Raw genomic sequence first — 72089 nt, 5'->3', positions numbered from 1 at the left:
TAAATGTAGAGAGACTAAACTAGCTTAAGCAAGGACGCTGTGCTTCTCTCTGGGGCATGGGACAAGGGGAAGTGAGAGGAGCGAGCTGGAGTTTCAGGGAGACAGAAGAGAGTTTAGCAAAGCAGCTGCAAGAACAAGGGAAGCTGCTTGCAGATGAGAGATACCTACAAAGGGTTTTGAGAAGCTTTGCTGTTTCTTATGTGATAAAAGTCTCATTTTCTATCTGTTCAAGAAACATCAGTGAAGACATTTTTTCTAGTCCTCTGGAGTCAGATTTGTGTTTCTCTAAATGGTGACATCAAGCAGAAATGGTTCTTAAAGCAAATGCAAGAACCAGGATTATTTGGATCATAATTATTATGAGAGCATTTCATGTAAGGAGCTAAATATCACCAATTCCCATTTTCAGAGTGGTAGAGTAGAGAAAAAATAATGCTATTCAGAAATGATTTTGCAATCCATTCCATCGCCTAGTATTTATGCAATCTTGGCCAAAGTACTTAACTTTTCTGAGTCTCATTCTGTCTGGAAAAATTGTAGAAGACTTGGAAATAAGCAAAGAGTTTACTGATGTCCTTTTAATAGAATGCTAGACATTGTTTAATCCAGCGTCTCCACCTGGGGTGATTTTGTCCCCCTAAGGAATTTGGCAATTTCTGCAGACATTTTTGCTTGTCATAATTGGGGGTTGCTGTTGGAATCTAGTGCATAGAGGGCAGGAATGTTGCAAAACATGCTAGAGTGCATAAGACAGATCTCCACTGTGAAAAATTATCTGACCAAAATAACACCGAGAAAACCCAGTCTAAATGGACTGGTCCTTTCAGAGGTTATCTGATTCTTTAGTGGTCTATACAGTTCATTGTTTTGAGCTGTATTACAACTCTATAAATGGCAGGAAAGTTATAGTGATGTAGATATTGCTTATTCATGCAATCGTAAATGAACTTTATCCCTGTGGAAATGCGTGTAGTTATTCCATGTAGGTATTGACCAGTTTTGCATCTATTAGCAAATTTCATGTCAGGATTCTTGGTTACTTTTATATGTATCTATCTATTCCAAGACTTTTCCTTATACCTATTACATCTCACTGGTGCTCTCATTCCTTAATGAGTTGAATAAAACCTTTAGCATGTGTACATTTGCATGAAAGTCATGATTTTATCCACTTAAAAAAAAAGCTTTAGTTCCCCTATCTATAAAAGAAAAAAATGGCCTCTCAAGACTACAATGGGAATAAGCAAGCCCTGCGCGGGACACGCCATCCTTGCATTTTGAAATGCTCAGATCGCATTACGTTCTTTACTTGCTTCCTCAGGAAAACTGTGAAGTAGACTATTCACCTTTGATACCCCAGCCTCTCTTTTCTTGATCCTTTGCCCTTTCCCCACAAATTTTCTCTTTCCCCTTCTGAGGACTCCAATAAGCGCCAGATCTCTACCCTTTCCTCTGGCAAAAACATTATTCTGAAAAGAGATCTCATAACAATCCCTTATAACTTAGAGTAAATTTAATTCAATATGTCAGCTCTTCCAGGCACCCTAGATAAAAGGAGGGAGATACTAACCCACACTTTTTTTTAGCATAATTTTGTGGGAAGGAGTTTTCTGATAACCCAGCTTTTGTACCACGAAGAAATCACCGACCCTGTTCTTTGAGCCAACATAGGGCTTTCGTTTTCTCTCATAACCATGGAGATCAGCAAGGGATGATGACAAATAATGTATCTGAATATAAAAGATCCATGAAACCTAAATGAAAAGGGTTTAGCAGAGCACAGTATGCACATTAAAACTTTAAAGATCGCATGCAATGACGGGAGAGTTAAAGATGAATGGGATGGGAAGGGATTTAGCTCTTAGGAATTTCGTGGCCTTTTGAAAACATTTGAAAATGCAATATTTTCTGAAGGATTTCTTAATCATTCCTGTCTTGTCCATCATGAAAAAAAATGTCATGTTTGCATTTTTCTAGATTTCTGAATCTCTGCCATTTGGACTTATTTAGTAAATTCTCTCCTGAGATGTAATACAATGTGAATAAAACACAGCCTGATCCATAGCAAATACAAATCGTATTCATTTATCCTTTGGAGTACATACTTCAACCGTAACTAAATACAATATGCTGGCTCTTTTTCTGCTTTTTATGAACTTTTGAAGCAGGTTTGTGATGAATAGATTTTATAGGATTATGTAGTTATAGTTTGCTTTTAAATATTTCAGAAAGAAATCATAAACATGACCTCATATGTTAATAAATCAATTATGGAATGCTGCCTTATACATATGTTCAAAATATGACCCTGGCCAAAACTGCTTAAACGAGTCCTAAGAAATAACTTTAAACTCCCATTTAGGAGGGTCTGGTTCTCAAAACACGGTATGTGGAATTCTGCTTTCCATCTAAAAAAAATAAAACAGTTTCTTGGATCTAAATTCATATTCTTTCTAATACATTAAATATTCAAGTTATGTTGAGGGTATGACATTTGCTCTTCATGAGGCCTTTTCTCTCCTTGTTTTCTCAACCCAAGTTGAAGTGCAGGAGTTAAGGGCAAGAACGAAAACAAACCTGCCAAGTGGACTGAGTCACTAACACAGAGCTCTTAGGAGTCCATGTTCTCCGTTCTCTGTTGTTTTTTTACATTCACACTACTCTTCGATGCAAAAGGTCAAGAGCCATGGTCAGAAGTTCAATAATTGTGATTTGCCTAAATGATTAGAATTTATTTCTCCAAGGCCACCTTCTGCTTGCATTGCAGTTGAGCTTTTAGAACTGTTATTCACCCATTTCTCTATGTGATGATCAAAATGATTCCATTCCACCTCTATAAGCAGAAAACAAAAATTATTTTATTCTCTAGAAATGTATGTTAAGAATAAATAATGTCTTAAACATCTTTATGTTAAGATGTTATTTATTTATTTTCAGAGAGAGGGGAAGCGAGGGAGAAAGAGGGAGAGAAACATCACTGTGTGGTTGCCTCTTGCGGGCCCCCTACTGGGGACCTGGTGTGTATCCTGATGGAAATCAAACTGGAGTTCACAGGCGGGCGATCAATCCACTGAGCCACCCCAGCCAGGGCAAGAACAGATAATTTAATGTTTCTTTATTTATCATTGATCTTTGGGCCTTGTCATTTAATACTTAATGGTATGCTCAACCAAGAAAATGATTCAGCAAATTCATCTCTAAAAGTGGTCTTGTTACCAATTTCAATTGGCAGCAGAAAACATTACCTAAATGCTACTTTTGAATCATTGCTAATGAGCACGAATTCATGTTAGCAAATATAAAAAATAAAAGAAGTTTGGAAGTCCAAGATGTAGGTAATAACTTTCCACTTAAAATCCTGCGTTAAGGAGTTTAAAATTCTAAGACTGGAGTTGAGTTTTAATACCTCAACTTCAGAGCTCTGGATGCTTAAACCAGATCTTTCCAATGTGTCTGTCTTTCGAGCCAGGCAGGGAATTTAAATGACTAGAGCAGACTTCCGGTAGAAAGAGAGAAGGCAATAGAGAGTAAATGAGCTGTGCCAAATGGGAGAACGCATCCTCCGCCTGAGACATGCAGGTGTGACTTTGTTTTTTGCTACCTTATCAGATAAGCACCTGGGCTGTCATAGTGAGATCAGCATCTCCCCTTTCACCGCTGCAGATCGAATTCAGTCAGGATTGCTGCTAAATATTCAGAGCTGGAGAGCACCCAGCCTTCTTCAAATCCCTCTCCAGTGTTTGTTTTGTTGTTTTTGCTGTTTGTCTATTTGTTTGCATTAATAGAGTTGGAGTTCTCCCGCATTGAACTGAAACTTCTGCTTAGATATGAGTCAGCTCTTTTCTGTTTGTTCACCAGAATCAGAGAGAACTTGAAATCTTAGCCTGCCAGAGTCAAAGAGCCCGAAAGGCCCAGCCACCCAACTCCAACCATTGTATGGACACCTTTCCTCATTCTTGAGTGGACTGCTTAGCATATTTTCAGAAGACTTTTGTTAACCAATAATACATTAGACTTCTCCTCTCTAGGAAAAAAAGAAACTTCCAGACCCTTGTATGAGCCATTTTCTGTCCCTCAGTGTACTTTTTGAGAGTGAGCACCCCAGACATGCTTTCTCTTCCGCTTCTCTAGGAGTCAGGCGAGGCAGGATGCTGTGAGCATTACATGAGCACAGAACTCAGCTTTCTAAGTGACATTTGGGTATGTTTCTTCTAATTCTCATGTTTTGTAAGTCAATCATTTTGCACCTTCATCACAATCTCAGTCTAAATGACAGTTAACTATGTGGCCCCCAAATTTATATGACCCATGCAAAGAAATGTATTGACCATTCCTGAAGTGATTTCTTTGGAAAAACTGAAACAGACTTATAGATCTTTTATCAGAATGGGAAGATTGAAAGTTACAGCTGGAAGGTGTCAATTCTTTCCAAATTAAATTAGCTTAAACATTATGCCAATAAAAATCCTAAAAAAAATGTGTTAATAGCAAACAATAATTTGAGAAAAGATAGGAGACATAAGCTAGCCCCAATAGTATGATGGTGAACTAACTTTCAAAAGATTAGGAAAAAAAAAAAGAACCCTGATGTGCTGTGTTTGCCAACTGCTGTGGTGTGAATACCCCCATCACGGGTCAATTTAATCAGCTTAACAATAACCCACAACCTTCGGCCCAACTGATTTTAGAGCTTCCAACATGGCTTCACTGAACATGGCATTGGAAGAAATGCACAGAATTGACTCTTGGGAACTAATTTTCTCAATCTCTCTCTCTTTGTCTCTCTCTCTCCCTTTCTCCTTCTCTCTCTCTCCCCTCCTCCCTCTCTCTCTAAAATCAATAAACATGTCTTTGGGTAAGGATTTTAAAAATAAAAACTAAAAAGAAACATTGTAAAAAGTATTCTATTATAAAAAGAGAGAGAGCAAAAAGATAGAAGAGAGGAAAAGAAAGATCAGTGAGAGAACATAATAAACATCCCAATGAATTACATTCTCTATAAAAGTATAATATAATGACAAAGAATTTATCCCAAATTACTGGGAAGGAATATAATAAATGATGTTAGGACAATCAGCAGGCTTTTTGGATGGGGGAAGAAGGCACATGAGAAATAATTTAGAGCCTCATCTCACATTGTACAATAAAATGTAGATAAATCCCTGAATAATTAAAAATAAGAAGAGGAGATATGACTCACCTCTTCACACAACCAAAGCAAAATTACAACTAAAATATAGAATAACCATCAGTTGGAACAGTCAGAAGTCAACTTCAGTGGAAGTCTGACAACTACAGAGTTAAAGAAACCACCTCCATCCAGACTGGTAGGAGGGGTGCAGACACAGAGGACACTGGTCCCTCACCCATGTGTGGTGGATAAAAATTTGGAAGGGGTACCTCAGGAGAGAGCAATCCCAACCTCACCCAGGCCCCCCAACCCAGGATTCCAATGACAGAAAGATAAGTCCCCACAACTTCTGGCTGCAAAACCCGGCAGGGATTGAATCAGTGAAAGAAAGTTCTGGAGCCCCAAGCATTTCCTCTTAAAGAACTCACACACAGACTCACCTACTCAGACTCACTCCTTCTGATCTCCAGCACTGGGGTAGCAGCTTGAAAGGCACCAGTGGCATACAGAGAAAAACTGAGGAGTCTGGCATCAAGGCAAGCAGAGGTCATTGTCCCTTTTCTAAACCTTCCCCCACAGAGATCTGGCAAGCTGGTACTATATCTAAGACTCCATCAAACTGGCTAACACTGTTTGACCCTCCTTGGAGATCCCCAGAAATTCAGCTGCACCCAAGCTACTTTTCCATTTGAATGGCTAGTCTTGGCTCATGCTTCACAACTTCCTAAATCCTACCAAACAAGAAGCAGCCGGCCTAGATTCACAGCTTGGCTTTGCCTTGGAATCTCCAAGCCCAGCTCAAGTAGCAGCCATCTCAGATTGTTTTGTAGCTCAGGCAGGGTGGTCCCAGACAAAACACAGGTGGAGGCTGGTCTTGGCTTGCACCACCTGGGAAACCCCAGGGCCAGTGCACCAGGGCCAGTGGACAGCTACAACCCTGCCCCTGCACAGCTGATTCTCCATGGAGGGCAGAGGTTGGTGGTCAGTGGTCACAGCCAGTCATTGCAGCTGACTGGCCTGGGTAAGTCCCTCCTATTGATTTGCCAACAGCAAACAAGTCTCAACTACAAGAGAAGGGTGTACTCAGCACACATGATGGGCGCACCTTGAATATCCAGCTCAGGTGATAGGGGAGGCTATGCTACTGGACCCTGTAGGGCACCCACTACATTGGGTCACACTATCAAGACACAGAGTCAAAGCAGCTCTACCTAAAACATAAAAACAAACACAGGGAGGCTGCCAAAATGAGGAGAAAACGAAACATGACCCAAATGAAAGAACAGATCAAAACTCCAGAAAAAAGCTAAATGAAATGGAGATAAGCAATCTATCAGATGCAGAGTTCAAAACACTGGTTCTAAGGATGCTCAGGGAACTTAGTGAGGACCTCAACAGCATGAAAGAGATCCAGTCAGAAATGAAGGATACACTAATTGAAATGAAGACCAATTTACAGGGAACAACCAACTAGCAATAAAAAGGAATGAACTACTGGTACACCCAACTACGGATGAATCTTAAAGTATCTGAATAAGAGAACTGGGCAAATAAAGAGAAATACTATGTGATTACATCTGTACTACATTCCAGAAAATGAGACCAAAGCTATCATGTCAGAAAGCAGATCAGTGGGGAAGAGGGAGTTTGAGGTAGGCTGATTACAAACAGGTATAAAGAAACTTTCAGGGGCTCTTCTCTGACTTAATTGTGCTAATGGTTTCAGAGGTATATACGTGTGTCAAACGATCAAATTGTGCAATACGTTTTAAATGTGTGCAACCTATTGTATGTCAATTATACACCCACAAAGCTGATGATTTAAAAAATTCTCTTTAAATTTAAAAGAAAAGATTTGGGGCAGTTCTCCAATTCACTGGGTTGCAACATCTCCACCAGAGTGTCTGCCTAAGTTTGAGCCACACAGCTGTGTTATTTAGGAGACCTGATGTTGTCATTTGTACCACCAACCTAACTCCAGCATTGAGGGCTGCTTTTGATGTCACTTTTGCCACCATGACAGGGTCCCCCACTTCCTCCTCTACTGGAGAGAATTCTCTGTGGTCCCTGCTTGTCTTAGTCACTAGTTCGAAGACCGGGATGACTGACTGATGGGGCCTAGGTCAATGTATCCCGTCCTAGTTTCAAGGGAGTCTAGGAAAATAAGCGTCTGGTATTTTCCCCTTGCGCCCTGATAGGTATACTCTGTTCCACTGAGACTGTTATGCTGTTTACCTAATGTCTTACTGCCCAGCGTCTCGTCTTCCCCACTCATCTGGGTGATGGAGGCTATACCTCTATCATCTTCACAACCTCCATTCTGCCAGGAATTGACTCAGTACTGTCACTCCTTGCAGGATTGAATGGATTTGAATTAGGTTGAATGAACTGGATTAAATTACAATAAATTATAGATGACTGTATCTCTCCCCTCCCTACCCACTTTAGAAGTAAGGACCTATAAAATCCTTTTTCACGCTGGAAGACCTGGCTACTCCCTGAATCCATGCTTATGTTGCATAGTGACCAAGTCTTATGTATCTGTGCTGGGACGCAAAAAAAAACTAGGTTCAAAGAATACTGCAAGCCTTCCTACTTACAGACTTCTTAAGTTTACCAAGTTTCCAGAGTGTAAGAAACCCAGCATGCAATGCTTTGGGCTCTTCTCAGACAAATGAGCCACCTAGTACCAGGATGATGAACTGAATTACTCAGACCGGATATACCGAGAACACAAAGATTGTGGGAACACGCAGACCATGTATCAAATCCTACTCTGCCCTTATCGTCACCATGACTGCAACGAAGCTGGCCCAGATCAGTGGGCATCTGTTTTTCCTGCTGCCAGGCTTCCATTTGTCATTCTTCCGGCCACCACAGCTTGACTTCCCTCCAGGTAACCAGCCAGTCCTCACTCTCAGCTCAAGTACTTCCAGTGTCTTTGTCCCTGGCTCAGGATGAAGCACGTGACCAAGGTCTAAGCCAGTCTGCACATCACCTCACACGCCCTTGGACATGATGACTGCCAGGAGGCCAGGTGTAATAAAGCACCCGACTGCATCGTTGGTGCATCTGACAGTCTCCCCCAGTCCCTCCCTGCTATCCGCCCATCACCTGTGTTAGCCCACGTGAGCGAGAGACTCTTATGTGCCAGTGGAAATTTCAAATAGCACAGCCTCTGGCCCATGCTGCAGAAGCCCCCACCCCAGGGATACCCTCAAAGCCCCCGCCCAACCACACTCTCGCTTTGCTCCAGTTCGAACCTGAGTCTTTCTCCTTGGGGAATCATTTGGCTGTTTCCTGTGTAAGTAACTTGTTCTCATTTCCATAGGTGCCTATACAACCTTTGGCCCAATACGTATGTAAGTCACTGGGCGGAGTGCTGCTTTATATCCCTAAATTCCAGCACAGAACTTGGCACGAGGTCGGCCTTGATTGATTGATTGGTTGGCTCTCCCTCTTGACTTTCCCCTCCACAGCTGGGCACCAAGCCTAAGCTACTGCTCACCGTCACCGAAGGGAGGCGACCTCAGGCCTGAGCACTGCGGCCGCGCCATCTGCAGAGCCATGACAAGTTAAACCAGAGCCTTTCAGGGGCTGAGCCTGCTTTCAACTCCAATTCAAGTTCACTCTTCTCTTCGTTCTAGATCACGTCAAGTACATTATTTCCTCCCCCGCCCTCCATGTAGTTCTGACTCTTAGTGAGAAGAAAATAGGTTATTCTAAAATAAGGAATCCAACCCTTCAACCGAGAATAACCCTTACAAACTATAGTTTTATTTGATTATTTGTTGACCAAAATCACAGTCTTGTACATATGGTCTGAAGAAGCCCACAAAGAGGGTCTTGACTAAAACCACTATTTGCCTTTGACTACACATGACAGAATTTGATTTGTGATGATAGGAATGTCAGTCCGATAAAGCAACTGCAATTTCTCCAGCTATTTACCTTGAAATCTCAGTATTACACTTGCTACAGATGATGTATGAAAGTAAAATATTTGTTCAGCGTGTGATTCAGTCGGGAGCAGACAGCAGCGCACCCACGTGAGTGGGGGATGCTTGGCCGACCTCTCCGGGACCAGCGTTTTCGTGGGAGGGAAGCTAACTCAGTGTTGCGTGTGCTCTGTGGGTGAGTCCTGGGTTAGGTCACTGTCCCAGAGACAGCTATGGACAAAGGCTCCTGGGCGGTGACATCATGCAAACCTCAGTTTCAGTGTGTTGGGGGCTCAGGAGGGAGCTGAACGGCTGAGCTTTTAATTCATCACAGGCCCTCTGTGGGCCTCACGTTGTCACCGGGCACCGAGTTTAGCAAGGAGCACTCCTACATTGCCGCAGTTCTTAGGTCCTTTCTTAGGTCCCCTCTCCGCCTCCCTTTGCAAATTTGACAAATGCCCCTTCTGAGTCCCTGCCTTCCTTCCTCTCCCTCTCCCCTGGGCCTGGCAACACCTGGCTCCAAATGAAGTATTTGAAAGGCCATCAGTGTCTGGGGAGGAACTCTGCCTATCAGATTATGGTTGTTTACAACAGCTTGCAAAAAAAAAGCCACTTTAATTTGCCCCCCAAAAAGCTCATTTTGTTGCTAATTTAATTTTAGTGAAAGGCCTTATGCAAAACACTTCCCTGTAATTTCTATAAGATCTACTTTTTCAACCCAGGAGGATTATCTGACTCTCATGAGATAACCCTCTTGACAAAGTATGTTTCGGGTCCATGAGGAAGCATGTGATACTCTTTACATTCTGTGTTGGGGTTTGATCTGGAATAAAGGGGACAGGTAGCACTCTCGGTCACCTGTGCCTCCGTCGTTGGAGACACTTGAGCCATTCCGGGGAGGCTTGTAGTTACTGAGATTTCCTTTCATTGTGAGAAAACCCAACAATGCACCAGATGTGATTGCCACGTTCACATCTAGAAACTGGTTGCAACAAATCACTCGATAGATACTTATTTTTACTGTGTGTCAGGCACTGTGGCAGATTCCAAGGTGAGGAAAAAGGAGCCCGAGGACAGAGAACTCTGACCTGGGGAGCTCACATGCAGGTGTGGAAGACAGACATGGAACAGGTGAACAAAACAATGTGTAACACACGTGGTTAAGTCCATGAAGAGACATCAAGCAGGGACGAGAAATGACGATGAAGGGAGGTTGATATCCTAAGTCTGTGGTCCAGTGTAGTCACTCTGCAACAACAGCATCTGATCAGAGAAGAGGATGAAGTGATAGGAAATCATACAGGCAGAGGAGAGCTTTCCAGGCAAAACTAACAGCAGGTGCAAAGACCCTGAGGCAGAGTGGGGAATGAGGGGGGAGAGGTAGCCTGGAGGCAGCTCATGCAGGGCCCTTTTGGGGACCGGGAAGGGCCGGAGGGCTTGATTCGAGCAGTGAAGGGCCAGTGGATATTGAGCACAGGGAGAAATTCGTTCCGATTTATATTCTAGGTCTGGTCATCTTTCTTCTGTTCTCAGTTTTATATCGGTTGCTCCTTGAGTCAGATGCATTCTGACTATTTTCAGGTCCTGGCAAGCATCTGTCAACAGTTATTCACGCTCCTGGGTTGTAAGACAAAAGCAAATGAATTCGATTCTCCTTATGCTCATGACGAAGATGGGAAAGCTAGTGCCGAAGACACAGCATGCTCCAGCCCCAGGCACATCTGGAGATTTGGTCAGCTGTTTCCTGTTTTCCTGTTTCTTTTCTGATTCTTCGGGAATACTGTCTTGGGGGAAGAATTTGAGGGGAGTGTCAAGGAAGATTTTGATTTTCGAATAAATTTTATTTGAACCATCATAGAGGCATGACTCCTATTTTAAAAAGACTTTATTTTTATTAATACACTTTATTTTTAGAGCAGTTTCAGATTCACAAGAGTTTCCATATAGCCCCTGTCCCCACAGATGCCAAACCTCCCTCCCTGTAGCCACCTCTGCACCACAGAGGGGCACTTGTCAAAATCGGTAACCCTACACTGACACATCGTAATCACCCAAAGTCAACAGTGCGCCTGAGGGTTTGCTCTTGGTGTGGCAGATTCTACAGGGATGGGCAAATGTATGGCATGTGTCCCCCAGGGTGGTATCACATAGATTACTTTAAAAAAACTGGAGTTAGTTCAGGTTCAGAAGTAACGCACCATCCTTAATGATACACCAAAGGCTATGGGAAAGCAGAGGCAAGAATTTATTCCTTTTCGCTGAGATGGGCGGAAGAGAATCCTGGAAGACTTCATGGAGGAAGTGGTATGTGCACTGGGTCTTGAAAGTCAGGTAGATTTGGTAACACAAACTAGCTGGGCGGCAGCATCAGGAAGCATTTTTTGGTAGTTAGCAAGGACCATAAGCAAGGCTAGGGAGCAGGAGCAGAGGGCAGCACTTCCCAAGAAGAATTGAAAAGGGTCCAGCAGTCTGCGGTGCAGGGAGGCCAGAGGCTGTGGGACCAGCCCCAGTGGGAGGTACATCATTCCAGATTTAATCAGTGAAGCAGGACCACTAGGAATGGTATAGAACAAGCAATGATAGGAGCCAGTAAAAGAGGTGGCTGCTGCTTCTCCAGGTGAGCTTGAAGCTCAGGCCAGGTGATTAGGGAAAAAATGATGGACACAGCATTGGGGAGAGTCCTCACGGGACAAGCTGGTAGCCGCCTCTGTCACACACTGAAACCTGAGCTGTCTTTTCCCACCTCTAAATTAGAAATAGACTTCTGCTTCAAGGCTCTTTCCAGGGTCTGACGGGTCTCCATGGAACCAGCAAAGGCCAACATTGCTCCCAGACTTTAGCTCCAAGCATGGAGAGCCCCTGTTGAAACTCTAAAGTGTCCAGGGGGGAAGGTATTACACAATGTGATTTGTAAACCATTATACTGTAAACTTAGCTCCAACCGGGCCCCAAGGGATTGGTGCCCAGAATATGTGAGTCCAGATGAAGGAAAGGCCAGCAAAGAGGGGTGTGATCAGGGTACCCTGCTTCGCTGCAGACAACTACTGTGAGGACACAGGACAGTTGTCAGAGGGCGTACAGGGATGCCGAAGGCAGACTTCCCCCTACACACTGTTTGTCACCCTGGGCCCTGGCCAGAATGTGCCCTGGATGGATTTGTCACTGCAGAGGTCCCTACTCTCCTGGCTGGAACAGAAATCCTAACAAGGATAGAAAAGAGGGATGTCCAAAGAAAATGCCAGTGACCAAAGTGAGTCTGTTCACAACAAAACCAGTTACCCCCGGCCCAATGTGTAGGGCAGGCTGGGCTCTACGAGAGGCCACACAGGGGCTGGGTGTGGGGGGAGACACAAGGGACAGAGGCTGGGGTGGGCAGGGAGGACTGGAGGCCACGCTCGATTTTCAAACACATGCACAAGTCTGCTCAGCTGAGTCCCAGGAGATGGGAGGGTGTGAAGGGGTCCTATGTGCATGGCCCCCCTGTGCCCCAGGTTCCAGTTTGGGGGTCAGAGGAGAAGAACAGAGCGCAGGGTTGCAGCTGAGGCAGGACTAAAGGAAAAAGACGCCAAACCACATGGCTAAGTCTTTCTCAGGGATCCTGGGACCTCTGTGCCAAGAACACAGATTCCGGGTGTGGATCCAGAATTCTGACTCAGGCGATCAGGGTGGAGGGGGTGGGGGGTGGGAACTAGCAGGAATCTGTACTGTCAACACTTACTCCGATAACATAGATGTAGGGGGACCACCACCCTCACCGAGGAAACCCTTTGAGTCGGTGCTGGGATCGGAGAGCAGCATTGGGAAGCTTTGGGCCTCTCGAGAGGAGGGGCGGTGAACAACACATGCCCTTACCCCAGGTTTGTGCACAAAACCAGGCTGTTGCCCTGGCCCAGAATGTACCCTTTGGGGGGACTGTCTCTTCGGAGGTTCACACACTCCTGGGTGGAGTGAAAAATGTCCAGGCATGACCACTCCGGCTGGGGCTAGGAGAAGGGGTGACCATCCTGTGGGTGGGTCCTCAGCGGTGTCCTTCCAGCTAGAGTCCAAGTGCCCGGTGCTGTACTTGTGAAGCCGAGGACGTGAGCGCAGGGCATGTTTAGATTTTAATTCTTTACTTTTCTTGGCAAAGCCCCTTCCAACAGCTTCGGAGGAAAGCAGCGAGGATGAAAGCTTTTCAGAAGCACTTACACAATAATCCTCTCACTTGTGGACTTAGAAAGTGGATCAGCTTTTCCTGAGGATGAGACAAGCCAGAGTGTGACCTATCAACTGTTGTCAAACCCTTTGCGGGGGCCTTGAGGGTCCTCCAACTCCGGCCAAGCCCCTGTCAAACCATCCCTCAAAACCCTTGTCTCAGAAGTGGCCGCTGCTGTCCCCCACAACCCCACCTGACAATTTCTTGTTCACCGTGTGCTTTCCGGGAGACATCGCCAACCAGCCAGCGCCCTGTAATGGGTCCTCCTTGTGAGTCAATGAACACAATTTCAATCAGTTTCTGCAGATGAAAATGTTAATAACTCTGCAGTTTTTTCCCCAACATGGAAACACACTTATACACACACTCACCTCCCACAAACCCAAGCACATTAGGTAATGAAAACAAACAGAAAATTTCTAGCAATACATTTTTGATACATTCTCTCTCTTCCCCGAAACTGCCGTCACAAGTTGGTACTTGCCCGCGTACATCTAATAATTTTCTTTTTCAATCGTGTGAGGAACCGTCATCAAATGATCACTTTTTACTTACAGAAGAAAGTTAAAATAGATTCTTTTTCAGCCTTAAATCAGAGTGTGGGTCTGGATGAAAGGCGGCTAGCACATTTTTCCCTACGAGTGTCTGAAGCAGCCAGCTTCCTCTGGAGTCATCGGCATTAAAAAGTCAGGATGGAAAAGACAGGCGGGGGTAGGGAGGATGCATTACTGCGGGGTCAAAGTATTTGTTGGAGCAACATAATCCTCCTGTGAGACCCATTCAGAGCTGGCCTCCCAAGTCATTATAAACCCACAGTCTTTGGGACCAATTAAACTCGGTTAGAACCACGCTGCACACTCCCAGTGACCAGAAAGAACCCTCCCACACAGACAGCACTGTCACTCGCCTCTTCCTCCCCCTAACTTAGTCCCACACGCTGCCATTCCCCCCAGGGAAATGCCCCTGAGTTCTTGCTTCTCTTGGGTTGATTGTGGACATTACCAGGGCTCCAAGAAACAGTAGGCTTCCTTTTCGTCTCATATGTGAAGTCTTCCCTGTACTTACTTGTCCTGTTAGCTTAGTGATGAGCATACCTGTGCGCTTACTGTGCACTGTTGCTGTGGGCTATGCTCGCTCTCTCTCCATGTTACTCGAACCCCAGCCCCACACCCTGAGGCTGGCCCATGGACAACCGTTCTCAGGGGTCTGCTCTTCACAGGAGCTTCCTCGAGGGAACCTGGGACTCAGAACATCTTACGGTGTCCCGCTCGCCAGCCCCGCCCTCTACGGCCTTGCCCAGAGCAGGTACTCTGGAAACATATGACAAAGAAATACACAGAACTAGTCCGATTCTCACTGACAAGAAGAAGAAACCGACACTTAAATAGAAAAAATTTGCTCTGCAGATAGTTGGTGGCAATGATGGAAACTGGCTAGTGTTCTTTCCAAATATCATTTTGTGGGTGGAAACACCCTGTATTTAGGGGCCTCCAAATAACTAGGGAAAGTTGGAACTCAAACTTTGATTCTCCAACTGTAAAATCAGAAAATAACATGCCAGACTTCCTGCTTGTCTATTTTTTAAAAAGTGGTTGGTTTTTTCCTTCTTAAAACAAAAGAAGAATGCAGTCTCTATTTTTTTTTAAAAAATTGGAAACATCCAAAGATCAGAAGGAAGGAAAGAATATCAACTATAAATTTAGAATCCCAAAGAAATCCATTTGTCAACACCTTGTGTATTCAAACCCAATCTACCTCAATATTCTTTTTTCTTGTAAAATAAATTTTAAAAAATACCCACAGTTGTAATCATACTGACTTTTTGGTATTTTGGCTTGGTTTGGTTTGGTCTTTAACATTTTTGTATCTTTTCCCCACAATTAGTATAAAATCTTTGTTAATAGAATGTATAGGGCAGTATAATTTTTTCAAGAAATCAATGTACGAACAAGAAAAAACCCATATGGTTCAATGTTAGATTATTTCCAAGATGTTCTTATTATACATATTATTGCTGTTTGGAGCAAAGGGGGGAATTTTCAGATTTGGAATTTCTTTTCTTAGGGTTGATTCCCAATAGAAGAACTTCTAGATCAGTGTCAAGTTCATTTTCAAGGTTCAGGTTGCATGTTATTTTGTACTGCATATTGCCAAATTGTTGTCCAAAAGAACAATATAAATTTCCATGGTCACTAGTAACACACGAGAAACTATTCCATCATACCTTGACAGATTTTTGATCATTTAAAAATACTTCCTAAAGTAAAAATTAATTTCCATTTCTTCAATTTACAGTGAATTTGAATATTTTCTCATTTAAAACACTGGCTGTATATTTATTACTTTTAAAAATGTGTTTATATATGACCTTTGTCCATTTACCTTTTAGACTATTAGTGTTTTTCACGTAAACACATACGAGCTTTCTCTTATAGATATGATTATCACATTGCTGTAAATTACCCTCCTGGTTTTTGCTTGTTTGTTAAACGCTCTACTGACATACAATAAATTGCACATATTCCAAGTACACAACTTGATACATTTTGAGCTGTCCCATCCACGCAGTCGAGACAATGAACTCATCCATCACCCCCAACATTTTCTGCCATCCTTTGACCTTTCTTCTCCGGGTGACTACTGGCCAGCTCCCTGACACTCTGTATGGATTGCGTTCTCTAGAATTCTACATTCATGGAATCGCACCGTGTGTACTCTCATTTTGTCTGTCTTTTGAGATTCATCCATGTTGTGTCTATCAACAGTTCATTCCTTTTTCATCGCTGAGCACTGTTTCATTGTATGGACACGCCAGTTTGTTTACTCATCCATGACAGTCATTGTCTGGTTGGTTGCTTCTAGATCTTGGCTATTAAAAATAAATAGGACATGAACAAGTCTTCCTAGGAACGTATGCTTTTATTTCTCTCAGGGAAATGCCTCATAGTATTTCCCCAAGAGAAACAGCTGGATCATTTGGCCGGTGAATGGTTAGTACTTTCAGGAACTGCCTACCCGATTCACACGGTGTGGACCCCTTTACATCCCCGCCAGGGTACCGGAGGCGCAGCTCCTCCACACCCTCACCAACACGCCCCTTCATGGGGTCGCCTTTCCACTGCAGGCATTCCAGTAGCCCTGTGCAGTGCTCTCTCTCCATGGCTTTTTAAAAACTATATTTTATTAATTGTGCTATTAAAACTGTCTCAATTTTTCCCCCTTTGCCCCTCCAACCCTGCAGCCCCCACTCCCTCAGGCAATCCCCACACCTCTGTTCTTGTCCATGGGTCATGCATATAAGTTCTTCTGAACTTCCCTAATGTCTAACAACGTTCAGCATCTTTTCATATGCTTATTTGCCATCCTATTTCTTCTTAGATGAAATTTTTCACATCTCTTGCCTATTTAAAAAATTTTTCCTTATTATTGAATTTTGAGAGTTCTTTATATATCCCATATGCAAGTATTCACCCGATATGACTTGCAAATATTTTCTTCCAGTCTGAGTTTTTTTTCATTTCTTTTATTGGCAGTGTCTTCTGTACAGCAGAAGGTTTTTATTTTATTTTGTTTTGTTTTTAATTTTGGTGAAGTCCCAGTTTATCAATTGGTTCCTTTATGGATTGTGCTTTTAGTGTTGTATCGAAGCATCTTTTCATGTTTTCTTCCCAAAGTTTTAGGTTTTATATACATTTCTTTGCAAATAGATATCCATTTGTTCTGGCCTATATGTCAAGGAGATCAGCTATGCGCCCGTGAATCAGCTTTGCGCTCTTGTGGAAAATCAGTTGTCAGTGTAACTGTAGCTCTACGCCCAGACTCTGTCCTGTTCCATTGGTTACTTTGTCTTTCTGATGACACCACAGTTTCTTAACTGCCGTGATTTTATAACAAGTCAGGGAGCGTTAATCCTCCAAAGTTGTTCATTCTGATATTTGTTTTGGCTATTCCAGGTCCTTTTTATTTTTATATGAACTTTTAGAATACATTGATCAATTTCTACAAAAAAAAAATACCCTTCTGGGATGTTGATTAGGATTACATTGAATTTATAGAGCAATTAAGGACATGACTTACAATACAATTTATTGACACTTTTTGACTAATGAACAAGGGATATCCACTTATTAAGTTTTCTTTAATGTATTTCAGCCATGTTTTCATAGTTTTAAGGCTTTATAGTTTTCAAGTCTTATTTCAGCGTGTTCGCTAGAATTTCTGCTGGAATGTCTCAGCTGGATTCCACAGCTCACTCGAAAGTATTCTCATCTGGTGGTGGTTGTCAAAACCCGTGTTTCTGTTGGGGGTGAGGGCTGGGACCTCCTCTTCTACTACCTTGCTGATGTCACTCCATGTTCCTCCTTTCTTCCTCTTGTACTGGGTTCTATTTGCTCTTTTTGTCAGCGTCAGAGAGGCAAGCTCAGGCCTTTGACTTGAGACCTGAGTGCTGGTTCGCAGCATCTCACAGGTTTGGTGTGTTCTATTTGCATTTTCATTCAGCTGAAACTATTTTCTGGTTTCCCTTTTGATTTCTTTTTGACCATTCATCTATTGAGAAATGTGTTATTTAGTTTCTAAATATTTGGTGATTTTCCAGATATCTTCCTGTCATCATTTTTTAATTTAATTTCATTTTGATCATAAAACAAACTTTGTGTAACTTAGATCATTTTACATTTATTGAGCATATTTTGTGATGATGAATATGGTCTTTTATAAACGTCCTTAAAACTTATATGTATTCTGCTATTCTGGGATAGAGTGTTCCATATTGCCAAACAGATCAAGTTGGTTGATAGTGTTTAAATTTTCTGTATCCTTGGCAATTTTCTGTCCACTTCTTTGACCAATTATTACCAGAGTGGTATTCAAATCTCTATCGTTGTGGATTTTTCAGTGTCTCCTTGCAGTTTCATCAATTTAGCTCAGAGGCACTAGATATGTATAGTGTTTCTTACAGACAGGACTTCCACTCTGACAGTTTCTGCTTTTAATTGGAGTGCTCGCATCCTTTACACTTACTGCGCTTAATGAGACAGCTAGGTTTACATCTACATCTTGCTACTTGTTTTGTTTTTATCCTTCTTGTTCCTTGCTCCTTTTCGTTCCCTCTTATTTGTCTGCTTTCTTTCAGGTTAATTTAACATGTTTTATTCTTTCATTTTATCTCCTTTGTTGACTTATTTGTCATAACTTTAATGGTATTTTAGTGGTTTGTTTAGGGCTTACAGTATACATGTTTCATTTACTGCAATTTTCTTCAAAGGGATATTAGACTACTCCTCTGATGCTGTAAGATCTTTTCAACAGTTTGCTGCCATTTCTTCCTTCCCAGGCTTGTACTACTGCCATATGTTTTACCTGTACATATATCACAAACCCTTACTATGTTATTATTATTTTTATGAAAGTCGTTAATTATTGTTTAAAGAGGTTTAAATACCAGCCCCCCCAAATGTATTTAACCATCTATTTCTCATGTCCTTCATACCTTTGTGAAGATCCATATTTCCAGCTGAGATTGTTGTCCTTCTGCCTGATGAAACAAAATACAGATTCTTTCATAGCAAATGCCTGCTGCTGAGGAATTCTTTCCACATTTGTTGATCTGCCAAAGGCATTTCACCTTTGTGAAAGGTATTTTTATGACATAGAACTCTAGGTTGACAGACGTTCTTCTTTCAGCTCTATAAAATGTTTTACTACTGTCTTCTCACTGCCATTGTCTCTGACAAGAAATCTGCAGTTAATTCATATCTCTAGTACTCTATATGAAATGTGATTTTCCCCCCTCCGGCTACTTTCAAAATTTTTTACCCTTTTGAATGTTTTTATTGTTTTGTTTTCATTTTACTTTTGAGCAATTTAATTATAATGTGCCTTGGCATAGTTTTCTTTATGCTTCATGTGCTTGAGTTTTGTTGAGCTTCTTAGATCTCTGGATGTATAGTTTTCATGAAATTGGGACCTTTTTCAAACATTATTCCTTCAGTTATTTTCCCCACACTTTCTCTCCTTTGAGAATTTCAATTTCAGTTGTATTAGGCCTCTAGAGTTTTCCCACAGCTCATAACTGCTTTCTTCATTTAAGGAGAAAAAATATTTTCCATTTCATGCTTCATTTTGAAAATTTCTATTGATATGTCTTCAAGTTCACTGATCCTTCCTTTTGCAAGGTCTAATCTACTGCTCATCTTATCCAAAGTACTGTGGTCTCAGGACTTCAGTTTGAGTCTTTTTTTATAATTTCCATGTACAACCTGACTTAATTTTTAAAGCATATTTGACACATATAATAATTATTTTGGTATTATTGTCTGCTAATACTCACATTTGTGCCAATCCTGGGCTGGTTTTGATTGCCTGTTTTTTTTTTCATTTCAGGTCATATATTTCCGGTTCTTTGTATGCTTGGCTGTTTTTGCTTCAGTGCCAGAAACTATACATTTCACCTTAATGCATGCTTGCTTTTTATACTCCTGTAAATATTCTCAAGCTTTGTTCTGTGGCATAGTTTGGTTACTTAAGAATAGTTTGGCCCTTTTGGATCTTGCTTTTAAGATTTGTTAGGTGAGACCAAAGAGGTACACAATCTAGAAATATTTATTTCCTACTACTGGTGTAAGACCCTTTGCTGCACTCTAGCCAATGCCTTGTAAATCAAGAGGTTGGCCAGTCTGACTGGTGGGAATGAGCACTTTCCCAACTCTGAGTATATGTGGGTCACTGTCACCTTTAATCCTTTCAACTATCTTTTTCCTCTGGATTTGATAGTTTTTTTAAACACACACAGGGATCACTAATCAGCTAAATACTTTCAAGAGACCCTCTGCAGATTTCTGAAATTCTTCTTGGATGCTGCCCTCTCTTCCTTGGTATTCTGTCCTATGAATTTTAGTTCCTATGGTCTCCCCAGATTCTCAGTTCCATTGCTCAACTCAGGAGTCCACTGGGTTCTGCCTGGTTGCCTCGCCCTGCACTACGATTTAGAAACTCTCTCTAAGCAGTAAGCTGGGGCAGATGTAGGGCCCATCCTGTCAACAAACTTGCCTCTCAGGGATCACTGTTCTTTATTGCCTGATATTCAGTGCTTTAGAAACTGTTGTTTACTATATTCTGGGTTGGTTTTATTGTTGTTGTTGTTGTTTTTGCTTCAGGAGAGTAATTTAGTCCTTCTCATTCCATCTTAACTGCAAGAGAATGTCGCTTCTCTAATTTTTATAAATAAATATCTTTCATTCAAATATTCTCTAGAGTCAAGATCTGTGGCTTGCAATTAAGAACCTACCTGATGCTTTCTATTTGAATACATCCATCTCTCCTGAGTGCAGAATTCAACATCCCATCTTTTCCTGTTTCAAGTGTTCCCCATCTCCCCTTTCAAGCTGCCTATTACAATTCTGTTACCTGTGGCAGGTGCCTCCACCACCCAGGAGATTTTCACCCTTTGCCCTCCAACCACACTTCCCTTCAGCTCACTAGTTATGCCCTGTCTTTCAGGGCTCTGCTCCAATGCCATCTTCTTAGGGAGCATGCTCCCTAGACCTTAGATAGCATTGGGCCTCGATAAATATTCCCACAGCTTCTGTGCTTCCTTATTATTTGTATTCCTTCCACATCATTGTAATAACTTATTTTTAAAGTCTATATCCTCCATTCAATTGTAAGCTCCAGGAAGGCAGGGACTATTCTGTCCTGTTATTTGCTTTATCCCCTCTCTAGTGGCAGTCCCACAGTGAGTACTTAGTAAATATTTGTTAAATGAATGAATCAAAGGATGAATGAATCATTCACAGATAATGCAAAAAAATTATCAACCTAAAGTGAAAGGAGGTTGTGATTCCCTGGGCAGGGAGTGTGATTCACTGAGCATGATTCCTGAGACCACCATTCACAGGAAATAAGCCATGTTTCTCCAGGGGGGAAAGGACACTATGTCTTAAGTCAGGCCTGAAAGGAAACTTTAGGAAATCAGTGAGTTCACTCCTGTTTTTTACAGACAAAGATGACTCAAGGACAAAACTCACTGAAGTCACTGGGCTATTTGGTGGCAGAAGCTGGACTAGAAACTAACCCTCTTGATTCTTTATCCCTTGCTCTTTCCAGCCCCCAACTCTCATACCGCCCCTCATCCCCACACCAGTTTGCAATAGGTCCGGGGGAAATGGAACACCACAGACAATTTCTAGCTATAATGGTGCCACTTCTTTGCTAGACTTGCTTTCCTGCAAAAGGGGGAAACTGTAGCAAACCACATCTCCCATACAGGAGAGAATTTCCTAATAAATCCATGCAACTGGAACTCTGAAACATCCCAAATGTTATACATTAATAACAGTAATGGCCATGAGCAAATATTTATATGTACAACCATCTGCAGGTGCAAGCTGAAGCTAAACTATTTTATAAGTAGCAGTGTGTTTTATTGTATGTATAAATATAATATTTATATACTTAAAAAAATAAATTCTACTGCTACTTTTAAAATAACAGATATATATACACATATGTATATATTTGTATGAGTTCATATATATACATATATTTCCTGAACTCATTTTAATTGAGTCATCCCAATCACCTGTAGGGAAAGTGTTTTAACCCAGCATGCTGCCCCCAACAAACATAATTTCCAGCTTTTAACTTATCCTAGGGTTGCTTGTGCTAGCCAACTATTCTTCAGCTAAAGTGCTATTGTTCCCTTTTAATAATAGCCTAAGTAACTTCCTTTCTAATGTAAAGTGCTAATCCTTAACAAGCTGACTACATGGTAGAGACTTGCTTTTTGCTTCTTTCTGTGCCCCTACCTTCTTCTAGGTCTTTTTGCTCTTCCAATTCTTAGTGAATGCATTATCTAGAATGCCAGTCCAATAGAGGTCACCATAAAACACACCGTTAGTCTCTGAGCACAGTGAGACTATTTAGAACTATTTCGAATGCTGAGGAGGGGTCATGTGGGGCAGGCCACACATTGGCCATGTGCTGGTTCCCGACAAATGAGTCCATGGCCCTGGGGAGAGTCCTGTCTTTGAGCAGACATTTGCCCATCGATGATCTCATTACCAGTAAAGCTCTGAGCCTGACCAGGGCTGCCACACTGTGGACCACGCATAAGCTACATAAGCAAAGGTTGAAATGAGCTGAAGCAATTAGGCACATCTCTAGAAAGGTCTTTTTTCCTCCCTGACACTGTTGTCAGTGGACACTGGGCTCTTTTACGGAGTCACGAGAAAAGCACTATGGGAAACCCACACGTGGGAGGTTGATGTTTCAGATTAAGATTTATTGAAGAAGCTGGAGCAAACACAAAGAACTGTCCAGGAGTCAGCTTCAGTGTCTCATCTGTCTGCCCGATCATGGAAAAAGTCTAGCCTATTCTTCATCAAGCCCAGCAGAAAGGCCAGTGTCCAAAAATTCTGTGCCAGTCCAGTCCCTGGCACGATCCAGTTACCATAGTCTGCTCCCAGCTGCACTTGAGTTGGTGCTTAGGACCGGGAGTCCCACCTGGAGGATCCTGCGTGGTCTGCCACGGCCCCAGGAGCTTCTGGGGCCTCATGGATGCCAAAGAGAGAGAATGCGCCAGCACACAGAGCAAGTGCGTCCTACCAGGCAAGTGAGAAAGCTATGTTAAGCTTGGGTTATATTGTTCTGGACTTGGGAAGGACCAGGCACCCTTTCGGACCAGCCAATCAACTAATCAGTCTCATGCAGGCTTGTGTCAGATCCTCCCCCTAACCAATTCACTTCCTAGATCTTTGTGCAGGAGGTAGGGATGGGGGCGGGCGGGGGGAGGGGGGGGCTGTGGGTTATGGTCCTGTGTCCCTTGTCCAATCTGGCCCTTTCCCAGGCTAGACAGGCAGGCCTTTATGGTCACCATCTTGGTTCCTACTGTTCACACTTTGTAGTAGAAGCACCTCCCCCTGTGCTATCAGGGCTTTCATTGGGGTGCACCCATCAGAGGAATTTCCCCTTTGTAGTTTTATCCCTCCCTCTAATCTGGGGGAAATGGACCAGTGGTTTCCAGGAGAATGTGTGAAGCTGTAACTTCCTAGTGATGTAGGCACAATATTTGACTCATCTTCCCAGTTCGTGATGCTTCATAATCTCTGACTCCTTTTGCATCCTTCCTTTATTAGTATCTGGCTACCTACGCTAATAGCACCAGTAACAAGTAGCAAATTACAGATTTTTGTTTCTTACTTTTACATTCCAACTCCTTGTTCACATTTTTTTATTTCTGGACCATTAAAGAAGAGCAGGGGAAATTTTATAGTTTCTCTGTGCTATGGATTAATTGTTTATGACCTTTTAAAACTCACGTATTAAAATTGTATCCCCCCAATGTGATGGTTTTAGGAGACGGGGTCTTTGGCAGATGTTTTGGTCATGAGGGTGGAGCCCCGTGAATGGAATCGATTGCCTTATAAAAGCGACACAATTAGAAGACAGCCATCTATGAACCAGGAGGCAGGCCCCGCCAAACACTGAATCTGCCAGCACCTTGATCTTCAACTTCCAAGCCTCCAGAACTACGAGCAATACCGTAAATGTTTGTGGTTTAAGTCATCCACTCTGAACGGACTAAGACATGCTTCAAACAACTTTCTGGAGGGTGAAGGTTGTGCCCAGAGTGTTGGATAAAAGCTCAGTGCAGGAAGCATGTCCATGCTGGGGGAGGGAGTCTCGCTTTGTCATTTACTAAGCTGGTTGAAACTGGGCAAGTCACACGATTTCTCTGAGCCTCAGTCTATTCATTTGTAAATGTAGGTGCCAATCCGGGCCCTCAGGGCAGGAGTAAGATTAACTTGATAAAGTATGTACAACTCTTGGCACCAAGTCTGGCACAAGGTAAGTGCTCAGTGGATGAGAGCTGCCGTTAACCAAGAACATGGTGCAAAGTAGGGACTCAGTGTGTATTTTCGATTGCAGCTGAATTCAGCTCACGCAAACACAAACAAGTTTCTTGGGATAACGTATTTTATATTTCCCACTTAGTGAACAGAACTCGAAGATACCATTTATCTTCAATCCTCTCTCAAGGTGGTTCTTTGTCATACTGCCATATTAGAGACTGGTTATGGTTTTTATAGCACGTTCAGTTTGGGAGGAAAACGAGGGGTGGGGGTGGGGGGGGAGTGAAGGAAGGAAAGCACATCCTTCTTCCCAAGCATTCTTGGAGTCAACCTGGAAAATCAGTGAGATGACAGATGTGGGAGACAGATGCCCAAATATCCACTCAATAGTCAGGCTTAATGAACTAGCCCAAGAAGGACAATTAGAGAATTCATTAATTAGACTCTAGGTTCAATTCCATTGTTCATGCTAATCCTTCATTTGGGCTAATGGCTTTAGCTTTTCTGATAATAATTTATGCCTATAGTGAATAATTTCTTCAAATTTCCGTGATTCACACTCTAGGCATAACTTTCTATTTCCAAAAAGAAGCTAAAGTATTTCTAAAGATACATAAAATACTTTAAGTAACATAGATTAGTAGAAAAACTAAAGTGAGAATGAAGCTAATATGAAAATATATAGGACTATGAATTCTTACACACTTGTCTCAGGTCCTATTTTTAAGGCAGAGATATTGCAAAGGGCTCGGCCAGGATCATCATCCGTTAACACTGAAATGCAAAGCACAGATTTTGTTTAGTTAAACATCATAGTAAATCCACTCCAGTTCAGTAGTTGGCTACTTGTTTGTCTTCGTTATTCTTCAATAACAGTATATTAAAGGCTGCCTTATATTCCTTAATAGTCTATTACAGAAACCCAAACGGAAATTCCTTCAGTTAATGAAACCATGAAAAATGCATTTTTGGTGACTGGATGTACTCTGGCCAGCTTCTGAGAGGAGGGTAATGAGATTCTGTGCTCTGAACATTAAAGGTGCTCTGTCTTGCTCTTGAACTAATACATATGCACTCATTTGCATATTCTCTCTCCCTCCCTCTTGAGCCAGCCACACTCTGACACAAGGAGCCTCCTTGCTAGGCACGGAAACTGTTTCAAGATGTTTCCAGCGAGAAATGGCCACCTGCATGCATTCTGGTTAAGACTGTTATCCTACTGCTCAATTTTTCCTGAGGAAAGTTCAAAAGGTGTTCATCTGAATCATTCATGCTTTTGTTATCCTTGACCTAAAGCAATCTGGTGGATTTTTTTTTTTTTTTTTTTTTTGTGGCAGGCCGGAAAAGGGGGGTGGGGTCCAAACTTCTTATTTGAAAATGTAAAAAATCTATTTACAGGCCACAATATTTCAATAAACACATGGATTTGTTTTTATGATATTATAAAACTTTTTATGTTCCTTACAAATGCTAACATCAAGTATTGTAAAATAAATGATTACTAAGACACCTATCATTTGATCAAAAATGAGATTTAATATGTGAAAATACCATTTCGCATAAGTACAATTTTATTGTTTACATAAACAAAGGTAACAAATAATGGAGTTTAATTTTACTTCTAAACTTGCTAAAAATGCCTAAGCTAGGAAACAATTGCAGTAGTAGGATTTTGCGTGCATGTATTAGTACAGAAAGCTTGCAGGTGTGTGTGTGTGTGTGTGTGTGTGTGTGTGTGAGAGAGAGAGAGAGAGAGAGAGAGAGAGAGAGAGAGAGAGAGAGTGATTTTAGGACCAGAAAATGCATGACACACGTAAAGATGCACCTTCATCTGTTCGGTGAGAAATGTGCAAGTCAACACAGAACTGCTGAAGGAAAAAAACTATATAGTGTGGGTTCTTTCACCTTCGCAAGCTGGGAGCCATTAAGTAATGGCTCCCGCCACTCCCCCACCCCCTCGCTGAAACACATCCTGAATGGTGGTCGGGCCGTGTTTTCCAGAAGAATGTGCCCCACTGCCCCTTGGAAACTCCATTTCGTTTCTTTGGTTCAGTTAGTTAATGACGGTCCATTTTGGCTCAACATCCAATTCCCTTTCATCAATCATGTCTTTCTAGTCTGTCAGTTTAGCCCAATGATTACCGAGCCTTTCCACGCAGACGTCCACAGACATTCTCCGAGAAAGACCCAGGGCCGCTTCTCCATTTAAGATTTCCTAGGGACCCGTTTCCTCCGCCTCCTTCCAAATGACAAGAGCGAGTGATGTGAAAGGGAGAAGCCCCCCTGGAAAACGGATGTGGGCGACTCAAGTGTTAATCCAGAAATTCATATTTTGTGTCGGGAAAGGTCACTGTATTAAGGTGGTTATTTTATACAATGCAAACATAGGGGATACAGAACACTGTCAACCATGAAAAGATTTAATTTGGAATCACAACACACGGGGGGGGGGTTCCACTTTAAATTCTTATTCAATCATATCTGTTATAAATATTCAATAGAAATGTGGTTTTCCAGGACCGAAATGGTCTTTAATGAAGCAAGCCATGTGTGGCTTTCCAGGCGAGCATTTTCATGCTCAGCTAGTTGTCAGTATGTCCTCACTCCTTTCCCCAAAAACCCTCTTTGTGACTCTGCTTAGGTCTCTGAAAAGCGACTTTGTCTCCGGAGACTTTAAGAGCGTCTACACATCCTAATTCTATAGACACCAAATGCATGAAGCATTTCAGGGCACTTGAAGGCAGAGGCAGACCTTCCATCTGGACATGGCCACCCGCCCATTCGTCATTACGATTAATTCAGCCCAGTGAAAGCCAGCACTTGCCTGGAAGCTGCCTATTTCAGCTCCAGCTCTGCCACTCACAAAACTTGCTGTTCAACTTTGGTAAGTTAACTTTCCCCCACAAGGCCTAAGGTGTCTGCTCTTTAAAATATGGAAGCTGTGCTCAATAAGGGATTATCAGAATACCCCGAGTAGGTCAAATCCAGTCTGCTGCATGCTTTTGTAAATAAAGTTTTATTGAAACACAGCCATGCCCATTACTGTACTATTTATCATCTGGGGCATCGAGAGCCGCGTTGAATAGCTGTGACAGAGACCACCTGGCTCACAAAGCCTAAAATGTTTACTATCTCTTCATTAGCAAAATAAGTTTGCCAGCGCTAGAATATTTGGGAGGATCCTCTCCAATTTTAGAATTCTTTACATAGTCTATAAAACACCTAATTTTTATATCTTAATCCTTTCAATTCCCTATCTTTACTGAGCTTCTCCTATAAAGTATGCCTCGTACTGCTAGTACGATTCATTAACCAAACTTTATAATAGTTTCTCTTTCTTATAGGATTTAAATTATATAAACAGCTCTTGGAAATATCCAAGGCACTATTCGAGGGCAAAGTCTTATGATTTGATTTTCATTTGTAAATAGATCATATCTTTTTTCCTACTAAAAATGTTCAAGAAGTTTAAAAAAAATCCATATGGCACAGGAGACTTATTGCATTAAGACATCATTTTAACAGATTGTTTAGTTTTGGTAATATAATTTGACATCTTAACATAAGCTCAGAGAGATCTCCCTGAAAACCTTTGATAATGTGATTCATCGTCAAATGTTTGTTTTGCCTATCTGGCACTCATTAATTAATTCTTTTTAATATAGCTTGGATTTACTGATTTTGAGAAAGAGAATTATTCTTATTGATGTTGCTAAAATATCCAGGTGGCTTGAATTTCACCAACTAGATAGTTTAATCTAGCACATTTGTGTAACCCTAATGAAATCTTTACCAACAGATGTGAGAAGACCAGTACTGGAACTAATGTTTGTGTCTCTATAATAATTAAATTAGCTCAATAAGGAAAACAAATGAGCAAGAATGACCAACATTTTCCCCTAAACTTGTACTATAGCTTTTAAAATATTCCCCCTCTATGGAGTCTTTTAGTAATAAAACACACTTGGAGATTTTTTAAATTTAAAAACATATATTTGTTTTATTTACATACGAGTCCTGTACTAAATTGCTTATAATCAAATAATTAAGTAGCACTTCTCTTACCAAAAAAGCAAAACCTAAACTAAGCCAAAATTCAAATTTAAGGTTCCTCGACAAACTCCTTCTGAAGAATGAAATAATCCCTTCTCTTGGCCAATAGTATAAAAAACATTTCTTTAACTATTATCTCTTCAGAGTGTTTTCTAATGGATAGGAAAGGCCTTTCTCAGGTTGAATGATTATTTCCATATATAATTAGTTCCTGCTTTCGACAGTACTGCTCTAATGTCGTGGCTCAGTGAATCGGCTTTATAATTCATTAATCGTAGCTCTCCTGCAGTTTTTGGCTCCAGGTGAAGGTGCCCACTACCAGGCCAAATACCTTCTAATAAGGCAATTGGTACACATAGGAAAGGTTTGGATTCTCACGCTCACCTAAGGATTGAAAAGTGTTCAAAAAAGCCGAGAAGGCTTTTCATGGAAGGCAAGTGCATGGAGGGAAGGTGGCTGGTAGGTGACAACAGATGGCTTTGCAGGGAGGCCCCGGGGCAGCTGCAGATCAGAGCACGTGTGATGGGGCCGTGTGAACGCGGAGACAATGCCCCCTCTGTTCCTGCTCCCGGCGCCCTGACCTTGCTGGAGGCGAAGTGGTGTCACAGCTGCCCTTGCCGGACGTCCCGGGCCAGCGTGGTCCTCCCAGGACCGAGCCCTCCTCACCCAGCCCCTGTGCCTGCAGGTGTGGCGACCTCTATTTGTGGATTCTACTGTATTTATTTATTTACCTGGCTAATCAGCTCGGGGTCACATTCCCAAGCTAGATGTGTCCCTTCTTTGTCCCTTCTGAAAGAAAGAAACCTTCCAATTTTCATTACTTTATCCAGTGAATGGTGTTACTTTAAGATCTCTTAGACAAGGAATAGAGATATGGCATCCCAATCAGTTACCACGTATATGGGTGTCCCGTTCGGTAGGCAAAGCGTCCTCTGCAGTATACAGGTGAAATCTCCCCAGCCCCTGTTCCATGCTCTTGGTTTAATACAGTGTTTTAAAAAGTTCCAAGAGGGGGCTGTGATTTTTTTTTTCATGAGGAGGCCTAAGATTTCTTTATAGCTTGATTAGAAAATCTATAGAAAGTGAATGCACTTTCTACACACAGATGAATTGGAAATAAATTTTTTCCTGTTTCCTGCACAATATAGTTCCTGTTCATTCCAATAATAAAATCATTATCAATATGTCTATCAGTGGTTGGGCACCTAATGAGCCAGCTCTATCCTAATGCTTTATTTATCTCATGTAACTCAGATAATGAAGTTGGAAAGAAGATCTCACATGTCCCATTGACCAGGGGAGGAAATTGAGGTTCTAAGAATAGCCTGCCCCAGTGCACACAGACTTGGTGGAGAAGCTGCCTTCAGGCTGCCGGAGGCGATTCTCCAGGGCACTTAGTTACGGGCCTGTGGTTCACCTTCCGTGTTGACGGAACGCATCCCTCCGAAGCAGAGCACCGAGGCAATTTCACCTTTTGAGCATTAAACATAATTGTGAGACCAGATTATGTGGTTTCCATAAAATGACTAGAATGTGCTCTCATAGGCCTAGTATACAAATTTAATTGGAATATTTCTTCAATCTGAACTGTTTATTGTGTAACTCATTTACTTAAAATAGATAAATATTCTTTTTGTGGGAAGGAGAGCCTCTGGTTTACAGAATTGCCAATATGTGGGACAGAACAAAGTATTCCAATGGCTAAAAAACATTGAAAATGTTGTAAACCGAATTAGCAGAACAGTTGGAGAAACTGGAATAAGGTCTGTGGATAGATATTAGTGTTATACCAAAGCTAAGTTTCCGATCTTTACTATCGCACCATGGCTGTGTGAGAGAATGTCCTTATATGGGGTGGATAAACATGAAAGTATTTAGGGATATCATGCCTACAATTTATCTTCAAATAGTTCGGGAAGAAATAGATCTGTCTCTACCTTTCCATGTGTCTGTGCATCCATCCACCCATCCATCCATCCATCCACCCATTCATCCATCCATCCACCCAGAACAATAAAGCGACTGTGGCAAAATGTGAACATTTTGGCAATTGGGATGAAGGACATAGGGTACCCCTTTGTCCTCTTTTTGCAGCTTTTCTCTCTATCTGAAATTATTTCAAAATTTAAAATATAATAGAAAAGAAACTTTAAAATAAGTAACCCTTTAGACTAGACATCTAGTTCTGGAGGTCGCAGTGCCAGGGGCATAAATAAAATGCTGGCATTTTCTGAGGCTGCTCACTCCAGGGAATATTTCTCCCCACGTGTTCGGAGCTTGGGTTCTGACAACCAAAATGACCATCGAATCCTGATAGCTTAGCATGAGATCGTTTCCCTGCAATTTATGTGACTGGCCACCAGAAAATGTGTTTCACCAAACGATGTGTAGCAACATTTTTAAAATGTGCTGTATTCAGATTAAATGCTCCAATTGTAAAGTATGTATCAACAATTTTATTATTGTCTTCCTTATAGACAGATGTTTCTGTGCACTACATGTCCAATTATTGGAAAATATTCCAATAAATGTAGGAGGTCCACAAACACTGTGGTTAAGATTAAGAAGCATCCTTGTAAAAAAAAAAAAAGTATATTTTTTATACCCAAGGGGAGGTAACATAAACATGGGAAGTAACTTTAGAACTAAGCCAAGCATATAAAAGAACCATAAAATTTAAGAGCAGGTGAGAATATGAGTCTGAAAGGAGTAATAGTCAACCTATATTTCAATTCTTAATGTATTGAGTGTTTAATGTGTTTTCAGGTTGCCCTCTGTGTTTGACATAAGATTTTCAGTAGCATCTATAAATTTAAAAAAAAAAGAATAGAAATTTAAATGTCAAAGTGTCACAAACAGGTTGGCGTTCTCTACAGTGTCTCCTGACTTAGCTGAGACATTAAGAACGTGATATTTAGGAGCTAGGAAAAGCCCTGGACTTAGTCAGTGGGCCCAAAGCCCTTTCTAGTCCTAGATCTGGGACAAATGCAAAGTCGCCAACTGCTACCCTTCTCTGGTCCTCAGTTTCCCCATCTATAAAGTGAAAGTTAGTGTACGTGACATTTATGATGGCACGTGGCTATCACCCTGGGACCTGCAACACCTTACGAGATGACCTTATTAGACAGAGGACGTAAGTTCCAAGGGAGCACTCAGATTGTGCTGGGAGGAAATTTTATTGCATTTAGTATTGCTTGAAAATGTTGAGCTACCAGCTAGAACTCAGAAGTCTTTGGGTTACACGAATAGTGTTGTCTTAATGAGAATTTCCTTTTTGATAAGAGAAAATGACATGCAAACAAATCTATTTTCTTCTTAGGTTGAGTGTTTGAATTGACTAAAAATAACTTCTTTTTCTGCTTTTTTTTTTTTCTATACTTGAAAAGATGTTCTCATTCGGGAAGCAGAATTAGGGAGTTTGTTAGCTCCACTTCTTTCCCCAGCCTCCTAAGAAGAGTTTAAATCTTGAGAAATCATCCAGATGCCAGTCTTTCACGTTCCCCCTTCAACATTTTCCCACCTGTACTATTATTTACTTAGCATTTTTCTTTAAATTGACTCATTTTTATAAGTCTTAAATGCTTATAACCACCTCATGCACACCAGTGGTATGCACTTCATCCATCAGGATAGAAATGCCCAAAAGGTTAGTAATGATAACTAATATTGATAGTTTACCAAATGTTCCCACACATATTAGCTCATTTAATCCCTGCAACAACCCCCAATTTTACAGGTGAGAAAATGGACACCTAAAGAGGTTTAAGGATTTGCTATAATCGCAGAGTTCATTAGTGATTAACTAAAATTCAAGTTCAAATCTTCTAACTTTATATCCCATGTTCTCCTTGCTACACCAGCATTATGGAGGATCATATGTTGGTTCCCTTCCCAAAAGCATTTCCATTTCGGCTGTGTTCTCTTTCCCAAAGGCTGGGAAAGTAAGGAATGTGATCATTTAGAAGAAAATATCCAGGGTTATATGTATATTATATGCTTATCATTATTATACTCTAAATTACACCTTATACTCCATGCAAACTAGTATGTGTCATATAATATATATATTATATATTTGACTTTTTTTAAAGACAGAAAGTCCCAACATCTTGGTTTGATTGTTGTTTCCAAATACTCATGAGCGGAAAGACCTGCTTGTAGCTCCTATAACTTGGGCTTATTTCCCTGTGAATGCAAGCAAAATTGAATTCCTCTCCTCTTGGTTAAAAAAAAAATCAGATATGTTGCTGATTGGAGCAAGATATTCTGATTTTCATTTATTTATTTTTAGCATTAATCATCTCGGTTGGTGAGGGTGTCTTGGTTGAAAAGGAGTTAAAAATACAGTCAAAGAGATTTCCTTTCCTCCTTTCTTCCTGCAGCCCATGACCTTTGCTTTTTCAACTTCCTCAATTTGGATTCAGTAAATTGTCCTAGAGTGCCACAACACCTGCTTCGGGACTTGAGAAATTGACTTTTCCTGCAAATTACCCTGATCAGTGACCTTGTCTTGGCTACCAAAGGGTTCGGAGAAGGAGGGAGGCTCGCCGTGTGGCCATGCCCCAGCCCACAATTGGTATTTAGCTCTTTGAAGTTCCCAGTTATCTATTTAATGTACAGACCAATTCTGAAACAATACCACATTATAGTCATCAACCGGAAAACCCAACTGTCGCCTCTTAAGGAAAGAACGTTTGATCTTACAAGAGATGGACTGCAGTATAATTTAAGAGCTTCCAATGATCATTTTCTTAAAGAAGGGGGCATTTGGTCGATCTGCCTCTTTACTGTGAGTGACTGACTATCTCAGGTCTTCGTGTGAGTCATCTTGGGAGAGTAACAGGACAGAGGGTAGAAACATTCCATCCCCTCTCACCATTTGTGTCTTTCAAAGGTGCTTGTTTCGGAAGAAAATTTAAGATCGTGCCTCCTGCCACAAAGACATTGGATGAAGTCAAAGGTCACCCCTGGAAGCTCAAGAGGTAAAATTATATTTTTATCCTCTAGCTTTGATTTGGGGCGGCTTACTGCATTTTTTTTTTTAAAAATTAATTGCTCTCCCCAGGCAACAGGTGTTAGCCCTCAAGTGTGGGCCCGGCGGCTGGCTGCTGAGCCGGCAGCTCAAAGGCCCATAACTCACTGCAGCCTTGAGCTCCCTCAAATTGGTCCAGGAGAAAGTTCTAAAAGTACTTCAAGGCCAGATGACATGGGAACCTGTGTCCCTGTCAAATATCAAAGAAAAACAGTTAGACTGTAAAAATGTAAACTTATAAACCGTGCACTTAATTTTGACAAGCTTTTAGTATCAAGTTGCAGATTTTAGGCAATGAGGCGGCTTAGGCTGAAATCGGCCATAGGAAGCGGAACCTGAAAGCTCATTTCAAATTATATGGGGAGCTCCTGACTCATTTTTTCCACATCTGTTCAGTTTAATTTAGACAAGGAGTTTGACGCACAATTTAGGGAATCAAATTCACTTTTTACCTGTGATTCTTGTAATTCCCAAAAGCCGGAAAAGATTTTTCTTGTTTTTCATAAAGTTTCAAACAGGTTCACTTGGATTTTGTAAATGATTAAAACGCTTTTAAAATGTTGTTTCAAACACTGTCATGCTGTAAATGAAAACACAAGGGTTTTTTTTCTTCCCTTTAAACAACTGAAAGAGCAGAGCTTAATAAAACATTTGACCTCATACTGAGTCGGCTTAGGATGCCTCTAGAAAGCTTCATTTCATCAGGGCCATCTGTGCCGTGTACGCGGCAGGAAGGGAGATTGGGAAAGCCGTGATTCAGAGTCTGTCCAACAACCATGTCGGGGAAGAATGGAGACTGGCATTGAAGGATCGTCGCAGCTTTGGTCTGTTTCTGGGTGTGCAGATGCATTGTGGGTATGGCAGCTCATTGGGTTACAGCAAAGTGAAGTTGAAATTGGGAGTATGCCCTGGAGTTCCCTTTCATCTATTCCAATGATAACTGCCATCCCATTGTCCATTCGTCATGGTGGACCAAGTGAGTCCACAGGGGGCATGGCAGGGGTGGGGAATGTTATAACTCTTCTAAGTAAATACATCTTGCTGGTAATGGAGAAAGAGCGTTACCTTTGTGCATAAAATGGCAAACTGAAAAAAAGAAAGTTCATAGGACACCAAGGCCATATGTTTGCATAGGGGTCCTGCAAGTTCTATTCTGCCCAGAAGTTCTGGGAGTAGATGAAAGCCACCAGGGGAAGCACCCAGGGGAGCTCAGCCCCGTCCGTATGCTGGAGAGTAAGCCATTTCTAAGGTTCTCCAGGCTCTAAGAGATATTCTGACGGGAGGGTGAGTTGTGTTTCCTGCCTCCTCTTACTTCCTGCGCCCACCACTCCAAAAAACATTGGCTCGTTGACCGGGCTGCTGATCTCACAATATGTTTTCTCACATGGAAAGGAGGCAAAACTTCAGCATGTGAATTGTATTCTCCACAACATATGGTGGAGCAAACAGACAGTGGGAAGAGAAGTGATTTGTGACTGTTCCTCCCAACATGCATTCTATTGTGTTGCCAAAAATGATAGACTTAAATAAATTGCTCTTTTTGGAATTTATACTTGTGCCTTATTCTCATTTAAAAAAAAAATGAAAACGAAAATCCTCATGTCCGTGTAGAATTCCCATTTATTTATGTGGTTCGCTGGCCTGCCCCCTCCTCCTGCTGACTTCCTTCCCCCGGCAGAGCCGAAGGCATTGCGTACGTGGAAACTGCTTGTCCCTTTGCAGGCCAGATGAACCAGAAAAGGAGATGAGGGAAAAGGGGAGGGTAAGCAATTAGTGTGGAATCCTGAACTCCAGATTCTTCTCGGAAATTTTTATGGCTGTTCATAGGCAGCGGAGGAGAGATTGGATTGACTCAGAGAAACTATTAAGCCTGGTGCAAACGCATTTTTGCCGGTCTGCATTTTTTTGTTTTAATTTTGCCAATCACGCGGCCTATTGTTGAGACATAATGAGCACCTTAATGCTGACAAAACATAAATCTCGTCTTCAATCTGTTCACATTCAGCCGTGGTAAGAACAATTAGATGAAGTTTTTTAAGGATTATTTACAAATAGGCTTGCAAAAGAGTAATTTAAACAGGCATTTTCTTGAATGGCCTTAAAGACAGGCAAATGAAATTAATCAAGAGAATTTCGCCATTCTTAATTTTATGGTTTGCGGCTGGGGGGGGAGAGCAGTACCATGTGAGCACATCGTAGTGCCCTTGTTACGAAGAAGGAAAAAGCGAATCAGGCCAGCATGAGATTTAAAACGCCTGCAGATCACGGAGACAGGCTGGAAGTGATCCAGGGGTCACAGTGGACCAGACACAGAGTCACATACATAACTCTGCTTATAGATTTAAAAAAAAGTGAGGGGGTGGAGAGATGGATGATAGAGGGTTGTAAAACGAGGAGTTCGGAATAAAACATCTGAGGCGAGGGAAAGCCCTAACGGTGGGCAGTTCTGGTTCTGCCCGAGAGGAGAGTTGAGGAAAGGTTTAAGATACATCAAAGCAGGCCATGAAATTTACAACGGGAGTAAAGTCCAACAGACATGGAGGAGCAGCAGTGGGGTACAGAGAGACAGGGCGTGGGCTGATGTGGGCTCCTGCAGACCAAGGGATGCCCTCACCTGGGCTCTCTGTACACAAGCCAGTGCCACGCAGATGTCAGAACGTGGGCAGATGGCACAATGACAACTCCTGCCAGGTGGGGTCGGCCTCTTCACCCTGATGTCCACGCTGGGCCCAGCCTATCCTTCCAATCGGCCCAACACAGCTTCTCTCTTATTTTCTATGCTCCAGCCAAACTGAGCTGGTCCCCATTCCCCTCAAACCCTCTGCTTTCCTGGCCGGCTGGATAGAGCATCTCCCCACCCAGCTCCAAAAGCACAAATCCTTCTAAGGGCCATGCCTTCCAGGAACCCTTCCTAAACTCTCAGCCAGCCTTTACAACTCCTTGGAAATCCTCTCCCACACCCAAACATGGTAGCTTCCTTTACTTTCTGCCCTCAAGACCTCACATAGCCAACATTTTCATGGCTAACTTTCGCTAAGAATTGACCTTGTGCCAAGTACTTGACGTGCATTATTTAATCTATTCCTCCAACAGCTGTCAATCCCATTTTAGAGATTGAGATGCAGGGACTTTAAGGAATTTGCCCCACATCACATTGGTGAAATCAGCCAGGATTCAAGCCCTGGTGGTCAGACCCTAGAGATCAATCTCTTAACCATAGCAACTGTGCCTTGTAAGGTATTGCAATGACAAACTTTCAGCCTGTCTTCTAACAATCGTGGGATACCCTCTGGCCCATATCTGGATATCAACCTTACTCTTCATTTTGTTTGGCCAGCTCTTTCCCCCAACCCATTGCTGATATTCTCTCTTGCTTACTGTAGGGGGTTGAGTACTGTCCCCCCTCGAAATTCACATCTACCTGGAACCTCAGAATGTGACCTCATTTAGGAATAAGGCCTATGCAGATATATAATAATTCGTTAAACTAAGATGAGCTCCTACCTGAATGAGGAGGCCCTGAATCCAATGACCGGTGCCATTGTAAGAAGAGGGGACACAGTGAGAGACGCGGAAACCGTGTGTGACAATGGAGGCCGAGATTAGAGTGACGGAGCTATAACCCAAAGAGCTCCAGGATCACCAGGAGCCGCCAAGGCTAGGAAGGGGCGATGGAGGGTTCTCCCCTGGAGCCTGCGAGGGTGCGCAGCTCTGCGGTGACCTTGAACCCTGATTTCTGATCTGCAGGACCGTGAAAGAACACAAGTGTGTGGTTCGTGGCATTGTGTTGCAGCAGTCCTGGGAAACTAACGCACTCCCTTTGTAGCTTTGTTACCCCATTGGATCCTCCTTAGGAGCCTTAATCTTTGTTTTCTCCCCCAAAGAAATTGGGTAAAACTTTATATAAAATGAAATTTCTGCAAAAGAACTCAAAGAAAATGGCTAAAGAGATCTTTCACTCAACTTAGGAAGGCCTGACTTGGGATATGGCATGTGTGTGACCTTTGCAAAAATCACTCTAGAGGAGCTGGGGGTGGGATGCAGCAAACGGGTGATGGTTGTTCTTCAGAGTGGCCAGAACGGGGTGCCACAAGAGGCCACTGTGACTGCTGCTGGTGTGATATACATACATTTTAAAAGCAAACAGAGAATGGTTTCGATGGCCCCAATCTGAAAGTTACAGGCACAGACGCCCCCGCCCCCTCAGTCCAGGCTGATTTGTCAACCAGTTGCTTCTCAGAAGGGCAACTCCACCTCGTGCTGTGGTGCATGTATCAGCCCAGGTCAATAGCCCTCATTGGACCCTCAACCTGGGATGCTAATAGTTCTGCACCCAAGCTCATCTTCTGTACTGTGAACTTTCTCTAGGCAGCTGGGCCTTTCTCACTTAGCTCTTTAGCACTTAGCAGGATTCTTCCTGCATCGTGTTCATGCCATAAACTTTGTTGAATCTAATTTCTGGGAGGAAGGAAGGAAGACATTCCTCTCTGTCCTGAGAAACACTTGTAGCATTTGCGGTGGAAGATGACGTAGAATAATCAGCATGTAACACCCTGCAGGCCAGTGTAAGTCTGGCCAAAGCTTTCAGTATGAACACTAACACTTACCGAAGTGTCTAAAAAGTAGCTATTACCCAACTACTTATAACAAACCCATTTGTGGTTGACTAGAGGATAAATTAGTTAATTTGGAAATATTTCTATCACGAATTGCTATTTTCAAAGAAAGCTCACATTCAAAATCCCCCCAGATCTTAACCAAAGCTCTCCAAAGTAGATGGAGCAGATAACAGTTCATTTCAAAGAAGCAGCAACTGAGAGCCACGGAAGTCAAGGAAACTTGCGATGACATTTGGCAATAGAGTCCTCACGGTACTCACTCTGGAAGAGATCTTAGAGACTATCCACTTGGACCCCACCCAGACCAGGGCTGATGCTCAAACCTATTGTCTTATGGGCCCAGCCAGGACCAGGGCCACCAAGAATGTGAACACCCATCCCAGGAAACACCAGAAGGTATTATGGGGTAGATTTGGCATAGCCCTGCCTGGCTACCAACCAGACAGGTGGCAGGCCCCGAAACCCCTCCGGGTCCGACAGCCTTGTCTCTACAGTGAGAGGTGTGAAGCCTCTGGTCTTGAAGCACATTTCTATTTCTGAATGCTGAGCTAAACCCAACCAACCTCTTTCTACATAAACTTTGAAACTGAGCTTTTTCTTCACCATTTAGATCCTCTCATTTTTATCCCCAAGGATAGAGAGCTGCAGCACCAGGCACACATGTGAAATAAATGTCGAGTACACATAGTAATCAAAATTCGAAGATATTTTTTGTGGGTGGAAAAAATGGTAGTTTTTCTTGTGCTTCATAAACTGGATGTAGGAGCATCTGCCGGCAAGGGATTCAGAAGGTGCTCAGAGGATGTTGAATAATGGCTTTGTCATTAAATGAGGGAATCCCCCGGGTTGACAAACCTTGAACTTGGCTGAATTTGAATTGTGAACATTTACTTGACCAGATTAATTATAAACAGATCAAGAGGATGCAAGTTAATCATTTCCTTGTGGATGTTTGTCATTTAAACAAAATGGAAACATTTCTTTCTAAATAAATGATCTGTCACCACTTTATACACGTCTCTTCTCTGCAGTTCATCTGATACCCCACTCCTGGATTCATCTTCCTAATGTGTTTCTTTCTGTCTGTCTCTCTTCCCCACCAAGCTTTGAGGCCTCTCTCTCCCTGCCTAAAGAAGTCTGATTTCACCAGTCCTGCCTCTTGGCCCCCTTTTTCCACAACGGCCCTAGATAAGCACTCCTGGGCAGAGGTCCTAGAGGTAGGTCCATTCACTGTCACTCAAGAAAAGGTGGAGACTCACCCTTGTGCCTTTCCTGCCTTCTACTATTTGACTGGAATCTCTTCCCCCTTCTGCATCTCAGACCTATATCGTAGGGCCAGCCCACACCAAAATAACTAAGCCGTGGCATGTCTGTACCATTCACTTAGCATCTCCTCAGCTGTTTGTGTATAGGTCTGGCCTGCCCAGCCAGATGGGGATGCTCCCTGAGGTCAGGGACTGAGTCTTCTTGCCCCCAGCAATTGCCTTAGAGAGAGGTAACAGATATTTCTTGACAATAAACAGGAGGGCCGGACCCTGGTCTACTGGGGAAGTAGTTTCTCCATGTCACCCATGCCTTGAATCTGCTGGTGAGACATTGTTGTGTACCTCAGTGAACTCAATGTTACCATCTGCCAGCTATCAATTCCTCTCTCTCAAACGCCTCGTTTCTCATCGTGATTTTATAAAAGATAGCTCCTATCTTCATGTACTGTTTGATTTCACTCTCCTCTTCCATAGATATTTTAATGTCTTACATCTGCACACAGCAACCGATTGAAACAGAGAAATTCTCCACGCTGTATCTCCAAGACAAAGCCCCACGGCCACTTCCTGTGGGCTCCCTGCCTCTTGCAGACTTAAGTAGGCAGACAGTGGAGACCCAGGCCCAGGGAGTTTTTCCGCCATGTGAGACACTTTGGTGCCCAAGAAAAAAATCGACTACAGTGTGCCTCACCTGTAATCTGGGGTCAGGATGGGTACCATCTCATCTCATCTCTCCATGCTCCTCGGGAGGGTCCCCCGTCTCAGCGTGCTGCACACACAAAGGCCAGTGCGAGAGATGCTGCAGGGTTGGGCCTGGGCCCCGTTGCACAGACGGAATCTGAAATTCAAAGAAGATGCCAGTTCTCCAGCTTGGGTCCAGATGAGGATTCAGAGTATAACTTAAGACTTTCAAAGGATGATTCATGAGTTGGAGGAGTTACGGTGTGGAATATTTGAAGGGCGTGGAGAAGTAGTAAATTCCCATCTTCTCATTGTTTCCGAACAAATCTTCCCATGGTTGGAACCTGCAAGTATGAGAGCAGGTAAAATACTCTATTTTTAGAGGATAGAGGTGAAAACCTTCTGAAGGGGATTAGTCTTCGTGATTTTCTATATAAGAGAATTACTTATTTCACAGTAGGAAAAATACACACTAATTGTTTAGTGTAAATCTTGGGTGGATCCGGTTTTGTTCTGGTTTTTGTAGTGCCATTTCCCTTGCCAATAAACTGGGATAATAATATTTGTCTTACCTCCTTTTCAAGGTTCCCAGCAGGATTAAATTGGATAAAAGATAAGAAAGCACTTAAGAAAGTACAAATATAAGGGAGCATTGTTTTGATTCAGTGAAGACTTTGGATAGTTTTAATGATTGCACGTGTCTTTCAGAGAACGTGGTGAGGACTTATCTCCAGGTTTCACAGGTACGTTTGCTGTGTTTGTTTTCCTCCTGTGCAACCCACACCTTCGAAATTATTATTTTTTGAAACAAAAATCTTTATATTCTTTACAAATAAAGATCAGAGAGAGCTTCCACTGCTGGGAAGATGAACGTACTTTTTCCTTCCTCTCCCTCAAGGACAACTAAAAACCCTGGACATCAGATGTAAAACGAGCATAAGAAGACTGTGAAAGGTAGAATGAAGGAGCGTATGCGCTGGGGACCGTAGGACCCAAAGGACAGCACAGTGACGAGCTGAGTTTTCTTGTTGCTGCACCTACCCCAGACTCAGTGCCGAAGGAGCTACAACCTGGAGATGCCAACAAACGCAGACAAAAAGGCTCCAGCAAAGCCTGGCCTCTCTAGCCAAGAACAGGGGCAGCCTGGCAAGAAGGAGCACACGTAGAAAATAACCCCCCTGCTGCAGCTGAACATCACAGAACACGCTGTGGCCTCGCCCACAGCCACGACAGCAAAGGCAGTGGGAACCTGGCCCACCCTCAGCGGGGTGTAAGGAGGCGCCGAACGCCACCCTCACCCCTACTGCGGTCATGTCAGAGATGGCCAAATAACCGGAACATTCATCCCTCCCAGGGGGTAAGGAGCTCCCACCCACAAACCCCTATGCCTTGATAGTGCCAGTGAAAACCATGTTTAAAAAGAAAATAACAAGTGAGAAGAATCAGTCTACCGGATTTCAAGATTTACTACATCACTACAGTAATGGAGACCGTGTGACCCTGGCAGGAAAACAGACCCCTAGATCAACAGAACAGAATGGAGAACCCAGAAATAGCCCCACACAAATATACCTAACTGATTGGTTACAAAGGTTCAGAAGCCATTTGGTGGATGAAAGGTTTTCATCCTTGGTGCGAAAATTGCGCTGAAGCAATTGGATGTCCATAAGGGGGAACTATTAATCTTGACCTAAGTCTCACACTTCATCCAAAAGTTAACCCAAAAGACATCACTAACTTAATAGTTCACTAATTTAAATGTAAAAGGTAAAACTAAAACTTTTTAGAAAAAATAGAGAAAATCTTCAGAATCTAGGGCTAGGCAGAGTTAGATTTGATACTAAAATCACATATCACCAAAAGAAAATTTTACTTCATAAAAATTTTTTTAAACTTTTGCTCTCTTAAAGACCCCGTTAAGATGGAGAAACAAGGCACAGTGTGGGAGAAAATATTTGCAAGCCACGTATCCAACAAGGGACTAGTATCTGAATACAAAAAGTATGTGACTCGGCAGTGGGAAATCCAACAATCCAATTCGAAAATGGGCAAGAAACCACCACCAGACATTTCACTAAAGAAAATACACAGGTGGCAAGGAAGTACATTAAAAGAGGGTCAACATCGTTGCCCGTTAGGGAAACGCAGGCTGAAATCATGAGAAAACAGTCCTCAGAAACTAGAACGGTTAAAATGAACACAGTGACAACGCCCAGTCCCGGAGACGATGTGGAGAAGCTGAGTCACACCTGTGCTGCTGATGAGAGTGTCAACTGGTAGAACCACTCCGAAAAACTGGCAACGTCTTAGAAAGCTGAGCGTGCAACTATCACACAGTCCAGCGATTGTACTCCCAGGAGTTTACGCCAGAGCAGTGAAACTCGGGTTCGCACAAAAACCTTCCAGCGACTGTCTGTAGCAGCTTTATTTGTAACAACCCGAAATCGGAGACAACCCAGGAGTTCCTCAGCCGATGAATGATTAAACTATACAGTCCACCCATATGATAGAATATTACTCAGAAAGAAAAAATAAATTTCTAATATACATAACTACCTGAATGAATCTCCAGAGGATTGTGCTGAGCGGTAAAAGCCAGTCCCAAAAGGTTGCACACACATCTTTCCATTTATGTTACTTCTTGAATGACAAAACTATACAGGGGAATGGATGAGTGGTTGCCATGGTTAAGGACGCATCAGGATGGGAGGTAGTTGGAGGCTGCTCCAAAAGAGCCACAAGGGGGAATCTTTTTTTGCAATAGAAATGTATATCTGGTCTTCATCAATGTCACTATCCTGTTGGTAATTTTGCAAAGATTAATTCAGGCAATGCATATCATTGCTCAGGGTATAGTTATTATTTCAATATATATTATATAAAACATACATAAATACTATATCACCTATCATAGCTGCGCCATAAATATTCATAAGAAGTGAATACTTCTATTGTTTCACACCCATTACTATATCATGTCTAACTTTTCTGCTTTCAACAGTAACTGAAACACATATCTGCCTTCTTCCAGTCTAAAAATACATTTCTAATGGAAAAGGATGACTCAGAAGTTTCTTTTGGTTTTCAATTAGGAGAATGTTAACTTTCCTCGTGGGTTTCCCTTGTCAGACTGGGGCGGTTTCATCAGCACCTTTCCAATCACGACAGCCTCTCTTAATAGTCAGACAACGTCGCCCTCTCAAATCCATGGAAAGATCCCATGGGGGACAGTCATTAAATGTCCAGAGGTCAGCAGGGCCAGTGCAAACTTCCTTCCACAGCAGTGACTGGTGCGGATGAGATGCCGTGGATGGAGTGAGCTTTATGCAATATTTCGCATCCTGGGAGAGGGGAAGGGTGTTTGGAGAGAGAGGGGCGAAAACTAAGGGAGTGGAGCCTCCCAGAAGACAAAGGAACCGTGGACAGGATTCTATCCGCCTCCGCATCTATTTTCAAATAAGAGACGCTGTGTGACGGTGTTGGGACTTGCTGAGCAATCCTGTAAAGTGAGGGCTAGGGAGAAAGTGCCCGTTCGATTACAAAGACTGCACTCAGTGGTGACTCAACAAAGCAGACCCGTGGGACCAGAAACCAGATGGAGCACCACGAGGAACCAGCAGGGCTGGAGGAGACAGAGACAGTGGCTTACATACAGAGCTCTTCAAGAACTTCGGAGGTTGAGAGCACGAGAGAGAGAGGTGGCGGCTAGTGGGGCATTAGAAATCAAGGGAAGATGTGCTTCATTCTGTGAGATTGGAGCAGATTGAGAGGCCAAGAAGAAGAGCCCATTTGAGGAAATGTTGACTATAGGAGAGAAATGGATAATTAATGAATAGTTGAGGTTTCTTAAGAGGACAGAAGGGGGTGGAATTGAAAACACACCTGTAGGATTTGGTGTGAAACAGGAGACACAGCTTTCATTACTGCGAAACAGGAGTGGATACATTTGTGTTTGGAGGGTGAGAAAGAGGGGAATTCTCAGCTGAAAGTGTCCACATTTTCTGTGAAGCAGGAGGAAGTATCCTGCTGAGGGTTTAGAGAGCTATTTGCTGCTCGGGATTTGCAACCCACCCAAGTGGCTTTCCCCATTACGAAATGCCCATCAGCTGACATGCTTTCAGGACACAGAAGCCAACCCAGCTACCTGCATGGGGATAATTTAAGGGAAAGAATTGTTAATAGCGTAAAAGAAAGTGATTAATCAAGTAACTGAAAGGCTTGAAAAGACAACTTGAAGGTACCAACCACAGAGGTAGCTGCGCAGAAGACCATCAAATCACCACGCCTGGGGCTGGAGCAGCAAGGGAAGAGGTTGGATTCTTCCGAGGCAGAGCCTCACGCAAGGGACGCTGGGGGTGGGACCCAGACCGGGGAGGAGGAAGCCTTGCCCCAGGCAGGTGAGGCTATCCTTGCAAGTGTGGGGAAACTTGTCGGCTGGGCTCAGACACTTCCTCTCAAAGGAGTTGCAGCTGCCCAGGGGAAGCAGCAGGCCTGAGGACGCTCCCAGATCCTGGAAGCCAAGAGTCAGCCTCCCCCTTCTCCTCCATCTCCCTCTAGCTCCCCCTGTGGGCAGAGCCTCCCCAGGACTGGCTGGCAAAGCTGTAAGGGGGTTTGCAGATTCCCAGCCCCAGCCTCCCAGGCCGAGTTCAGAAGGGTAGGGGCAGAGCTGGGAGATGACCCTTAGTTCTGGAATTCCAAAGAGTTTCTAAATGGGCCTTAACTTATATGTGTTTTCTGTGTTTTCAGTGAGATAATGGTGGACATAAGGTGAGAAAACACCCATGGACTTGGCAGTCGGACCATATTTCTGGACACAAACCTGGAATGGCATTTAGACTCGGCCAGGCGCACTTAGGAGGAAGCTCTAGCTGCCGGAGCGCACAGTGGGGACGCTGAACTTGGGCCCTCCACCAGCGGATGTGGCCACACTTTCACCTGGATAGACATAAGGATGGCTCCCCCCACCCTTTTTAGGCTTGCTTTTTCATTATTTAAGAGCTACTCTCATTTGATGAAATTTGATATATTCAGAAAAATAAAAAGAAGTACTTTTTAAATCAGCCAGTATTCTTCTATCTAAAGACAAATAGTAATAATGCTTTGTTATATATCCTTCCTAACCCTTTATGCAGATTTTCTGTTTTATTTTATCCCATTATAAGCATTTCAATATAAAATCTGTATCCTGATTGTCTTTTTCTCTCCATCTTATGTGACAGACATTTTCCTTGTTACTACAAAGCCTCTGAACACACAATTTTAGTCGCTGAGCACAATTCCTTTAAGGGGGTTGTTCCATAATTTGCCGGACCAGTGTTTAATGGTTGAGCATTTTGGTGATTTCCAGGTTCTCACTCTTCTACATGATGCTTCAGTGAGTATATCCATGCATAACAGCTTTTCTGCACCCAGAATTATCTCCCTGGAAAAAGTAACTCAGAAGAAATTACTGAGTTGTTAAGGGTATTAACTTAGAACAGTACAATGAGTTGTGGAGTTGGGAAACACCGGCGAGAAGAGCTAGGTTCCAACTTGACCAGGTGGGGTGCTAGGCCCCCAAAGCTGTACGGGATTTTGCTTGTGCTCCACGGAGGGAAGAACAATGGGCAAGATTTCACCCGTCCCCGGTGTCAATGCCTGGGCGAGCCGGATGACTGGTGTCTGAGTCTTGCTTACAGAGACAGAGAGACATGATGGGAGTGGGGTGGGGTAGGGACCCAGGGTGAGGGGTCCTCCCATGTTTCAGCAGGATTTGAACACATATCTCCAGCCTGCAGGAGGTGTATGAGGAACTCAGCTCTGCAGGGGCCTCCAGCCTTGCCTCTTTGGAAACACCCAGAACCAGTGCCCTTGCTGGCGAACCCATTTTGTCCCTATGGGTCCTGGCAGCAGAGATGGTGGCAAACTTTCCTTCCTGTGTTCCTTCCTGGGGAGGGGCCCACGGTGGACTGACTCTCTGAGGCTGTTGGGAGAGCTCACTGGGGAGCTTCTGAGGACTTCCAAGGGCCCTTCAGGGAGCTCTGCCCTGAGGGGCCCTCGGGATGGCGTGTTCGGTGGGTGAGGCAGGAGCCAGAGGTGTGTGGTTTACTCATCAGTGTGGGCCATTTACCCCTTCTAGCTGCTGAAGCCTGGGAAAATCAAGGCTGATGCATTTCTTTTACTAAATTATTATTTTTTTAAATATTGTGTAAGTACATAAAATGTTGAAACTGGTTTCCTCAAACTCCTTTTAAAATGGCCTCCCGGACACAAGAAGATGAGGAGCAAAGTGGAGAGTTAAAACCAATTAGGGGTCTCTTTTGACTTTTTTTGAGGATGGGACAGCCTTGTGTCAAGCCCCTGGGGTGAGAAAACACGGCCGAAATGCAGACCAGGAGGCCAAAGTAATTTCAGACTCACATGGAAGTGACTGAAAACAGGATGGAGGTGGACTGTGCACAGAAGTCCTCGGGGAGAAACTGCATCCACCAGCTCTGCAGGCCAATGAATGGAACTTTCTAGCATGACAAAACAGGAAGGGTATTGATTTTTTGCTACCTCCCTTTCTCCCGGAGCCACAGAATTCTTCGGGAGACCTCTGGAACCTCGCCTACACCTGCACCATGCAACTCGGAATTCGATCTGGCCACAAAGGTCCGAGCCCTCACGGTCCTCGGCAAATGCCTCGCGTGTTGCTTGCGGAGTGGGCCTCCCCGTCGAGCTCTCGCCGAACAAAATGACTTGAAAACGATCCAGGCAATGACAAAGCGCTGCTGGCAACTGAGCCCTTGCAAGTCGGTAGAAAACGGACTCTTCCTCCTCAGAGACTAACCCTTGGCCACCTGGGTCAATAATTACGGAGTTGTTTGGACTGGAAGGAACAGCGCCGGGTCATTTGGTCCGTTCCCATGCGCTGCGGTGGGACCCAGTTCATTCCTCTAAACAACCTGTAATAAAAAGCTCCCTCCTCTCGCCCCGGATAGCTCCAGGGATGGAAATTCCACTTTCTCTGGCAGTTCATTCTCTTGTTTTGCTTGTTCTCTTGTTCTGCACAATCCCTCTGCATAGTTTTTTTTTTTCTTTTTTGAAACTTCTTCAAGCTCTGAGCCCATGTTTTCCCTCCTGTAACTTAAGCCACTGAAAGCAATTCCTTCGATAACATCTTCTCACCTTTTGTGGAACTGCTGGGGGCCCTCTCTCCTTGTCTGCCCAAGACGGAACAAGGTGCAGCCTATTCACTGTTCTGTCTTCCAAATCCTGAGTGGCTTTCTTTTGTTTGTTTGGGGTTTTCTCCATCCCTTAGCAAACTTCTCAAAAATCGCTATATGTTAAGAACCAAAAAAAAAAAAAAAAATCACCTCACAGCAGCATATGTTGGAAGTGATATGGAAGTCCAGGGTTTTTCACCTTCTGGGCCCCGGAATATTTAGTGGCAGTTCCTAAATCATGAGGGATGGGAGGGGTTTCAGGTAGGATGACAATGAAACAATTTTTCCACATGGATATTCACGGGATTATTGGAGTGATTGGACAATTCAGTGTTGGCTGAAAGACATTTGAAGCAGACCCACAAATTTGTTCCAAGTATACCCACCTCCTTCATAAATAAGGCCCAAGCCCAAAGCTGTTATCTTTGCCCCTGAATCTGTCAACCCACGCCCTCCTGTTCTCCAGCCTGTCCTCAGCTCCCCTGGGCACCCCACCCACCCACAGATCCACAGCCGCCCTTGGGTAAACCCCATGCTTCCTTTGAAGTTCAGCTGTTCCATCCAGGCAGCTGGACGACAGGCTGAGTGAGGCGCCCCTCGGCCTCCTCCTGGCTGGCCGGAGCCCTGAACTGCACTCCGGGGACCTCGGGGTTCATCTGTGCCTCATTCCATCTTCCCAAGCATCAGCAGGATGCAAGGCTTCATCTTGTCTCTGTCTCAGGCACCCAGTCCTGAAGCATGGCAGCTTGTATTTCTGATTTGGGGCCCCTCCGCTTCAGTCAATTACCAGCCAAGTTTTAATTAGGTGAAGAGTTGAGATAAATGATACTAGTTGTGATAAAAGTCAGGGCCCACTCAAAGCCTCTGTCCTCTGGGAAGACCCCCCCTCAACACCACCTTACTCCACTCTCATCTGTCGCCTCTATGTCATTGCTTCTAGGAGTGTGGTCCATGGACCCCCAGCATCAGGATCACCTGGAAATGGGGAAATGCCAATTCCCTGGCCCGCTCAGAAGCTCAGCCTCTCTGGGGATGGGGCCAGGTATACCTGAAACAACTCCGTGGGTGCTCCTCGGCTAGAAAGAGCTGGAGCTAGGAGTGGGGGAGGCATGTGTCCTTGGCATTGCCTGTGCTTTTCCTTCCTCGCACTTACCCATCCCTCTGCACCTCCTGTCCTCATCCCCGGGTGAGGTCTCCCGGGTAAGGGCGAACCGACCCGTGTCTCTGCATCCCCCATGAGCTGCGTCAGTATACCTTTACATGGCCAATGTACCGTGCCAGGCACAGCGAGCCCTGCCGAGCCTGCAGCCAGGGGGGTTCCACGAGGACACTGAACAGAGGGACCCTCAGTGAACTAGTGTTGATTAACCATTCTCTGTTCCCCCTGTCCTTTTGCAAAGAGCTCTCCCATGCAAGCCCATCACACGGAAAGCCAGCCAGGACCATTCTTCCTGGAGCCCATACACGGGCTCGTGTTCTCTGACCCGGACTTGGGGCAAACACAGCACCAGCTTCACAGGGTGATGGGGCGTTTTGAACGGCATGACGCACATGAAGAGCTTGGAACAGCACCTTGAACGTGGACGACTCTCGTGACGTTAGTTTCTACTGCTGTGATGATGAACATGAGGAGGAGCAGGAGTAAGAAAAACATTACCATCACTCAACTGAGGTTGTAGAGGCCACAACTGAGGTCTTCATACGGATGCGCCTGGCTGGATGGAGCCGGAACTCCGACCAGGACTCAGGCTTCTCCCTGGCCAGGTGCAGAGTTAGAGCTGACCCCCAACCCGCCCCCTGTCCCGCTCCTGCAGGACCCTGGAGCACAGCTCCCTCACACTTGTCCCCTCATTGGTCAGTTCTGTCTCATTTCCTCACCACTCCCTGATGCGCTTTGCTTTTGGTTGGCTGCCAACTAATTCCCCACTCCAGTCCCAGCTTCTGGGCTCCCTGCTCCAACTGGCCAGTAGCTAATAAAGATAAAAGGTGTTAGCCCCTTCGAAAACGTTCTTTTCTAGGGGGAAAACAGGAAGACTGTCAAATATCCAAAGGGTGCGTCCCTAACAGTAGACTTTCTTTAGATCATATGCGTGTATTTTCACACACAAATGTTAAACGTATGGTCCATTACATCCCATGGTCTGAACGAGGCTTACTACATGGCCCGTGCAACAGACCTTTAAGCACGGAAGGGGAAAGAGCAGGTCTTTGGGGGGCCAGAGGGGGGAGGTGGGTGTCACTACTCCCTAACCAGGACAGCCTGGTCGGTGTAGCTTAGCATTCCACTGACCCTCCACCTTCCCAGCAAATGAAACAAATTATTTGGGAAGGGGACCCAGTCCCTCAACTCCTGAACACATAGCCCCTGTCTCCTGGCTATGAGAGGTTCTCAGAGGTTCTAAGATGGTTCTGAGAGGTTTCATAAGGCACAGGCCGAGTGAAGCTGAGGGCTTGCACCTCCAACTTCAGGTTTTAGCAGTGCTCAGCAAGGGCTGGGTGGTGCTGGGCAAAGGAGGTTTTGCTAAAATTGGTCCGTTTTCAGAGCGTTGCCGTCTGCCAGGAGCCCAGACGCCGACGTGCTGTGAACACACAGGGGCAGCTCCGATGGATGCATGGATGGATGGATGGATGGATGGATGGGGGACGGGGTGCTGCCTGAACTAGAATGAGGGCCGCACTTCCCTCCCCAGAGAGAGTGTCTGGGTGCGTTTGCGTGTGCGCACCGCCCTCCCCTTTGGGACGCTCCTTCTGCTAGCAAAGCAAGAGTGGATTCCGGTCCTGAAAGTAACACTCACGCTACCGAAGCCGGGCCATGGCCCTGGGTGCCAACTGCCGTCACCACCCGGTGCTGCGCTCCGCCCGCCGCCCCCCCCCCCCCCCCCCCCCCCCGCCTTGCCGAAATCCCGGACAAAGAAGACACACAACTTAGGAAGGTGAGATGCCTTTTAAAAATTAGACAAAATCTTCGAGGGTTTATTTCCTTTATCTCTAGACCTACATCCATTAACCCGCACTCGAAGACAATCGGCGCTGCTGTTCGGGAGGGCAGCTCAAATGGGTCGAAACTGCCATTGTATATCCAGCAAAGATAGAGACGCAACACAGATTTTTTTTCTTTTTTTTAATGCCGGTTTCCAAGGAACCAGCTCCTCCTGAATGCGGCCTGATAGAGACGCAAGATAAAACCCTCGCGGATTCTGCTAATCACGAAGTGCCACTTAACAGGCGGTTAGCATGCCCGTGAACTGCTCCCACCCCCTAAGCCTCTTTCTTAGCTGTGCTAAACTCTGTCTCATCAAACTTATCTTTTAACTGTGCAGAGCAGCATTTTAAATGATAGATTTCAGGAAGAAGGGAGGAGAGAAGGCGTTCTGTGAAAACCTAGGGCCAGACGGCAGCCGGGGAGATGTCTGTCTTTCTTGGGAAGAATTCAGACCCTGGACCATGACTGTCCTGGGCCTGTCTGGTCCTCCTTGCTATCACAGGACCCCTCGCTGCTATGACACACTCGAAAAGTGGCGCCTGCCTCTTTCCCCAGGCACCATTGTGGGCGTCCTGCTTCCGCTGATTGTGGTCAGCTCTTCCCTAATGCACACGGATTCAATACACGCTTTCAATACACACGGATTCTGCTTTCTGGCTCTTCTGGTGTGTTGCTGTCTAGGAAAAAAATCTTTCAGAAGTGTTTTTTTTTTTTAATCTTCTGCTGCTTAAACAATTATCTTCTGTATTGTTGAGAAAAACCCAAAGCTGTCAGCTTTTGTGAACTCCGGGCTCTAGCAACCTCACCCCTCCCCACTCTCACCCCCATCTGCTTATAATTTAATGCTCTGTATGTTTTAATCATTTCATTAGGCAGGTCTTTATTTTGAAATGCAACTAATTCTTCAGTTCAAACAAATAACCAGTAATTCTAAAAATGAGACCATTCTTTCCTTTTAGGTAGAGATTGGCTTAGGAGACATATCACACCTATTTTGAGAAAGGTGAAAGAATTTGAATGCTCTTAATTTTTTTTTAAACCACTGACTCTTCAAAGTGGACAGGATCTTAGAAATGTCTTGATTCTCTCCACAGGTATCACACTAACTTTTGAAGAAATCTTCTCCTGACTTTCTGAATACTTTGTGATAAAGCCATTCTTATTATTTAGGCTTATCAGCAAATAGACTAACTATGTATATGTGTGTGTGTGTGTGTGTATAGAGATGTAGATATATAGAGAGATATCATGAAATACCTCACTCCTATACTTGGTGACAAAGGACACAAAGAAAGAAATGACCCCTCTATAGAGCTTATATATTTTATGAGCTAGTTTTCCTTATAGGAGTTTACATTTATGAAGGCAATAGGCATCATACTTAAGGGAAAAGAGAATTTACGAAGTGCTTCATGTAATTTACTTTTGTTGTCCTTGCCATTCCGATATATTCTACCTCTGAAACTGAAGCTGCTGAAAGTTCAGGGGCGTGTTTAGTTTTCACATTAAACGGGTGGCCCAACTCACAAGGTAAACTCAGTGTCTTTATTTTTTGATACTTGTATTAATTTCTGATAACAAAATGTTCTTTCAACATTTTAGAAGCACAAGTATCATTTCTCATACAGTAGACGCTTAAGTGTTTGTTGAGGCATCGGTAGATAAACGAGTAGGATGCGCATTGACGTTTAACAGTGGTGTCTTGATTCAGCCTTAAGTACCTACGTTCATTAGCACGAATACACAGCAAATGCTACAGTGCACTTTCTGATACAGGCTCTCCCCGAGAAGAGTCCCCTCATTCCAAAATATCAATCAGAATCATGTAAATTTCCACATGAAGATCGAAATGGTAATAACAATCTAACAGTGACCTCGCCTTGGAGGAATTGTTTAGAACATATTTAGAAAGTTATTGAGAGACGGGAATCGAGTTGTGGCTGGCACAAATGGTTATCATGCGCCATCTAGTGGCTCTATGTGAAACTGTGCTCATTCCCGGGAAGGGCTTTTTGGAGCAGGCTTGCCTCGCTCCGAATTTCAATGCCAGTCCGGCAGCCAGTGCACATTTGTGCATTTTTAAGGCTTTAAACTGAAAGGGACCACTGAGGAAAGCAAGACATAATCTTCCAAAATCTCTGTATCCTCAGGGACAACTAAGAAGTAACTAGTCAGGGAAACTGTTTCCTACTGGATCCAGAGAAGCGAAACTGAGAAGCAATCGGAGAAACCTCTGCCTGCAACAGTTGTGGTCTAGAGCAAGGTAAGCAGCATGGCACTGCCTGCTACGTTCTGCACACAGAAACCGTCACTGTGTGCGGAAATCCATGACCTGGCCATGACTTCACAAGCCCAAGGACTGCTGAGCAGCGCCGAGTCTGCAGTGAGGGAAGGTTCGCTGGCCGGTTGTCTCTTTGGATCCAGCAGTCAGTGCCAATTCGTAAGACATCTTAATTCGTACACAAATGCGTCACCGTGATGTTTTGCAGTGGGTTACAATGTCATATTTTGCAATTATCAACAATCTGATGTTTTTAACTTTCTAATTTGGGGCTACTTACAGAAAAATAATTTACAAATGCAAAATAAATAGTGAAAAATCAGTGTGTCCAGGTTTATTCATGTAGAGTCAGGTAGTCCAAACCAGAGTGGGCACTTTGAGCTCTTCTTGCAGTATATCATCTTTAAGTATCGTCAAGACCATTCAGAGTGAGACAATAAGTCATTTAGGTGTAAATTTCACACACAAAAGAAATCACTGAATAAGCAGTGTATGAGTATGGCGGAATGGTGATAAGAGAGCATTTGATATTTGAGAGTAAACAACTAAAATAAAACAAATTGTTTAGGGATCTCTCAGCAGGACAACTTTGCTTCTCCCCAGTTTCCTACATTGTTTATGGTGCTGGGAAAATGCTGCTTTCAAAGTCAGTTAACTGCTTTTTAAGACCATCAAATAAGAAACAATTTAGTAAATTAGTTCCCAAATAAGAAATCCTACGAGATCATTTCCCCTTCATGTTAAGGTCAATTTCCATTATAAATATATACTTTTAGTATATAAATGCTCAGCCTAACAGCTATTTACATCTGCTTTTTGAGCTATAATCCTGATCTCTAGGTTGTGGTACAGATTCAGCTACATCTCAAACATGCAGTTTTCACTTTCTTTGTCAAAGGGCTATTTATTTTAAGGGAAACATTGATCTATTTAAGGTGTCTGTATTTTCATTTTTCGAAAAGGCTGTAAACAAGTAGCTACGTGAAGAATCTGGTTATTATACAGGTGAAGTCACCTATCAAAAAATCCTAAAATATCTTATCACTTTGGTGCACTATTCTCGACTAAAAACGCATTGTCTGAACGCTAAAATTATAAAAATATATACGGGTATGTGAAAACAAATCAGGTCTGGGGCTTAGGTCTCTGTTGTTGCCTACGGATTTAAATGTCTACAAAGACTTTCTCGCCCAAACCTTTCTGCTTCCTTTAATCTTAAACATTCAAAGGGATTGCATTTTTTAGAATATTCACCCATTATCCGAGGTTATTGTTGAAAAGGAAATCAGGCTAATTCTCAGCTGTGCTGAGCCTCACTACAAATCCTAACTGCCAGACTCTGAGAAGGGAGAAAATGTGCAAAATTCCAGTCTCTGCCCTTCCTTTTTCTATCAAGTCTCCTGTGCTTCTGCCACAGCTCAGTTAAGGGCTGCTGCAAACACTTTTCCTCAAGTGCCAACTCTACACCTTTACCTAAAAATAAAACACTATACCTAAAAATAAAAATAAATAAAAATTACAAAATTCTCTGTCCTTGGCCAAGCAGGAGAGTGTGGCTGAAGCCACGCGAGGCTGCCACGGGTATCCTGGGGAAGCCAGCGAGAAGCACGGTATTCTTTACAGTATCTGACTCTCTGCTCCGTCCACTTTATAGACATGTTGCGGGGATAAACGGAGACAATTTCGGGGAGGTCGGGGGCCCCGGAGCACATCAATGCAATGCATTGTTTCGCGGGGTCTGGCTAGAGGGTGTAGCGGGAAGTAAAATCAAGACCTCCTCTTTCATTGTCAAGCCCAGTTGGGCTGTTTGATCTCTAAGTCCTCGGGTAATTGGAGTCTATGCAGCATGTGGAATCGGGGCCTGAGCAACTCACCCCCACACACCTGCGTGGGGCACCGCTTACCCCACCCAGCCCCGGCCAGATCCGGCCTCTGTTCGGGGTTCTGCCTGGACACGGGCGTTGTTTCCGAGCTGAGACAACGACGATGTGGAGATTGGAAATGGAAGACGTGCTGTCTGTTCCCGGTTCCCAGGTGCACAGAAGGAAACAGAAGCGGTTCTGCATTGCAGGGGCCGGGAGGTCCCCTCATCATGTTCCATAACCTTCCCTGTGCAGTAACGTCCACTTTCTAGTCTGACTTCACCACCAGAGACTTGTTTCTCACTCTGGATTTCCGTGGAGTGTGCCTGCCCACCCCAGGTCACCGTCCACACTCTCTCCTGGAGCTCACGCTGGACGATGGGCACCTAACCGACGCCAGGCGATCAGCTAGCTGGGCCCCCCACCCCACCTTTTTGTCCTCAACAGGAAGGTGACCCACTGTGCCGGTTTGCCCAGGACTGAGGGGATTTCGGAGCCTGGGTGCTCTAGGCTCTAAAATTGCTCTGTCCCAGGCAAACTGGTGATCAGTCTACAAGGAGTCTAGCACGTACTGTCTCCTACGGCTCCTCGTCCTCTCAAAAAGAAGTTTGTGCCCCTGGCCACGAGGGCGGGCCCCTCACACTTGTTTTCACGTCCAGGACCTAGAAGCTTCACGTTTCTGAGCTACACAGGACCGCAGCCATCATCCAAACCAAGTGCTTTCTTTTCTAGGCAATCACAGGGTGGATCCGGGTTTTGAGGGGCTGGCAATTCAGCACCCACCCAGTCAGATTTGGGGAACCCTGAGAGGCTCTGGGCAGCAGGGAGCCCAGGAGAAGCCTGGGTGCACCTCTGGCTCTCAGGGGACGGTTTGCCCTGTTGCTGTGACGTGTTGCTCAGGCAGCGATGAAAAGTCGGACCCGTGCCTCGCTGTGCAGGATGGTCGTGCCTGGAGGTGCACCTCCACCTGCTCCTGGGAGGGGCTGACTTCCCCCAAGTCCACACGGTCTGCAGTCCTGCACGCAGGGGCTGAGATCAGGAGATAAAGGGCACGCACTTTGCCACCAAACAGCCTGGCTTGGAATCCTAACTCCTGTGACCTTGGAGGAGCCACTTCCTATGCCTGTGCCTCAATGTCCCCATCTGGAAAATGGGGATGATAAGAGTATCTACCTCACTGAATTAGGAGGAAGGAGTAAATGAGTGTGTGTGTGTGTGTGTGTGTGTATACATGAGCATACACTGCTCGAAACAGGGCCTGGTGCGGAGTAATAGTAGAAATGTGAACTATTATAATCACCATCATTTATTATTATTATTATTACTACTGGCAGGTGGGTACTCTCTGCCGCCATCCCACCTAGGACGAAGGGCACTCTGCCAGGCGCACGGCTGCAGCTGGGCACTTGCACAGCCATTTCCCTTCAGACTCTGCAGTGAGTTCTTTTGAAGGTCTCCTCTCTATTGCAGAACATTCGGAGCGGGCTCGCCGTTGGAGTCTGTCTGCGGGACACGCGCGTGAGCCTAGAAATGGTGCATTAAATGGCACCTCTTAAGGCAGCACATCGATTGCTAATTAAAGTGGCATTAACCCTAATGGGTTAGGAAGCAGGACTCTCAGTTGCCCATGGTGGTGGGTTGGCCCAGGCTGAGCAGCCGCCTCCCCGTCCTGGGGCGCGCACCTCGGGGTGTCTGGGGGGCTTGGGAGAGGGCAGCAGGGTGTGGGGGCCGGGAGTCCCACAACTTCACGATCTGCGTATTGTTCCTGACAAATCATCGTAAAATAAAGCCAGAAACGTGCTGGCACCAATCAGTCACAGGTGCTGATAATAGTTCACCTAATTACTTCATTATTTTTTGCCACTCCACCGAGCAGTTTGTATTTACAGTCCTGTATGTCGTTCTATTACTACCCCTCATTGTGACGGTTCCAGCGATCCTGAGGGGTCTCTGAGGGCCTGAACAAGTAGGGTCTTGTTTTTCTTGATTTCCCTGGGGGTGGGCGCTAAGGGGAGGAGTGGAGAGAGGAGGAGCTTGGAGGAAAAATACCCAGGCAGCATCGACCCACAATTGCTCATCTAAGATGAGTGATAAGTGATGGGTGATTTTTGAAATGCTAGAATTTTAAAACAAAACAAACATATCCTATCCTGTGAGGTACAAGCCCGGCTGTGGTGAGTGAGGGCAGAAGGACGAGGCTGAGCCGCCCTGGGCCTGCACCCAAGACGGGAAAGTGCTCAGACCCCAGCCCCGCGTCATTAGCTGGAAACAGTCCCCGGGGACCTGTCGTCCTAATGAATACCAGGCCACAAATTAACGAAGTGGGTTTGGAAAAACATGGTGAATTTTAGTCACTCGAGCATCAGTAAATCTGCTAGAAGTCAGGGCTGGTTGTTTATAGCTTGTTAAGATGTTGATTGTTTACAAATTACGTTTTGCCTTTGAAAAAGTGGGCGCCTCGCTCTGTCACTCATCGCTTGCTGGGGTGCTTCCTGCCAGGGATGAAGGCTGCCTGTGTTAGCTGATCTAATTGGTGCAACTCTCGCCTCTGGAGCTCCTTTCTCTCCTCTGCCTCTTCTCTCCCTGATCCCTGTGTTTTAACATCATTCTTCAACCCAGTCCTCCCGGATGCGGTGTTTCAGACAGGCCCTGGGCTCCGCACAACCATCCACGTTCTCATTATTGCAGATTCGTGGAGGAGTGAATGCAGAGCATTGCCTGTATCCCCTCAGGCCCCCCTTCCTTTCCAAGAGGCTTCAAGGGCCTGATTTACACACCTTGGCTCATCTGCAAGGTCCGGAGCCAAAAGCAAGTGAGAAAAATTTTTTTTTTAAAAAAAAAGGATTGCCCCCATTCTCCTGCTACTATTGATTGTAAAGAAAAGTGACCAACTCCCAATGTTGGGGGTCGTGCATCCTAATTCCGCCCTTTGATGGAGACCCGAGGGGAGGTGGCAGGTGCAAAGCCCCACAGTGCCAGGACACAGCCTGGTGCTGTGGACTTCCTGGGCACGCCTTGCCTCCTGGGAGCTGCTTTCCTGTGTCTTCACTTCCCTGTTTAAGCCCATTCATTCATTCATTTATTCATTCTTTATTTATTTACTTCAGCAGGTCACTTGAGCACGTTGTTCATGGCAGAGAGGTCCTGGAGTTACGGAGATGTGTTTTTGTGGGCCAGGGGCCACAAGCCCAGCCTTCGGCTTCCTAAATGAGCCACAGAAGGGATGCAACTGTCTGAGGTTCAAGTGCGCCCTGTTGTTTGCTGCCGCAGCTCCTAGACATTCACCCAGTGTGGTCTTCCGGGGCCGGCTTCCCCTTGTCTGTGTCTCCCATGCCCAGAGGCCTGCCTGTGCTGTCCGAAGCCGGTGGGCTGGACTCTGCTATAGGAGGTGGCGGTGGGGAGGGGAGCACATCGATTTCCTTTTGTAAAGGGACACACTGAATGAAGCGGGTTTATAGGCTGACCTGTCACTCCACAAGGGCTCCAGGTGTACGGGGCCAGCCGCTACCCGGCCTGAGCGCTCTGACCACGCTTGGGCCTGGGTCACGGCCATCACTACTTACAAAGAAGCCTAGGGTGGGCTGGATCCTGAGCCATAAATAAGCAACACCTCATGGTTACCACCACCCTGGTCCCAAGATGAGGGCAGACCCCATGCCGAGCTCCTGGAGGGTGATTTGCAGCCAGCACTGTGCCCCGACGACCACTCCCCAGTAGAAAGTGAGGAGCAATAGGAGGCATCCCTCCTCGCCATAACCCAGCTCCAGCCCTGCCCTTCCCGGCCTGGCCTGGCCGGCCCCAGGGTCCCCGATGGAAAGTGTGTGGAGTGTGGCAGTGACAGGAACTGTAGCAACAGGTGAGAAGTCCACTCCTGGGACCCTACACTGTCGCCCTCAGGGACAGCCAAGCTCGGGTTTGAGTGCATGAGCTTTCTCTGTGTCTGCACGCTTCAGTCCCGTGCTAGACACTTGGAGGAAAAGCCCTGAGACAAGCTGGACGGCAGCCCCTCACATAACGTTGCACTCAGTGGTCACTGCCACAGCGAGGAGACGCCAGGAGAGCCCAACTCTCGTGTGCGTCAGCTAGCCCACGTGAAACTGGTGTCCTCACCCGTCGCTTTCCCGCAGCCCCAAGAACTTACCCACAATGGTAAGTGAGGACTTACTGTACTCGCTCCCTGGAGCTGCTACAACAAATGATCACAAATCAGAGGGCTTAAGCCAGAAACGTGTTCTCTCCGTTTTGGAGGCTGGTGTGGGCAGGGCCCTGCCCGCTGGGCAGGCCGCAGGGCGGGTCCTCACTGATCACTCCCAGCTTCTGGTGCTTGTCAGCTGTACTCAACGGTTCCTTGATTTGTAGCCATGTCACTCCAAAATCTGCCTTCGTCATCACATGGTGTTGTGGGTTAAATTGTGTCCCTCTGCCTCTAATTCACATGTTGAAGCCCTAGCTCCCCAGTATCTCAGAATGTGATTATGTTTGGGGATAAAGAGGCAATTAAGTTAAAATCAGGTCATTAAGGTGGGCCCCAGTTTGACCTGTGTCCTTATAAGAAGATTAGGACACAGATAACAGGCAAAGGATGACTGTGTGAGGACCCAGCGAGTAGGTAGGCATCTGCAAGCCAAGAGAAGAGGCCTCAGAAGAAATTAAACCTGCCTATCCATGGTCTTGAACTTCTAGTTTCCAGGACTGTGGGGAGACTAATTTCTGATATGGTATTTTGTTACGACAGCCCAAGCGAGCCAACATGCATGACATCAACCTTGTGTTCCTCCCTGTCTCTTGTCTTCTTATAAGGGCACTAGTCACAGTGGGCTAAGGGCCCACCCTCCTCCAGTATGACCTCATCATAAACTATTGCTACAATGACTCTATTTCCAAATAAGGTTACATTTTGAGGTTCCGGGAAGGACATAAATTTTGGAGAGAACACTCTTCAACACAGCAGTGAGCTTTGCCTAAAAAAGTAATTCCCCTTAACCCACTTTTCATGCCGACTGTTTGTGACCGGTCTCGGTTTTCTCTCCTTCCTGGAGAGAGGTCGGGGGCAGGGCACACCATGCTAGCTGCTTTGCAAAGGACAAGGGGTTGGTAAGAACTACCTGTGCTTCAATAGGGGCTGGGAGTGTCCGTCTAAGAAGCCAAGAGATGGTAGCGCCAAGGGCTCTAAACAGCCCACACCTCCCAGTCCAGCGGGGGAAGGCCCAGGCTGCTTTCCCCAGCTCCGTCCATCAGCAAGCCGACAAGGCAGCTTTAGGGTCCTTGTAATTTATTGTTACCTACACCTCTGATCTGTCGCTGATGCAAACTTTTCCTGACCCATTTGCCTGGAAACGGAGTGGGAGATAAAGCAACTTCTTTGATCCCTTCCCATCAAGAAGATGCCAGCTCTTCTCAAGAACGGCATGGAGGTGGGGGGAGTAGGTGTTTCTGGTTCTATTTATTAGGAAGAATGCGAGTTTGGTGATGCTCAATCTTGGCCACACATTGGAATCACCTGGAAAACTTCTAAAAATACTGATTCTTGCCCCTCCCCCTTCCCTCAGAGGTTTTGATTGAGCTGGTCTGGGATGGGTCTGGTATTAGGATAACTAAAAGCTCCTGTAGTAATTCTAATGGGTGGCCCTGGCTTAGAAGCACCTGTTTAAAGTGTCTAAGGGTCCTGAATTATCAAGTGAATTACGTCATGGATTTGGGGTGAACTTTAGATCAAGCGCTCCAACTCCCTCACAAAAGAGACAAGGAAACTGGCACCCGAGGTCACCCAAGGTCGGCCAAGGAGAGCCCTCAGGGAGCCAGGGTAAAAACCCAGGGCTGGGGCTCCTACCAGCTGCTGGTTGCTCCCAAAGTTTTCATTTCCTTGCTGCAAATTAATATATTTAATGATTTGGTCCACCCACTGATCTGCCTTATTTTTCCCCAAACATCAACAGTTATTACTGCTGGTATTTTTATTGTTGGTTATTATTATTACCATTACTATTATCGGTGTCTTTCTTTTTTAATTGTATTAAGCTTATTGGTTAATAAGGTGAATTTCGAGTGTGCAGGTCTATAATACATCATCTGTATATTGCATTGTGTGGGAGAGGGGAAAGGGGGTCGAATATAGTGATGGAAGGAGAGGACTTTGGCTGCTGATCAGCCGGTTAACAAAGTCAGCAAGCTTTTGTTGACAGAGTATTTACCGGCCCAAATACCTTATTTCATCCACACTTAAAAGTGTGCGGTAAGCTCCCTATCGTTTTGATCCCTAATGTGATTGGCATCACGGGGAGAAAGTGAGTGGACACCAAAGCCACACGAACGGAGCCCCAGGTGAGCACCCGGATTTGCGGGCAGCAGGCCCTCCCGTTGCTCAGATGCCCATGAAAGTCCACCTGCTCGCCTGTCCCCCCAGTGACCGTTTGGAAGTTAAGGACTCAGCTTGCTAATGTTTACAGCCATAAGCCGCCCCGCTTTTCCTATCAGCCTTTTCAACTTGTCTATTTTTGCAGACTGAAAGGCTGCAATTTGTACTCATGAAGCTCATAACCTGTTGCTCCGCGTCCTCTGCGTTGGCCTAGCACTGGAGAGTAGGAAACATGGGAAGGGTCATTAAAGAGCTGGATGTTCAGTTCGCCGGGGACGGGAGTGGAGGGGCAGCTTTGGTGAAGGTCGGAAGTAAAAGAGCCCTCTGCATCCTTTGCAAAATCAGCTTAAGGAAGTTCTTTATAATACAACAACTTCACAAAGTACTTTTTTCTTATATTTATTATAGCTTTTTTATTTTCATTATTTATTTTTAGGCCTTTCTGACTCTCTTCCTCCTATTTGTTTGTTTTTTTATACCAGGGTTTCTTGTTCTCTCTCCTCTCTCTCTCTCTCTCTCTCTCTCTCTCTCTCTCTCTCTCTCTCTCTCTCTGTCTCCCTCCCTCCCCTCTCCTTCCCTCCTCCTCTTACCCCTCCCATCTCCTCCCTCCAGAAGCACACATATTCCTTGAAGAACCTGACTCTTACAAAGTATGTTTTCCTGTGACTATCATATGATTTATTACCCTGTCCTTAAGGATAATAAAAAAAACTATGCTTTGCTTTAGTAGTCAGAGGAGTTTCATGGAAACCCTTGCAAATCACCCACTTAAAATAATGGAAGCACAATCTCAGTGTTTAGTCTCCAGGGCTGCAACCCTCCTCTGCTAGCTAGAGGGCCTGGGGCACCCAGGGTGCTGGGACCTGTCTGCTGGGATAGGAGGAGTTAATTAAATTACCTTATATTTAGTGTTAATTTTGTCCTGGGCTTGTCTGGTAATAGATAACAAGCCTGGACTTGACTGGGAGCATCCGCCCGGGCACCAGAGGCGTCTCCTGGGTTGTCCTATTGTCAGACTAATTGAGTTGACGATTGGTTGAGATTAGTTACAAATGTGGTTCCAATATTATTTCCACAGGTGTCGATTTGGGGGCTGTGGTCAGAATCACGCCGCCGGTTCAGTGGAGGTGGTGGCCATGCTCAGTTCAGCCTGTCATGTGACTTGACTGTGTCTTGTCCACCTGGGGGTGGGGAGGGAGGCCTGGAGGGGTTTCTGAAAACCATCACTTGCAAGAGAATTTAAGACTTAACCAGGTAAAGATGTCGATTTGGCCCACACTTTTGCTGGGTCCAGCTTGGAGCAGGGAAGTTGTTATATCAGCAGTTACTGATGATATAAGAAAGCACTGAGGATTCTTCCTGCGTTCGGAGTGAACACTTTTGATTGCTGATTAAAATTTGCCTCACCGATGCAAACCTGAGTCCAGGGAAGTGAGTTGTGAGAAGTCCTAATTAGCATGAAATTAGAGTTCCCTGTCATGGCTGGCTCCACACGGCCTGCAGCCCTGTACGTTCCAGGCCAAGGCGAGTGTTCTGATACCCAGGCACGTGCAGCTGCGTGGGTGTCTCCCACATTCGCCCCCAAAGCCTGGAAAGCACTTTCACCCCAATAAGAACGACCTTCAAGGATTCTTTTACCCCTTTTGTTTTAGAAAACTAAACACAAGGTACGACCTCCGAAATTATTTTATCAAATGAGTTCCTGTGGGCCTGGTCCTCTGTCCACACACCTCTGCCTGGGGAAGAGACCCCTGATGCCGACCACATGCCAGGCACAGCTCTGGGAGGGTTCCCACGCTCTGGGGGAACGTCTGCCCTTCAGAGCTGCCACCGAGCCCAACAAGGCAGGGTTCTCCCTCGATGAGAATGGAAGAGGTAGGCCTCTGCCCTTTGGAAATGTAACATGAACTTATTTTCACGTACTGTTTGGTGTAGTTTCCACATGTTAATTGTCCATAAGTACCTTCGGGGACAAAGATCCTTTTCCCTCCCACACATCCAAAGCTGGTATCAGGTCTCTGAGTGAGTATAAATCAAAGCACATTGTCTGGTCCCTGATAAGCCTTCGATGAAGTTAATGTAAAATAGAGTGAAGTTGCTTAACTCTTGTTGTCTCCCAGCTCAAACAGGTCCATGATGGTAATGGGGCTGTTGAAGAATGCCCCGACAGAGAACAATCTTAAGTCATCAGCCAGAGGTCCACAGCTGTACACCTACGGGCCCGTGCTGACAAAAGTGACCTCAGAATCAACGTGCCTTCTCTGTCCAGCTCAGAGGGAAAGCACCGAGCACACGCAGCCAGCCTGCCAGTGGAGAAGACTCAGAGCCGGCCTTCTGGCTGAAGCCCTGAGCAAAGTCCCTGAAGCCCCAGCTTACCTGACTGCAAGCCACACAGAGTCACCTGCCAGCCCTGGGGCTCTGCAGCAGCCAGAGCAGCTGGCAGCAGGAGGCGGGGAGGAGAGGGGAATGGGGGTGGCTGCGGGGAGTAAATCACCCCCCCCCATGGATGTCTCAGCAATCAAGTCTCTGATGAGCAGTGATGGTGGAACACCTGGCTTTGCTGTGGCTGCACATACCTGTCACGGGCACTTCGAACACACAGCACCACATGTTGGGTGGAGGGTGGCTTACCAGCTGAAAATGTATCTATTCATCATAGTGAGACACTGGGAATCAGACCCTGGTCCCTAACATGTGGAAGAGCTAAACTCCAGCCAGGGTCTTCTGAAACAAAATGCCATTAGATGCAAAGACTGAAGGGTGACGGGTGGCCTGGTTAAGAAAGAATTCACAAAGCTGCATTTCTGATAATGACTTGGAGACTGAAATACGATCCCATTTATTCCATCAGCAAGAGTTGTCACAGTCTAGTCATAAAAAGAGTGAGCCTCCGCCCTTTGGAAATGCAACGTGAACTTATTTTCACGTACTGTTTGGTGTAGTCTCCCCGTGTTAATTGTCCATAAGTAACTTCGGGGACAAAGATCCTTTTCCCTCCCAGGCATCCAAAGCCTCTGAGTAAGTACAAATGAAAGTACAATGTCTGTTCCCTGATCAGCCTTGGACAAAATTAACATAAAAGACACTGAGGTGGTTTAACTCTTCCTAGCTTACAATTCAAGTAAAAATAAGATGGAAATAAAGTAATCACAGAAAGCCCTGGCAGAGAAAAATCTCGAAGTAATAATCTGTGTATTCTAGCTAATGAGTACAGACCTTTGCTCTTAACATCATCTCATATATAGCATGCATATTATTTACATTTATAATCATACGTTTATGCTATAAAATTATATCTGCATATGCACACTCTACATATATAATAAAGTATTAAAAATCTATTCTTAAGTATGCTAAAATCAGATTTTCATAATTAATTTTTTTCTAGCTTTTTACCACTTTCAAAGTTTATTCTTTTGGGTAAGAGTTTAATTTCGGCAATCAAACTTTCCATTGAACACCATCGAATCCCTAGCCCCGGTTGGAATTAGGGAGGAGACAGCCGAGCGAGGGAGTAGCTGAGGAAACCAACTCTGTGTGTGCTTCCATGCCGATGTCTCTCTGGGCGGTAGACGGGTTCAATTTCGAGGGTCCTCTAATAGAAAGGTGGGTTCACATCCCACTTCCTTCCCCCTCGACTCCTAGATTGATCCGTGGGCGTTTTCCAAGAGCACAATGAGGCATAAAGAAAGCACTATTTGAAAAGTATTTAATGATATTCCCTGAAGTTACTTGGCCAAATATGACTGAATCTTTGTAACACAGAGAGAAAACAAAATTATTTACTCATTCAGTATGTATGAGTTCAGAAGTGGGGACACAGTACTGAGCGGGCCACAGCGGACTGATGTTTGCCATGTGGAGGTTCCTGCCTCTCCCTCCTTCTGCAGACGGGAAGAGGAGGCTTCCAGGGCCCGAGCTCACACTGACGCTTTGTGGCACAATCCCTACGTGTTCGGGAGCCATGGATCCTGATCACAAGGCATTGATCTTAAATGATTCATGAAAGAGTTTTGTGCTTCGGCACAGGGGTCTCTAAGACTATCCTCACCCATTGCTGCCACACCCTGCGGAAGGCCAGTTGTGAAGGAGACCAGATGGCAGGTGGATCAGGGAGCAGGAGTGTCCTGTCTGGCCTTTGCGCCTGCGGTGGTTCAGGCTTGGGGACAGCACATGCTAGATCTGGGCCGTGCCACCCTCGCTCACAAACCAGAGCTTGAGTCAGACACTGTGCAGGCCCAAGACAGAGTGGCAGGTACGGGTGAGCCAGGGAGCCTGAAATGGGGAGTAGCCTAGGAGAGAGGACAGTCTCGCGGTTCTGTGGCTGCCCATGCCCAAAGGAAGAGTGTCTGTCTGCCCAAATGCCAGCCCCAGTGACCAGCATGTCACTGCTCCTTGAGATTTTGAAAGCTTCAGTATTTTCCTTTTGAAAAGCACAGGTAGGCTTTGAGTGGTCACACTTTGTTTGTGAGGTGAGGCCAAATTAAAGATTAATTTTGAAGATTAATAATGGGGCATGGAGCAGGGAGGGGAGGCAGACGATGAAAAGGGCAGCTGATGGGGAAGGATGGGAGGACTAGGATTCATTGAAACTCACCATGTGCCAGGCACTGTGCTAGACTTTCTGTATATCTGTTGTTTCTAAATCCCCACGAGAACATGGAAAAATGGATAGGTAGTCACCCCTATTTACAGATAAAAAAACTGAGGCTTAAAGAGAGTGAGAAACTTGTCAGTCACATCCCCCCCAGGAAGTGGCAGTGCTGGCATGCCCACCTGGCATTACCTGACACGGTGTGTACTTCTCCCATTGTGCTGTAAGGATGCTCCATGGACACACCTACATTCTCACCTTTGATCTCGCCTGGGGCCACCCGCCCCCTCCCCAGTCTCCCTTGGAGGAGCCAGGTCTCGAGGTGGGAAGGTTGTTGACTGGCTTGAAGGAAGGTGTCCAGAGGCGGCCCCAAGGGAGGGGGTGAGTGCTTCCTTTCCTCCCCCATGGTCTCCGTCCACCATGACACAGCAACCTCATAGGGGTACGAGGCCAACAAATACCGTGCGAGCTGGCTAAGCAAGCACAAGCCTGGAGCCAGACCTCGAGTCGCCTTCTAACAGGATCGCCAACTCTAAGCTCCACTCATGTGGAAGCTGTGGAGCCTCCTTTGGTTTACCAGATTATATGCTGAAGCCTCTTAGACTGAATGCTCCCTGAGGGCTGGAATTGTGCCTGCCCTACTTTGTACTGCATCTGATGTGTCTAGTGCCTGATCTACAATAATTCCCCAATAAATACTGGGGCAATGAATGAATGAAGATGAATCTGCTCCTCCTGAGCTTTGAAGGGAGAAAGCCTGAAAGCGTTCTCTGTGGCGTTCTGGGGCTCTCCCCTCTAGACTTCCCTTCCTCAAGGAGAGAAATGTCCTGGCAGCTCTCTGATAGCTTCTGGAGCATTCTGTACCCACGTGAGCGAAGCCTGTGACATTCTTAGGACACCAGTGAGCTGCCAGGACACACCAAATTTAATGCTCTCTCAGCAAAAAAAAAAAAAAGGAGACAAGTACAGACCCAAAGATAGTTGATGTCGGACGTATGGGTGAAAACAGAACTGCTGTTTCTTGGGACACAGGGAAAGAGTTGCTCTCTCTTTCAAGGAAGACCTGGCTAAAGGATCTCAGAGAAGCCCGAGAGGCCTGCAACCGAAAGGGGCTGTCCATAATTTATCGCTTATCTGGCTACGGTAAGCGATAAATTGAACAGACTGAACACACTGAAGTCATTAGCTGGGCAAGCTTAGGCGTGGGGGAACCTCTCCGGTACCTGGCACAGCGAGCCTGGAAGGAGCAAGCACCGGCCTGGTCAGCTCCTAAATCTCCAAACTCAAATCACGAGGGCAGGAAACCTCCACACCCTCAGAACTGCCCTTCTCTCCCACCTCCTTGGGGCAACATGTGCCCTTTAAAAAAAATGGCACAGATAAAAATCACATCCATTTACTGCAGTGTCTTTTCTATAGTTATAAAAAGAAGAAGAAGAAGAAGAAGAAGAAGGCCTTTATCATCCCCTGAATTAGATCTGTGATTTTTTTTGAATGACATGTATAATAATTATTAGACTGTGAAGATGGGCCATTAATCCATTTAAAGGTGTAAAGAAGTCCATTTAATGAACATTATAGTCACATTAGACTTGGAAACATCCAACTCTTTTGTTGAATAAAAAGAAGTTCAATGAGATTAACTTCTCTTAGTTGGTTTTAGAGAATAATCAAACATGTCTTCCTCTGATAGTGTACCCGGCCTTCTCGGATGGCTCCGGCATACCGATGTCTGCCAGCCCGGAAGGGTAAGAATAAGGCCGCTGGACCTCACATTTCAGTTAAATAATTACAAATTAAAGACGATCGCTCCTACTTTCTATCCTCACTATAATGTGATAAGAGGCTGAACTTGAACTTGTAATTATGTAACAGCAATGTTAATCTTCCAGTTTGGTAGTCTCTCCTGCTGCAGTAAATGTATTCTTGCAATTATCAAACTTACTACTTGACACACAGATATTTCTACTGGAGGACACATTGCCTGATCCTATCAGAAGTGACCACGGAAAAGGTAACGGATTCTGTTTTCAGACCTCATGCGGCCTCAGGGGATGCCTATGCGGCTGGAGTAGACACCCCACACGGGGGGATCTGTGCCCAGGCAGAGTGGGTCAGAATCCAGATGTACCCACTGACTCCGAGGGTATTTTTTTTAATTCGATTTTTTGAAATTTTATTTTGTTTCATTCAAAATTCTGAGAAAATACAAGCTTCCTTCATCTTTCACGAGGGGAAAAGCTGACTTCCTCTGGTTCTCTTTCACGAAAGGAGCACCTTTCCGCTACCTCCTTTTATGCAGCTGTTTCAGAAGTACCTTGCCTCGTCTGTGCCTAAGGTCGGGGCTCGGCCTCCTCACAGGGGCTGGGGTCCTACCTTCTAGCTGTGAGTGCGCGTAAAGGATTTTGATACAGGCCTGGTATCAATACATGGCCTCTCACCTTTTACATCTGCAGATTTCTTTTTCTTTTTCTTCTCTCTCTCTCTCTTTCCCTCCCTCCCTCTTTGTATATTTGTAACATTTATTTAACTTTTTTCAATTACAGCTTGCATTCGATATTATTTTGTATTAGTTTCAGGTGTACAGCATAGTGGTTAAGCAATCATATACTTAACAAAGTATTTCCTCCTGGGGTTACTTAAGAGCCAGGTTTTAAAGCTGAAATGGATGAATTTGAAATAATTACAGGTTGAATAATAAAAATAAAAAAGATACTAGACTGGCTGTATCCTTCCTGCTGAGAAGTCCCACTGTGGTCATAGCATTTACCCAAGTTAAACCCAGAAGATGGGGTTGGTCAGATTTCATCTACTACTCACCTTTTCCCCTCAGACGTCTGAGTCACTCCCCTCTCGTTAGCTCGGGAATGCATGTTTTATCTTCTATCTTGGCTGCCTCTCTTACCTATGGTGGCTAAGAATTTGAAAACAGGCACACAAGCAATGATCTCAGAAGGCCGCAGGTATAGATAAACTTTCACCAAAGAAAAGAAAGCATTATGCTAAGCGAAATAAGCCAGGCGGTGAAAGACAAGTACCACAGGGTCTCACCTTTAACAGGAACCTGATCAACAAAACAAACAAACAAGCAAAATACAACCAAAGACACTGAAATTGAGAAAAGGCTGACAGTGACCAGAGGGGAGAGGGGAGGGAGTTTCAAGGGAAAAGGGCGAAGGGTTTGTAGGAACAATTGTAAAGGACACATGGACAATAACAGGGTGGGGGTAGAAATGGGAGGGAGCTAGGGAGGGCTGGGGGTTGGGCTGGGGTGGGGGGGAAAAGGCAGAAAACTGTACTTGAACAACAATAAAATTAAAATTAAAAAATTAAAAAAAGAAAGAAAGAAAGCTCCAACAGTAAAGAAAGACAAGCACGGGAAGAGCTGGTTTAAGGGTGAGACCAGAGAGCGGGCTTGGGAAGAGCGCGTCCATCCGCCTGGCATCCCGTTTCCTCGCTCTGGGCCTAAGGCCTCCTGCTAGCCAGGGACAGTGATGGATGGCTGTGGAGAGGGTCTAAGCCAAACTGCTAACCAGCACTGTGTTAGATCTTTTTGTAGTTCAGGAAACAAAGCTGATAAGATCAAGAGGCAACATAATCCTAGCTAATGTAGTGTGATCTGTCTTGTATATCGTAATCAGGCATTAGGCAGACATCATACCTTAAACCAGCCGTGATAGTTGATGGAGTGGAAAGAAAAACTCATTGCAGTTTGAAGGAAGGTGGTTTTATTTTTTTATTTTTTGCCCGTTTGTTTGTTCACTTTGCTTTAAATAAATAACATGATGTGCCTTCCAGAGGCCGTGGTAATGTCTGCTCCTGATCAGCTGAGGCTAACTCGGAAAGTCAGCCTGGGGCCCCAGCAGCCCCTACAGTTCTGCTTGTCCTTCTGTTGTGCTCTGGCTCATTTATAATCCTCAGAGATGAACGTCCAAGACAGACGAGACAAGGAGAACTTGTTCCAACAGCTTAGATCATTGCCTTACAGGACCCTTGGGGAACAACGCCTCGGACCTTCAAACACCCTCGGAAAGGAGGTAGAAGAACATTATGTGTTGTTATTTGTTGGGTATCACTTTTCCTTCTCCTGAGGTTATTTTCATTGTGTGTTTATTGCACAGGAGGCATGTACTGGGTAAGACAAAGGACAATACGTTCAGCAAACAAGTGAGCTAAGGGAGCAAAAGCAGAGGAAAGCTTGCTGAGTGCAGTTCTAGAACTGGCTGTCCGAGTGTGAAACTCCGTGTCTTTTATTGATGGGTATTTTGTGTGTAGAAACTGATTTAGAGGTCTAGGTGGTCCCGCGATATTCGTCGCGGATACAGGTGGCTAATGTCACCAAAGTTTGAAGCTACTCTGAAACTGCTCCAATCAGCCTGAAATTTAAACTAACACTTCACGGAAGATATCTGTGATATTTTTTAATATTATATTTAAATAAATATTTAATATCTAAAATGCAAATATTTAAAAATAAAAAATATTTAAATAAATATTTTATAATAGTATCTGTAATATTTTTTAAGGCACACACTGTAGTAACTAACTATTCATATGCACAAGAAGTGTCAAATTGGCCTCATCTCAGATAGCTCATAACCAACGTGTCCTTGTGCCCCTTTTGCTGAAAGGATCATTTAAATGTGAATACATTTTTGGGAGGTTAGGTTATTAGATTTTCTTCAGTCGCACATATAATTATAATGCTTGGGTCAGCATAGGAACTTCTGGAGGGTCCTCTATGGGACAAATATCTTACAAAAATTTAACGAATGCAAAGCAGAATAAAAATAGTCACTATGCTACCCCAAACATGCCCAAAGATAATGATCAGTGCTTACAAATACATGTTTGAGGTTTCCTTAAATATGTTTTTTTGTAAAAATAAAAAAGAGAGAGAGAAAAGTTATTATCTTGAAAGGAACTAAGTAGCGCCTAGAAATCACTATCATGGTCCTGAGCGAACTAATCACTTCTTCCTCATCTCTGAACACATTTATCCGCCTCCTAATTCTTCACCTAATTAGAGGGAAAGGCAGCGCTGTCCTGGTCAGGGAGGTAGGGATTAGGGTTAAGAAAACACTTGTATTTGGAACTCCCTACCTCCCCTGGTCAGTGTGAAAGATTCTCAAAGAATCTCCCAGCCTCGCTAATCCGTGACCCTCAGCAGGGAGGAAGTGTTAACAATTTAGTTTAAAACTCACACTCTCAGACAAATGCATCAAAAACGGCTTTTCTCCTTTGATTTGTAGGTATTAGTTGTTTTTCCAGGCCCCATTAAGGACACTTCATCCTGTAGGCAAGGGGCATTAAGCCCTAGCAAGTTAGAGTTGTTCTCAGCTCTGGGTTTTTCAAAGGCAATTTACACTAATTATTTGAGTCCACAGCATTACCCATATTAGCGGAATGAACCATCTCAGCAGGTGAAAGTACTTTTGAAATGTTAATTTATTACTAAAGTATAAAAATGTCCTTGAATTAAAATAACATTAAAAAATTAATAGCCATTTTAAAGGATGGGACTGAGACATTCTGTACCCTTTTTATTTGCACCACCTCTTTCCTAAGTACTTGTCCTTTAAAAACACAGGTTGTCAAGGCGATGCAACGCATTCTCTGACATTAGGTTCACACAAAGATCTCGCCGAGTTGGGTGCGTTTCTCTATCCAGGGGAGCCACACGAGTCCCCAGCCTGGCTGCAATTCACAAGCAGCCCTGGGACTCTCTGCTTCACAGTCTGCTCGTGCGTGTGGTTGCCGTTTCTCAGCACTGACATGTTCACACGCCTCTTTTTTATTCCATTGCTTGATCCAGAACAGCTTCTCTGGTCCAGAGGAAGCAGGTCGGCCATCAACAACTTCTCCAGCGTCGTTTGGGAGCCACCCAGCAACAACGGGCTCGTGTGCCAGAGGTTTCGGTCTACATTTCTCAGGGCATTCCAGAAACACACACAAATCACATTAGGCAGTTAGAGGCTCTGGTTTGCCTTCTGGCTCAGTCGCTACCCTGTTTGCCAGTGAGTGGACGAGAGAAGGGGTAGGGGAAGGCGTTAACTGAAGCTAGACTCTGCCATATTGGGAGAGAACCAGTGCTCAGAAAACACTGCACAGCTAGGCTTTCCCCATCACAGGAAGTTCTCATAGCGACCCCTCCTGGTGACCTAGACAACTCACAGGGCCCCAACAGTGCAGCTGGTTGTCAATGACGGCGACTTTCACTTGATCCTTTCATTGGTTCGTGCTATAAGCACGATGCACAAATGTATAAGGAGCAATCTCTGCCCTCCAGCTGCTCACAAGACAATGAAGGCGATAAGCCTGTAAAGCGCAAACAGAGACACGAGGAGGAGGTGGTAGGGCCCCTGGAAAGAGAGATCCATGCTGTCCAGCAAATACAGGAACCTGTTTACAAAAGTAAAATAAAGGTTCACAAAGCAGAGAAAAAGACAATCCAAGGTTAAAAAGACAATCCAAGGTTGAAAAGACAGCAGGCCAAGGGCCATCTTCAGAGACCTGAAGCTGGGTGAGATCCCCAGGCTATCCAGAGCTATGTGGAAATAAATGAGAAGGAGCGGGAGACCAAACTGGAGAGGTGGGAAAGGGCCCCCCTCAGCTGTCCTGGAAAATGTGCTACATCTTCCCATGGGCCAGAGGACTCCAGGCTTTTTTGATCAGGTATCCCCATCCCTGAAAAAGAATTTGATCATCCCCAGTATATGTACATTTATAATTGAATTACATGCATGCACTGATTTCAATCTATTATAAGTACTACAATAGCAATGCTTATTTTATTCCTTTTTTTTTTATGAAAGTGTGTTAACAGAAATTCTAGTATTTTCTTCCCTTAGCCTGATGAATTGTTGATGCTGTCAAATGCCCCAAAGTGGATGGGCCCACGGAAACCCAAGGTCCGCCCCAGGTTCTTCCTGTCCATCGCGGTGTAACTTCCTGTTACAACCAGAAGCTTGATCACTTGCTGAGAATCCAGACCTAGTTGGTCAGAAGCAGGTGAAGTGCGCTTACAGCAGAAACCGAAGGAGCCCCCACCTGTGTGGAT

Source organism: Desmodus rotundus, chromosome 4, assembly GCF_022682495.2.
Source record: "Desmodus rotundus isolate HL8 chromosome 4, HLdesRot8A.1, whole genome shotgun sequence".
NCBI classification, from domain to species: Eukaryota; Metazoa; Chordata; class Mammalia; order Chiroptera; family Phyllostomidae; genus Desmodus; species Desmodus rotundus.
This window is presented reverse-complemented; position numbering follows the sequence as displayed.